Raw genomic sequence first — 72,089 nt, 5'->3', positions numbered from 1 at the left:
GGTGGAAGTGTCTGGTGGAGTTGGTGCCACAACATCCTCACTAAACTCGGGATTTGGATTTTCCAATTCAGTAGCCTTTCGTTTCTTTCCTTGTTCGAACTTGTCTTTCGTAATTTCCTGTATTTCTTCCTCCTCAGGATGACTTTCCGGTTCCTCTTCAATTGATTCATCCGGAAATTGTGAGTCTTCCCCAAAGGTGTCGTTTTCATCATCGGATAGGTTAACGACTGGAACACCATCTGAGGATTCTGGTTCAGAGTCGTTGAATGTGATAACAAGTTATAAGCCAGACATCTATCACACAACAACTAGCACGTTAGTACCACATAATATTTACATATTAATTTTTAACTAACAAGGATAAGCAATAGTTTTCAAAATCAAACATGGTCAAAGTCCAGACTCACTAATGCATCCTAACAAACTCGATAAGACACACTAATGCAAATTTTCTGGTTCTATAATACCAACGCTCTGATACCACCTGAGACGTCCCGTTCATATCGAATATAAACATCACGTATTCATTGGGGTCATTGCGAGGTATTGACCTCTATATGTGACATTTTTTTAAAAAAAATCTGCATACATTTTTATGATACAAACCATATACTTTATTATAACCAAAGACTTAAACTACATAATAATGATTATCGTTTAGTGATAATCTTAGTCTTACAAACTTTACATTTGATATAACAGTACGATTTCCAACATATTTCACATTACAAATCTTCCGATATGCAGTTTTATTTTTGACACAAATATGCATACTCCAAATCTTGCTTAAATTCGGCATAATGCAGCGAAAGCTTTTAATTATCATCGGAGAATAAACATGCTTAAAAACATAAAGTTGGTGAGATATAGGTTTAATGCTAGCAGCGTTATAAATATAGACCACAAGATTTCATATATACAAACGTTTTAATAAAAATATTCTAAGTGGTTGAGCACTTGATAATCATACTTAACATTAAATCAACGTCACATATTCCCTTTATTATGAAATCTCACTACACCGTACCAAGTATAGTTACCAAAATGAAGTACTGTGCAACCGTTGAATACTGGTTGTCCAGTCCGGTTGGGGTTGTCAGGCCCGATAGATCTATCAACAGGATTCGCGTTTACAATACCGCATGTAAATAGTAGTTACCAAGTTACATGGAAGTATGCCAGTGGTACAACTCAACGTAGAATATATATTTTTTTATCACTTGTGTCCATAACGTAAATCATAAAATGCATGTATTCTCATCCCAAAATATTTAGAGTTTAAAAGTGGGACTATATACTCACTTTTGCCTTGAAGATATTTAACACAACTTGGTCTCCGATAGATATCACGAACCTAACCATATATATAATATATCAACATATTTTCTTTTCAAATAATCGTTTCATATATACTTATAATACTTTTAATATCTACTAGTCCGTAGTTAGCAGTCCGATGTTAGTGGTCCACAATTAGTTGCTCAATAAAATAAATAAAGACTCCATCATATTCGTATTGATCGGAATTAATCTCGACCCATGGTACCATGTTGTCAAATGACGTGTTGCGTACATAAAGTACCGTGTTGTCAAATGACGTGTTGCGTACAATCATGAGGTCTTATAATTAATCTTCTCGTGTTGTTTACGGGTAGTCCTGAAATATATAAAATCAAATCATAAGTAAATATATATAAAATATCATATTAATTAGTAAAGACATGATTAGTTTAGTTTTACTCCAATTAATTTCGTAGCTAAACTAGCTTCGGATACCCAATTTTGTTTTAGCCGCAGTTTCTTCAATAAAACTCCGTTTTTGTTGGTTCAACTTGCCACTTCCTTGGATCAAGCCATTCTTTATGAATATGAACTGTAAATACCTTAGTTTGCATTTGAAATCACAGGTTATAGGTCAAACTTTGGTGAATCTTATGAATGTGATAATTTCCGTTGTAAAAACAACACCTAGATGATCATTTTTACAAAAATACTTACACTTTGAGTTACACCATGAGATTTTTATATATTAACATATTCATAAGAAATATAATTTTTCCAGAATTTAAACTTTCAATTCAAAGTTTAAGATGGTTTTTAATTATCCAACCCAAAACAGCCCCCGGTTGCACTCCAACGATGTAGATTCAGTTTTAAGGTGTTCTTTGTAAAATCAAGTTGTATCTTGTTAAGTTAGCATATCATTATGATATATTACAGGTCTTGAAGTGTTTTAAAAGTCAAGTTAGAAGGATCTATTTAGTTTGCAAACAAGTTTGAAATCATTCAAACTATGTTCTTGTTGTTATGATTTGTATATTCTTAATAAGATAGTTATAATTGAACAAGATGATGAACAAAGGTTATACCTCAAGTATGATGAAGAAAGTTACTGAATAAACAAGATATGAACTTGTTCTTGATGACTTGGAATTTTAAGAAGTGAAATCATGAAAAGAAACAAAAGTTGTAAGTAAGTTTATATCTTGATTTAAGATAAATAACTTACATGAATTGAATCAAAGTTTAAACATAGTTTTACCTTGATTATGAAGCTAAAAGATGGTGAAAATGCTTGGAGATGATCAAGTATGATGTTAGGAGTATTTTGAGAGAGAATTTGGAGTGTAAGTATGAGAAAATGGAATGAAAAAATGGGGTGAAATCATAAAAACGAATTTACTTGTTATATAGAAAAAAAAAATCCCTTAAGTTTGTTTTTTAGCTCATAAGTCTTCCTAATTGATCCCACATGTTGTTGACTAACAATGGCTGCTAAGAGTAGATAATTGAGGTCTAGTAATTGGTATTTATCAATAGTAAATACATCTAGAAGCTGCGTATAATACGGGTACATATACCCTAAGTATACGTGTAGAAATCTTGAGGAAATGGAACGAGAATTCAAATATAACTATCTTTTGTGAATATACTTATGTTATTTTATGTATTTAAGCCCTTTAAAAGTGATTAAATATGTATTTATACGATACTTGTATAAGCATTATAGATTATAGGTATATATGTCAAAGAACGTTACGTATAGTTACCGTTTTGAAAACTTAAGTTAGTAGTCTCAAAGTATACTTATAACTCATTGTTATTAGTACACAATGATATGTTAAACCATCCTTAGATCATGTTAAATAGGTATAAATACGTATATGTACACAATCGTATAATTATCGTATGTTATATAGTTCGTGATATCATCGGTCAAATTGAACGGTCAAACGTTGTGTAAAACTCTTTTCAAAAACACAAGACTCAATAATTTGGATTGCTTATCATGTTGGTAATGTTTAATTTATGTAAATATTAATCTTATATGTATAAAACGATCAAAAAAATCCGGGTCATTACAGTACCTACCCGTTAAATAAATTTTGTCCCGAAATTTTAAAGTTGTACCTATTTTGCGTTCTCAGGAAACAAATGTGGGTACTTTTGTTTCATCTGATCCTCTCGTTCCCAAGTAAACTTGGGACCCCTTCGAGCATTCCAACGAACCTTAACGATTGGTATGTTGATCTGCTTGAGCTGTTTAACTTCACGGTCCATGATTTCGACTGGTTCTTCTATGAATTGTAGTTTCTCGTCGACTTGGATTTCTTCAAGGGGAATGGTGAGGTCTTCCTTTGCAAGACACTTCTTAAGGTTGGAAACATGAAACGTATTATGTACTCCGGTGAGTTATTGTGGTAACTCGAGTCGATAAGCTGCCGGTCCAATGCGTTCGATGATCTTGAACGGGCCTACATACCTTGGGTTCAGTTTACCCCTTTTGCCGAAACGTATTACACCTTTCCAAGGTGACACCTTTAGCATAACCATGTCACCAATCTGAAACTCTAATGGTTTCCTTCGGACATCGGCGTAGCTCTTTTGGCGACTACGGGCTGTTTTCAATCTCTCCTTGATTTGTACTATCTTCTCAGTAGTTTCGTGTATGATCTCGGGACCAGTTAATCGTCGATCTCCTACTTCATTCTAACAGATAGGGGATCTACACTTCCTTCCATACAGTGCTTCAAATGGTGCAGCTTTAATGCTCGCATGATAACTATTATTATACGAGAATTCTGCTAATGGTAGATATTTATCCCATCCGTTTCCAAAATCGATCACACATGCCCTGAGCATGTCTTCAAGAGTCTGAATTGTTCTTTCACTCTGCCTGTCAGTTTGCGGATGATATGTGGTGCTCATATCCAAACGAGTTCCCAGGGCTTCTTGTAGTGATTGCCAGAACTTTGATGTAAATCTACTATTACGATCGGATATAATGAAAATAGGTATTCCATGCCTTGAAACAATTTCCTTTATGTATAATCGTAATAGTTTCTCCATTCTATCTGTTTCTTTTATAGGCAAGAAATGTGCAGATTTGGTGAGACGATCAACTATTACCCAAATGGTGTCATAACCCCATGCAGTCTTGGGTAACTTCGTGATAAAATCCATGGTAATACCATCCCACTTCCATTCTGGGATTTCTGATTGTTGAAGTAACCCTGACGGCTTCTGGTGTTCTGCTTTGACTTTGGAACAAGTTAAACATTCCCCGACATATGTTGCAATGTCTGTCTTTAAATTAGGCTACCAATAATGCGTCTTAAGATCTTGATACATCTTTCCAACTCCTGGATGTGTCGAGTATCTTGTCTTATGTGCCTCGTTCAATATCAACTTCCTTAATCCACCCAACTTTGGTACCCATATACGTTTTTGCAAAATAAATAATTCCATCTCCCCGTATAATGAGTTGCTTCTCATACTTCTTCATTGTTTCATTTCCTATGTTTTCTTTAGTAAGAGCTTCTCGTTGAGCCTCTTTGATTTGTGAGTTGAGATTCATGCGAATTTTTATGTTCATTGCTCGTACTCGAATTGGCTCTCATTCCTTTCTGCTTAGAGAGTCGGCCACTACATTCGCTTTCCCGGGATGATAGCGAATCTCACAATCATAGTCGTTTATCAGCTCGACCCACCTACGTTGCCTCATGTTCAGCTGTTTTTGATCGAAAATATGTTGAAAGCTTTTATGATCGGTAAACACAGTGCATTTAACCCCATATAAGTAGTATCTCCATATCTTCAATGCAAACACTACTGCTCCCAGTTCTAGATCATGCGTCGTATAATTTCGCTCGTGAATCTTCAATTGTCGGGATGCGTACGCAATAACTTTCTTTCGTTGCATAAGGACGCAACCAAAACCTTGTCGCGAAGAGTCACAATATATCTCAAAATCATCGTTCCCTTTAGGTAACGATAAAATAGGCGCCGTAGTCAACTTCTTCTTCAGTAATTGAAATGCACTCTCCTGCTCAGAAGTCCATTCGTACTTCTTCCCTTTTTGCGTTAACGCTGTTAATGGTTTAGCTATTCGGGAAAAATCTTGAATAAATCTTCTATAATAACCGGCAAAACCCAAAAATTGACGTATTTGTGTTGGTGTCTTAGGAGTCTCCCACTTTTCAATGGCCTCAATTTTAGCTGGATCAACCTGAATTCCTTTGCTACTAACAACGTGACCAAGAAATTGCACTTCTTTCAACCAAAATGCACACTTAGAAAATTTGGCGTATAACTGTTCTTTTCTTAACAATTCTAATACCAACCTTAAATGCTGCTCATGCTCTTGCTCATTTTTGAAATAGATGAGAATATTGTCAATGAAAACGATAACAATCTTATCTAAATACGGACTACAAACTCGATTCATGAGGTCCATGAATACAGCTGGCGCATTCGTCAATCCAAACGGCATGACCAAAAATTCGTAATGACCGTAGCGTGTCCGGAAAGCAGTTTTCGGAATATCTTCTTCTTTGACGCGTAGTTGATGATAGCCCGATCTTAGGTCGAATGAAACCACGGTCCAGTAATTCTTGTAACTGGCTTTGTAACTCTTTCATCTCAGATGGTGCAAGTCTGTATGGAGCACGAGCCACTGGTGCCGCCCCTGGTAATAGATCTATTTGAAATTCTACAGATCTAAATGGAGGTAATCCCGGCAACTCTTCCGGAAATACATCAGGAAAATCTTTTGCTACAGGCACGTCGTTGATGCTCTTCTCTTTTTCCTTCATTTTGGCTTTATTAACATGTGCTAAGATAGCATAGCACCCTTTCTTCAAGCACTTTTGGGCTTTCAAACAGCTAATGAGTTTTAGCTTTGAGTTACCCTTCTCTCCATAAATCATTACTGGCGTTTTATCCTTACAAGGAATGCGAATTGCCTTCTTAGCACACACAACTTCAGCTCCTATTTTGGACATCCAGTCCATGCCGACTATTACATCAAAACTTCATAATTCTACGGGTATCAAATCAATTTTAAACGTTTCTCCGGCTAAATTTATTTTACAATCACGGCAAATTTTATCGGCTTTAATTAGTTTACCATTAGCTAACTCAATCATGTACTTAGCATCTAGAGGTAATGATGAGCAATTCAATTTAGCGTAAAAGTCTCTACACACGTAACTTATATCTGCACCAGTATCAAATATAATAGATGCTGATAAGTTATTAATGGTAAACGTACCCGTAACAAGCTCCGGGTCTTCACACACCTCTCTAGTATTAATAATAAATGCTCTTCCACGTGCAGATCCGTTATTCTTCTCTGGATTTGGGCACTGGATCTTATAATGACCCTGTTTCCCACACCCATAACAAGTAACAGTGGCCAAGGCAGTTCTATTTGCATTGGTGGCAGGAGTCTTGGTGCCATTGGTATTTGTAACAGGAATCCTACAATCTTCAGCAAGATGACCCCTTCTATTACAATTATCGCACACCACATTACAATAACCAGAGTGATGTTTGTGGCATCTGTTACATAAAGGATTTCATCCTTTGTAACCTGCGCTTGAACCACTACCCACACCTTGCGTGGTTTCTTGTTTCTTGTTCGATTGTAGATTACCTTCCCACTTTCTTTTGTTTTCCGATGTGTTGACATCGGTGTTCTTATCCAGAATAATCTGGTCCATCAACTCGTTTTCCATAGTGATGGCTTCATGAATAGTCTTGGGTTTCGATGCTGTAACATTTGCCTTGATATTTTTAGGCAAACCATCTTTGTACAGTTCTATCTTCCGTTCTTCGGTTGGTACCAATTCGAGACATAGCAAAGCTAATTCCATGAATCGCTGATTGTAGTTGGTGAGTTTAGTACCAACAACTTTCAGGCTTCGTAATTCAGCTTCCAACTTCCTAACCTCGTTCCTTGGACAATACTCATTGATTAGCATTGTTTTGAATTCTTCCCATGGAGTATCATAAGCTACATCTCCTCCTACGGCCTTCACATAGTTTTTCCACCACGTGAGTGCACTATCTTGTAAGGTGCACGACGCATACTTGGTCATGTCCTTCTCAATACAACCACTGATTTTAAACACAGACTCAATCTTTTCGATCCACCGAGTTAAACCGATCGGTCCTTCTGTTCCACTGAATGATGAGGGCTTGCAACCTTGAAAAGTTTTGTAGGTGCATCCTACACGAGGATTTGGGTTAACTGCAGCACCTCTTGCAGCCTCGATCCATAACATTCTGTCGTTCACTCGCTGATTGATGAGTTCCTCGATTTCTTGTTCCGTCATTCGGTTCATTCACGCCATATTCTTCAATAAGAATGAAAAAAATAATTATTCACATGGAATATTATAGATGTAGTGTGTATTTACAGTACATCATAGCTTATTAATAATATGAACCAGTTATTATTATAAAAGCCTTTTCTTCTTATTAGCGTTTTATAATTATATCTAGGGTAGTACCTACCCGTTAAAGTTCATACTTAATAGCTTAGTACGGAAATCAATTACTACCATCCAAATAATACTCCACCGTGGAAAATTATTGCATTTCACACTTCACTATTTTACATATGCTTATCTTACATCAAACATTAAGCAAACCACACTAGTAATATTATACAAAACGTTATACGAACCCATGGTTTAAAACAACAGCGCTTCATTTAACCCAAAATGTTTGTGATCAAAGAAATCGCTTAAAGCTTATCCTGACTGTCTCCCTATGTTTTGGCTGAGGGGCCGAAGAACTGGATGCCGGGATAGAACTAATAGGAATAGCGGGAATAGGGTGGAAGTGTCTGGTGGAGTTGGTGCCACAACATCCTCACTAAACTCAGGATTTGGATTTTCCAATTCAGTAGCCTTTCGTTTCTTTCCTCGTTCGAACTTGACTTTTGTAATTTCCTATATTTCTTCCTCCTCAGGATCACTTTCCGGTTCCTCTTTAATTGATTCATCCGGAAATTGTGAGTCTTCCCCAAAGGTGTCGTTTTCATCATCAGATAGGTTTATGACTGGAACACCATCTGAGGATTCTGGTTCGGAGTCGCTGAATGTGATAACAAGTTCTAAGCCAGACATCTATCACACAATAACTAGCACGTTAGTACCACATAATATTTACATATTAATTTTTAACCAACAAGGATAAGCAATAGTTTTCGAATTCAAACACGGTCAAAGTCCAGACTCACTAATGCATCCTAACAAACTCGATAAGACACACTAATGCAAATTTTTTGGTTCTCTAAGACCAACGCTCTGATACCACCTGAGACGTCCCTTTCATATCGAATATAAACGTCACGTATTCATTGGTGTCATTGCGAGGTATTGACCTCTATATGTGACATTTTTAAAAAAAATCTGCATACGTTTTTATGATACAAACCATAAACTTTATTATAACCAAAGACTTAAACAACATAATAATGATTATCGTTTAGCGATAATCTTAGTCTTACAAACTTTACATTTGATAATAGTAGTACGATTTCCAACATATTTCACATTACAAATCTTCCGATATGCAGTTTTATTTTTGACACAAATATGCATACTCCAAATCTTGCTTAAATTCGGCATAATGCAGCGGAAGCTTTTAATTATCACCTGAGAATAAACATGCTTAAAATGTCAACATAAAGTTGGTGAGATATAGGTTTAATGCTAGCAGCGTTATAAATATAGACCACAAGATTTCATATACACAAATGTTTTAATAAAAATATTCTAAGTGGTTGAGCACTTGATAACCATACTTAACATTTAATCAACGTCGCATATTCCCTTTATTATGAAATCTCACTACACCGTACCAAGTATAGTTACCGAAACGAAGTACTGTGCAACCGTTGAATACTGGTTGTCCAGTCCGGTTGGGGTTGTCAGGCCCGATAGATCTATCAACAGGATTCGCGTTTACAATACCGCATGTAAATAGTAGTTACCAAGTTACATGGAAGTATGCCAGTGGTACAACTCAACGTAGAATATATAATTTTTATCACTTGTGTCCATAACGTAAATCATAAAATGCATGTATTCTCATCCCGAAATATTTAGAGTTTAAAAGTGGGACTATATACTCACTTTTGCCTTGAAGATATTTAACACGACTTGGTCTCCGATAGATATCACGAACCTAACCATATATATAATATATCAACATATTTTCTTTTCAAATAATCGTTTCATATATACTTATAATACTTTTAATATCTATTAGTCCGTAGTTAGCAGTCCGATGTTAGTGGTCCACAATTAGTTGCTCAATAAAATAAATAAAGACCCCATCGTATTCGTATTGATCGGAATTAATCTCGACCCATGGTACCATGTTGTCAAATGACATGTTGCGTACATAAAGTATCATGTTGTCAAATGACGTGTTGCATACAATCATGAGGTCTTATAATTAATCCTCTCGTGTTGTTTACGGGTGGTCCTGAAATATATAAAATCAAATCATAAGTAAATATATATAAAATATTATATTAATTAGCAAAGACATGATTAGTTTAGTTTTACTCCAATTAATTTCGTAGCTAAACTAGCTTCGGATACCCAATTTTGTTTTAGCCGCAGTTTCTTCAATACAACTCCGTTTTTGTTGGTTCAACTTGCCACTTCCTTGGATCGAGCCATTATTTATGAATATGAACTGTAAATACCTTAGTTTTCATTTGAAATCACAGGTTATAGGTCAAACTTTGGTGAATCTTATGAAAGTGATCATTTCCATTGTAAAAACAACACCTAGATGATCATTTTTACAAAAATACTTACACTTTGAGTTACACCATGAGATTTTTATATATTAACATATTCATAAGAAATATCATTTTTCCAGAATATAAACTTCCAATTCAAAGTTTAAGATGGTTTTTAATTATCCAACCCATAACAGCACCCGGTTGCACTCCAACGATGTAGATTCAGTTTTAAGGTGTTCTTTGTAAAATCAAGTTGTATCTTGTTAAGTTAGCATATCATTATGATATATTACAGGTCTTGAAGTGTTTTAAAAGTCAAGTTAGAAGGATCTATTTAGTTTGCGAACAAGTTTGAAATCATTCAAACTATGTTCTTGTTGTTATGATTTGTATATTCTTAATAAGATAGTTATAATTGAACAAGATGATGAACAAAGGTTATACCTCAAGTATGATGAAGAAAGTTACTGAATAAACAAGATATGAACTTGTTCTTGATGACTTGGAAGATTAAGAAGTGAAATCATGAAAAGAAACAAAGGTTGTAAGTAAGTTTATATCTTGATTTAAGATAAATAACTTACATGAATTGAATCAAAGTTTAAACATAGTTTTACCTTGATTATGAAGCTAAAAGATGGTGAAAATGCTTGGAGATGATCAAGTATGATGTTAGGAGTATTTTGAGAGAGAATTTGGAGTGTAAGTATGAGAAAATGGAATGGAAAAATGGGGTGAAATCATAAAAACGAATTTACTTGTTATATAGAAAAAAAAAATCCTTAAGTTTGTTTTTTAGCTCATAAGTCTTCCTAATTGATCCCACATGTTGTTGACTAACAATGGCTGCTAAGAGCAGATAATTGAGATCTAGTAATTGGTATTTATCAATAGTAAATACATCTAGAAGCTGCGTATAATACGGGTACATATACCCTAAGTATACGTGTAGAAATCTTGAGGAAATGGAACGAGAATTCAAATATAACTATCTTTTGTGAATATACTTATGTTGTTTTATGTATTTAAGCCCTTTAAAAGTTATTAAATATGTATTTATACGATACTTGTATAAGCATTATAGATTATAGGTATATATGTCAAAGAACGTTACGTATAGTTACCGTTTTGAAAACTTAAGTTAGTAGTCTCAAAGTATACTTATAACTCATTGTTATTAGTACACAATGATATGTTAAACCATCCTTAGATCATGTTAAATAGGTATAAATACGTATATGTACACAATCGTATAATTATCGTATGTTATATAGTTCGTGATATTATCGGTCAAATTGGACGGTCAAACGTTGTGTAAAACTCTTTTCAAAAACACAAGACTCAACAATTTGGATTGCTTATCATGTTGGTAATGTTTAATTTATGTAAATATTAATCTTATATGTATAAAACGATCGAAAAAATCTTGGTCGTTACACAAATTCTTTCAACTTCAAACATATGTTACACGTGTATACTATCTCGTCTTCGCGCAGTTTTATCGACGAACTACGATATGCTTGTTATGCTCACATCGAGGCAGAAATTTCTCTCGCATTACACTCGTATTTCCGTATAAGGAAATATTTTATCTAAATTCTCAATGGAGAGAGAGACTCTTCACACTATACTAGTATTCGCCTCGAGGGTGAATAGTCCTATCGAACGTTTTCGAAGACCGATAAATCTTCCGCAGGCGCGAAATTCTTGAGAAACAAAAACTTGTTCAAAATATATCTTGAGGAGATATACTTCGTTTCGAATCGAGATCCTCGTTTCACTTCTAGATTTTGGGGTGCCTTACAAAAAGCCTCGGGACCACGTTTAGACATGAGTACCGCACATCAACCACAACCCGACTGTAACGACCCGCACTTTTTTCGATCATTCTATACTTATAAGATTGATATTTACATAAATTAAACCTTACCAACATGATAAGTAATCCAAATTGTTGAGACTTATATTTCCGAAAAGAGTTTTACACAACGTTTGACCGTCTAGTTTGACCGATGATATCACGAACTATACAATATATGATAATTATACGTTTGTGTATATATATGTATATATACACATTTAACATGATTAATGAATGTTTTAATATCTCATTTTGTATTAATAACAACAAGTTATATGTGTATTTTGAAACTACTAACTTAAGTTTTCAAAACGATAACAATACGTAACGTTATTTGACATATATACTTAAGACTTATAATGTTATACATATATTGTATAAGTAATGTATTTAATTACTTTTAAAGAACTTAAATACATAAAACCATATAAGTGTATTCACAAAAGATAGCTATATTTGAATCCTCATTTCATTTTTCACAAAATTTCTATACGTATACCTAGAGTATTTGTACTCGTATCATACCTAGCTCCTATACGTATTTACTAATAGTAAATACACATCAAAATCACCACCTAACCAGCCATTATTCATGCCCTTAGAGCTAGGTAACTACTTTTGTATGATTGTTTGACAAATACACAAGATTACAAACTACAAATTTTGTCCATAATACCCCCATAATCACGTTTTTAAAGAGCAACATGTATCCTCATTTTGATTCACTTCTACTTCAAATTTCTTAAGCTAAACACACACTTGTTCTTACTCTTTAAACTCCATAACAATCCAGCAAGAAACCTTAAAGATCTAGCCATAAAAACCTTAGTTAAACACCATAAGAAAACCATACAAAAACACTTCAAGAAAACCCTCCAAGAACACCAACTTACTTCCAATCTTTCATCCACTTCTATCACCCTTTTGATTCTAGCTTCTTACTCCTCTTTTACAGCAATCTTGTCCAAGGAACTTGAGGTAGTAATTATGTTCATAACCTTATTCGATTCATATATATATAGCTATCATATTTTGTGGTATACAAGTTTAACAACAAGAACATAGTTTGAATGTTTTCAAACTTGTTTGCAAACTAAATAGATCCTTCTAACTTAACTTTTAAAATACTTCAAGACCTGTAATATAACTTATGTATATGCTAATTTAACAAGGTAAAACTTGGTTTTTCAAAGTATAAGTATTTTTAGAAAAATGGTCATTTAATGATTTTGTTGTAACGAAAATGATTAACTTCATAAGTTTCACTAAAGTTTGACCTATGCCGTGTGATTTTGAATACAAACTAAGGTATTTACAGTTCATAGTCTTAAAGAGGGACTCGATCCAAGGAGATGGCAAGTTGAATCAACGAAAACGGACTTGTAACGAAGAAACTATGACCGAAACAAAATTGGTTATCCAAGGCTTAAATGACTTCGGGATTCATTGGAAAAATTTACATAAAATCACATACTTCTAAGATAACATGATATTTTATATATATGTACTTATAATTCAATTTTATATGGTTCAGGATCACCCGTAAACAACACGAGAAGATTAATCATAAGATCCCATGATTGTACGCAACACGTCATTTGACAACACCGGTACCATGGGTCAAGATTAATCTCGACCAATACATTTATGATGGGGTTTTACGGGAGTTTTATTTATTTCGTTGGGGGTTGTATTTATTCATTGCGGGTATATTAAACATCTAAAAATGAACCATTAAAAATTGAATTGCTAACCTCGGACTGCTAACTTTCGGACTAAGGAAATATTCAAAGTATTAAAAGTATAACAAGTATATATATATAACGTTTGTTTAAAATGAAAACATATTGATATATTATATATGGATAGGTTCGTGATATCAACCGGAAGACCGAGTCAAATTATTTATATCATCAAGACAAAAGTGAGTATATAGTCCCACTTTTAAACTCTAAATATTTCGGGATGAGAATACATGTATTTTATGTTTTACGATATGGACACAAGTAACTGAAAAATATATTCTACGTTGAGTTGTACCACTGGCATACTTCCCTGTAGCTTGGTAACTAATATTTACAGCGGTATTGTAAACGCGAATCCTGTTGATAGATCTATCGGGCCTGACAACCCCAACCGGACTGGACGACCAGTATTCAACGGTTGCACAGTACTTCGTTTTTGTGACTACACTTGGTACGGTGTAGTAAGATTTCATATTAAAGGGAATATGCGACGTGAAAATGTTAAGTATGGTTACCGAGTGCTCAACCACTTAGAATACTTTTATTAAACTGATTATATACGAAATCTTGTGGTCTATATATATATTGCAGCCGGCATTAAACCTATATCTCACCAACTTTATGTTGACCTTTTTAAACATGTCTATTCTCAGGTGATTTCTAAAGCTTCCGCTGCATCATGTTGGATCTAACCAGGATCTTGCGTACGCATGTTTGTGTCAAAAATAAAACTGCATATCCAAGATGTTGTACTGTAAAATATGCTAGAAACCGTGTTGTTGTCATCATTTGTAAAGTTTGTAAGTCGAAGATTATCGCTAAACGTTAATCTTCTTTTTATTGTCTTAAACTTGTAACAAAAATAATGGTTATGGTTTGTAATGTATAATATATGCAGTTTTCTTTCAAAAATGTCTCATATAGAGGTCAATACCTCGCAATGAAATCATACGTTATCTAACGCGTTCTTATGGTTAAGGACGGGTTATGACATGTGGTATCAGAGCGGTGGTCTTAGCGAACCAGGTTTGCATTAGTGTGTCTAAACCGATAAGTCGTTAGGATACATTAGTAAGTCTGGACTTTGACCGGGTTTGATTTTAAAAAAAAAACCATTGCTTATCACTGTTGGTTAAAAATTCATATGTAAATATTATGTAAGTACTAATGGGTTAGTTGTTGTGTGATAGATGTCGGGCTCGAAACTTATTATCACATTCAGCGACTCCGAATCAGAATCTTCAGATTGTGTTTCAGTCATTAACATATCCGATGACGAAAATGGTATTTTTGGGGAAGACTCACAATTTCCAGATGAACCAACTATAGAAATATCGGAAAGTGAACCCGAGGAGGAAAGTGAACCCGAAGAGGAAAGTGAACCCGAAGAAGAAAGTGAACCCGAGGAAGAAATACTAGAAATTACGAAAGAAAAATTCGATCAAGGAAAGAAACGAAAAGCGAATGAATTAGAAAATTCAAATCCCGAACTTAGTGAGAATGACGTAGCACCAATTCCACTCAACACTACCACCCCTATTCCCGCTATTCCTATTAGTGCTATCCCCGCATCTAGTTCTTCGGCTCCTCAGCCAAAACGTAGGCAGACAGCTAGGATAAGCGTTAGGCCATTCATTGGAACTGAACGCCCTAGAAAATAGACCGAACGATGCACTGCCGTATTAAGCCATGGAATCATATAATGTTTTGTATAATATTATTAGTGTGGTTTGCTTAAAGTTTGATGTAAGATAAGCATATGTAAAATAGCGAAGTATGAAATGCAATAATTTTCCATGGTTAAGTATTATTTAGATTGTAGTAATTGATTCTGTACTAAGCTATTAAGTATGAACATTAACGGGTAGGTACTACCCAAGATATAATTATAAAACGCTAATAAGAAGAAAAGGCTTTTATAATAATACCTGGTTCATATTATTAACAAGCTATAAATGTACTATAAATACATACTACATCTATAATAATCCATGTGAATAATTATTTTCTTTCATTAGGTAATGGCGCGATTGAACCGAATGACGGAACAAGAAGTCGAGAACTTCATCAACCAGCGAGTCAACGATAGAATGCTATGGGTCGAAGCTGCAAGAGCTACTGCAGTTAATCCAAATCCTCGTGTAGGATGCTCCTACAAGACGTTTCAAGCTTGCAAACCTTCATCATTCAGTGGAACGGAAGGACCTATCGGTTTAACCCGATGGATAGAAAAGATGGAGACGGTGTTCAAAATCAGCGGTTGTGATGAAAAAGACATGACCAAGTATGCATCGTGCACTTTACAAGATAGTGCACTCACATGGTGGAAGAATTATGTGAAGGCGGTAGGAGGAGATGTAGCTTATGATACTCCATGGGAAGAATTCAAAGCAATGATAATCACCGAGTATTGTCCAAGGAATGAGGTTATTAAGTTAGAAGATGAGTTACGAAGTTTGAAGGTGGTTGGTACTGAAATCACCAACTACAACCAGCGATTCATGGAATTAGTTTTACTATGTCCTGAATTGGTTCCAACCGAAGCACGGAAGATTGAAATGTACAAAGGTGGTTTGCCCAAAAAGGTCAAGGCAAACGTTACGGCGTCGAAACCTAAGACAATTCATGAAGCTATAACCATGGCGAACGAGCTAATGGATCAGGTCATTTTGGACAAGAAAGCATTCAATACTGAGGTGAAGGTATTGGGGAACAAGAAAAAGTGGAATGGAGGTTATGATCGAGGTAACCAACAACAACCTTATAAGAAACAAGAAACCACGAAAGGTGCGGGTAGCGGTTCAGGCTTTGGTTACAAAGGACAAAGTCCTTTATGCAACCGTTGTCACAAACATCATTTTGGTTACTGCAGTGTGTTGTGCACCAAATGCAATAGACAGGGACATCTTGCTGAAGATTGTAAGGCTCTCGTTACAAATGCAAATGGTAACAAGACTCCTGCCACCAACGCAAATAGAACTGCTTTGGCTAACATTACTTGTTTTGGGTGTGGAAAACAAGGTCACTATAAGAGTCAGTGCCCGAATCCAGAAAAGAATGGCGGACCTGCACGTGGAAGAGCGTTTGTTATTAATGCTAGAGAGGCACGAGAAGACCCGGAGCTTGTTACGGGTATGTTTACCATTAATAACTTATCAGCATCTATTTTATTTGATACTGGCGCCGATAGAAGTTACGTGTGTATAAATTTTTACACTAAATTGAATTGTTCATCATTACCTCTAGATGCTAAGTACTTGATTGAGTTAGCTAATGGTAAGCTAATTAAAGCCGATAAAATTTGTCGTGATTGTGAAATAAATCTAGCCGGAGAAACGTTTAAAATCGACTTAATACCCGTAGAATTGGGAGGTTTTGATGTAATAGTCGGCATGGACTGGATGTCCAAAATAGGAGCGGAAGTTGTTTGTGCTAAGAAGGCAATTCGTATTCCTGGTAAGGATAAAATACCGGTGATGATTTATGGAGAGAAGGGTAATTCAAAGCTAAAACTCATTAGCTGTTTGAAAGCCAAGAAGTGTTTAGAAAAGGGATGTTACGCTATTTTAGCACATGTTAATAAAGTCGAAAAGGAAGAGAAGTGCATCAATGACGTGCCTGTGGCAAGAGATTTTCCCGAAGTTTTTCCGGAAGAATTGCCGGGATTACCTCCATTTAGATCGGTGGAATTTCAAATAGATTTAGTACCAGGAGCTGCACCAGTGGCCCGTGCTCCATATAGACTTGCACCGTCCGAGTTAAAAGAACTTCAAAGTCAGTTAAAAGAATTACTGGACCGTGGATTCATACGACCGAGTACTTCACCGTGGGGAGCTCCAATTTTGTTTGTTAAAAAGAAAGATGGATCTTTTAGGATGTGTATAGACTATCGTGAATTAAATAAGTTAACTATCAAGAATCGGTATCCACTACCGAGAATTGATGACTTATTTGATCAATTGCAAGGATCATGTGTTTATTCAAAAATCGACTTAAGATCGGGCTATCATCAACTACGCGTCAAAGAAGAGGACATTCCGAAAACTGCTTTTCGGACACGTTATGGTCATTACGAATTTTTGGTTATGCCGTTTGGACTGACGAATGCGCCAGCTGTATTCATGGACCTCATGAATCGAGTTTGTAGTCCGTATTTAGATAAGTTTGTTATCGTTTTCATTGATGATATTCTTATCTATTCCAAGAGTGAGCAAGAGCATGAAGAGCATTTAAGGTTGATACTGGAGTTGTTGAGAAAAGAACAACTTTATGCTAAATTTTCTAAGTGTGCTTTCTGGTTGAAAGAAGTGCAATTTCTTGGTCACGTTGTTAATAGCGAAGGAATTCAGGTTGATCCAGCAAAAACTGAAGCTATTGAAAAATGGGAGACTCCTAAGACACCAACGCAGATACGCCAATTTTTGGGTTTAGCCGGTTATTATAGAAGGTTTATTCAAGATTTTTCCCGAATAGCTAAACCGTTGACAGCGTTAACGCAAAAAGGGAAGAAATATGAATGGACCTCGGAGCAGGAGAACGCATTTCAATTACTGAAGAAGAAGTTAACTACGGCGCCTATTTTATCGTTACCAGAAGGGAACGATGATTTTGAAATATATTGTGACGCTTCGCGACAAGGTTTTGGTTGTGTTCTTATGCAACGGAAGAAAGTTATTGCATTCGCATCCCGACAATTGAAGATTCACGAGCGAAATTATACGACGCATGATCTAGAATTGGGAGCAGTCGTGTTTGCATTGAAGATGTGGAGACACTACTTGTATGGGGTTAAATTCACTGTGTTTACTGATCATAAAAGCCTTCAACATATTTTTGATCAGAAACAATTGAACATGAGGCAACGTAGGTGGGTCGAGTTAATAAACGACTATGATTGTGAAATTCGTTATCATCCCGGGAAGGCAAACGTGGTGGCTGATGCTTTAAGCAGAAAAGAACGAGAACCAATTCGAGTACGAGCGATGAACATAAAAATTCGCATGAATCTCAACTCACAAATCAAAGAAGTTCAACGAGAAGCACTTACTAAAGAAAATATAGGAAATGAAATAATGAAGAAGTATGAGAAGCAACTCGTTATGCGGGAAGATGGAATTCGATATTTTGCAAATCGTATTTGGGTACCGAAGTTGGGTGGATTAAGGAAGTTGATATTGAACGAGGCACATAAGACAAGATATTCGATACATCCTGGAGTTGGAAAGATGTACCAAGATCTTAAGACGCATTATTGGTGGCCTAACTTAAAGACCGACGTTGCAACATATGTTGGGGAGTGTTTGACTTGTTCCAAAGTTAAAGCAGAACACCAGAAGCCGTCAGGGTTACTTCAACAACCAGAAATCCCAGAATGGAAATGGGATGGTATTACCATGGATTTCATCACGAAGTTACCAAAGACTGCCTGGGGATACGACACCATTTGGGTAATTGTTGATCGTCTTACCAAATCTGCACATTTCTTGCCTATAAAGGAAACAGATAGAATGGAGAAACTATTACGATTGTATATAAAGGAAGTTGTTTCAAGGCATGGAATACCTATTTCCATTATATCCGATCGTGATAGTAGATTTACCTCAAAGTTTTGGCAATCACTACAGGAGGCACTAGGAACTCGGTTGGATATGAGTACCGCATATCATCCACAAACCGATGGACAGAGTGAAAGAACGATTCAGACTCTCGAAGACATGCTCAGGGCATGTGTGATCGATTTTGGAAACGGATGGGATAAATATCTACCGTTAGCAGAATTCTCGTATAATAATAGTTATCATGCGAGCATTGGAGCTGCGCCATTCGAAGCATTGTACGGAAGGAAGTGTAGATCTCCTATCTGTTGGAATGAAGTAGGAGATCGACAATTAACTGGTCCCGAGATCATACATGAAACGACTGAGAAGATAGTGCAAATCAAGGAGAGATTGAAAACAGCCCGTAGTCGCCAAAAGAGCTACGCCGATGTTCGAAGGAAACCATTAGAGTTTCAGGTCGGGGACATGGTTATGCTAAAGGTGTCACCTTGGAAAGGTGTAATACGTTTCGGCAAAAGGGGTAAACTGAACCCAAGATACGTAGGCCCGTTTAAGATCATCGAACGCATTGGACCGGTAGCTTATCGACTCGAGTTACCACAACAACTCGCCGGAGTACATAATACCTTTCACGTCTCAAACCTTAAGAAGTGTCTTGCAAAGGAAGACCTCACCATTCCTCTTGAAGAAATCCATGTCGACGAGAAACTACAATTCGTCGAAGAACCAATCGAAATCATGGACCGTGAAGTTAAACAGCTCAAACAGAGTAATATACCGATTGTTAAGGTTCGTTGGAATGCTAGAAGAGGTCCCGAGTTTACTTGGGAACGCGAGGATCAGATGAAACGAAAGTATCCGCACTTGTTTCTCGATAACGCAAAATAGGTACAATTTTAAAATTTCGGGACGAAATTTATTTAACGGGGAGGTAATGTAACGACCCGCACTTTTTTCGATCATTCTATACTTATAAGATTGATATTTACATAAATTAAACCTTACCAACATGATAAGTAATCCAAATTGTTGAGACTTATATTTCCGAAAAGAGTTTTACACAACGTTTGACCGTCTAGTTTGACCGATGATATCACGAACTATACAATATATGATAATTATACGTTTGTGTATATATATGTATATATACACATTTAACATGATTAATGAATGTTTTAATATCTCATTTTGTATTAATAACAACAAGTTATATGTGTATTTTGAAACTACTAACTTAAGTTTTCAAAACGATAACAATACGTAACGTTATTTGACATATATACTTAAGACTTATAATGTTATACATATATTGTATAAGTAATGTATTTAATTACTTTTAAAGAACTTAAATACATAAAACCATATAAGTGTATTCACAAAAGATAGCTATATTTGAATCCTCATTTCATTTTTCACAAAATTTCTATACGTATACCTAGAGTATTTGTACTCGTATCATACCTAGCTCCTATACGTATTTACTAATAGTAAATACACATCAAAATCACCACCTAACCAGCCATTATTCATGCCCTTAGAGCTAGGTAACTACTTTTGTATGATTGTTTGACAAATACACAAGATTACAAACTACAAATTTTGTCCATAATACCCCCATAATCACGTTTTTAAAGAGCAACATGTATCCTCATTTTGATTCACTTCTACTTCAAATTTCTTAAGCTAAACACACACTTGTTCTTACTCTTTAAACTCCATAACAATCCAGCAAGAAACCTTAAAGATCTAGCCATAAAAACCTTAGTTAAACACCATAAGAAAACCATACAAAAACACTTCAAGAAAACCCTCCAAGAACACCAACTTACTTCCAATCTTTCATCCACTTCTATCACCCTTTTGATTCTAGCTTCTTACTCCTCTTTTACAGCAATCTTGTCCAAGGAACTTGAGGTAGTAATTATGTTCATAACCTTATTCGATTCATATATATATAGCTATCATATTTTGTGGTATACAAGTTTAACAACAAGAACATAGTTTGAATGTTTTCAAACTTGTTTGCAAACTAAATAGATCCTTCTAACTTAACTTTTAAAATACTTCAAGACCTGTAATATAACTTATGTATATGCTAATTTAACAAGGTAAAACTTGGTTTTTCAAAGTATAAGTATTTTTAGAAAAATGGTCATTTAATGATTTTGTTGTAACGAAAATGATTAACTTCATAAGTTTCACTAAAGTTTGACCTATGCCGTGTGATTTTGAATACAAACTAAGGTATTTACAGTTCATAGTCTTAAAGAGGGACTCGATCCAAGGAGATGGCAAGTTGAATCAACGAAAACGGACTTGTAACGAAGAAACTATGACCGAAACAAAATTGGTTATCCAAGGCTTAAATGACTTCGGGATTCATTGGAAAAATTTACATAAAATCACATACTTCTAAGATAACATGATATTTTATATATATGTACTTATAATTCAATTTTATATGGTTCAGGATCACCCGTAAACAACACGAGAAGATTAATCATAAGATCCCATGATTGTACGCAACACGTCATTTGACAACACCGGTACCATGGGTCAAGATTAATCTCGACCAATACATTTATGATGGGGTTTTACGGGAGTTTTATTTATTTCGTTGGGGGTTGTATTTATTCATTGCGGGTATATTAAACATCTAAAAATGAACCATTAAAAATTGAATTGCTAACCTCGGACTGCTAACTTTCGGACTAAGGAAATATTCAAAGTATTAAAAGTATAACAAGTATATATATATAACGTTTGTTTAAAATGAAAACATATTGATATATTATATATGGATAGGTTCGTGATATCAACCGGAAGACCGAGTCAAATTATTTATATCATCAAGACAAAAGTGAGTATATAGTCCCACTTTTAAACTCTAAATATTTCGGGATGAGAATACATGTATTTTATGTTTTACGATATGGACACAAGTAACTGAAAAATATATTCTACGTTGAGTTGTACCACTGGCATACTTCCCTGTAGCTTGGTAACTAATATTTACAGCGGTATTGTAAACGCGAATCCTGTTGATAGATCTATCGGGCCTGACAACCCCAACCGGACTGGACGACCAGTATTCAACGGTTGCACAGTACTTCGTTTTTGTGACTACACTTGGTACGGTGTAGTAAGATTTCATATTAAAGGGAATATGCGACGTGAAAATGTTAAGTATGGTTACCGAGTGCTCAACCACTTAGAATACTTTTATTAAACTGATTATATACGAAATCTTGTGGTCTATATATATATTGCAGCCGGCATTAAACCTATATCTCACCAACTTTATGTTGACCTTTTTAAACATGTCTATTCTCAGGTGATTTCTAAAGCTTCCGCTGCATCATGTTGGATCTAACCAGGATCTTGCGTACGCATGTTTGTGTCAAAAATAAAACTGCATATCCAAGATGTTGTACTGTAAAATATGCTAGAAACCGTGTTGTTGTCATCATTTGTAAAGTTTGTAAGTCGAAGATTATCGCTAAACGTTAATCTTCTTTTTATTGTCTTAAACTTGTAACAAAAATAATGGTTATGGTTTGTAATGTATAATATATGCAGTTTTCTTTCAAAAATGTCTCATATAGAGGTCAATACCTCGCAATGAAATCATACGTTATCTAACGCGTTCTTATGGTTAAGGACGGGTTATGACACCGACGGACCGAGCAAACATACGATTCAAACCTTGGAAACCATAATACGAATTTGTGTTATCGACTTCAAATTTACTTGAGGAGAAGTACTTGTCTTTAGTCAAATTCTCTTACTACATAATTTTCATTCGAGTATTAACGCCACACTTTTCGAGGACCCGTATAACCGCAATTGTTGATTTCTTAAATTGTTGAACCGAAGTAGGTGACAAGCGAACCACCGGACCCGAACTCATTCATGAAACAACCGAAAAACTATTCAAATTCAAGAGAGGCCCAAGACGACCCGTAGTCGCCAAAAGAGCTACGCCGGTGTTAGACGTAAACCTTTCGAATTCCAAGTGGGTAACCGCGTAACGTTAAAAGTCGCACCTTGAGAAGGTGCAATCCGTTTTAGGAAACGTAGAAAGCTAAAGCTGCGATACACAAAACCTTTTAAAATCCGGGGGCGTTTTGAACCCGTTGCTTACCGTTTAGATTTTCAGACTCATTTGAGTCTCCGTTCATCCTACATTCTATGTATCAAACTTAAAGACGTGTCTTGCGAACAATAACTTGTTATCCTTTTCGATGAACTTACTATCGATGATAAACTTCACTTCCTAGGAAGATCGGTTGAAACTATGAATCGTGAAACCAAATTTTGAAACAAAGTAAAACCCCGATTTTCGAAGTTTGTTGAAATGCCCAAGGAAGTACCTCCACTTATCCGTAGAATTGACTACACAAGATCTCGAGGAAGAAACAACGACGACTACTTCCAACTAAATTTCTGGACGAAATTTCTTTTAAGGTGTAGGTAATGTAACATCCCGCATTTTTCCGTTAAATTTATTTTAACACCGTCTTTTTTTTTAGATAATATCTTCCGTTATCTAAATTCGTACCTTTCGTTGACTAACGTTCATAATATTTCCGTTATATAGTTATAACATCTCCCGGTTACTTTAGCGTTTTTAAAATATTCGTTTGGTTAATTCCCGCTCCCGCTTTTAAACTCGGGGGACTGTTGGCGTCAAGTGGGCAAAATAGTTGACTAGGTCAACTAGTCAACCCACCACTACCACCACTCATTCATCCTCCTATCTCTTTCTCTCTTTTCTCTCTTCCATCTTTGAACTCAAACACCCAATTCACTAAATCATCATCTAAATTCGATCTAGGAAGCTTACAACAAAACAAATTACATATTTGGAATCCTCTCTTCATCCTCTACAATTTGATACCAACTTCATCTCGTTTGGGTAACATTTCTAAAACTCTAGATTTCTCTAAACTCGTGTTTTTGACTTGAAATTGTGTTAGTTAGTGTCTATGGCTCGTGTCTAGCATGAATATATGATTTATTTGCTCGATTTGTTGATTTGAGTAACTAGTTTGAACATTTGAAATGGGTGTACTTAATCTTGTGTTTTGGGTGATTAAATATTGTTAAATTGTTAAAGTTCATGTTTTAATTGTGCTACTAGTATCACTAGCTTCGTTTTGATGCGTAGATTGATTAAGAAAACTTCAAGTACATGATTATTGATTTTTGTGGATTTTGGTTAGGGTTTGATATACTTAAAACGAACTTTTTGATGTTTTAATGCCATAAAATGTAAATTGTAAATGTATAGTTGTAATGTATGTTTCATTACCTTCAAAATGGCATATCATATGTGTGAATTGGATTCCCGAATCTTAAAATGCAATTTGTGAACTTGAAACTTTGAAAATAAACCTTTAATGATCACTTGACGAGATTTCGGTTATTTCAATTGATGTTTTTGCTTGATGAAAAGTGGTTAGTTGTGTTCCTCGTCAAAATACCTTTCCAACGATATAAGATACGTGTTCTAAGTGCTTACGGTTTGTGTTTTGTGCTAAATTGAAGTTTGGTTGAGACTTGAACTTTTGAAACAGGCCAGGTACCAGGCCACGCCTAATGTCGCGGCGCGGCCATCCTCTGTCGAGGCGCGGCAATGGCCGTGTTTGGATTCTGATCAAACTTACACTTTTACGAAAAATGTTTGCTATGCTACGCACCTCCGATTCACATGTAACTTGTTCTAACATGCTTATATATGATTAAAAACCTCAGAAAAATAGTTCGGGACCCGACCCGAACGTGTTGACTTTTTCGTTGACTTTGACTTGACCGAGTTTGACTTTTAGTCAAACTTAACCAAACACTTATGCAATCGTTCAAATCTTATTTTATACTTGATTCTTGCATGAAACTTAACAACGTGATTCACATGCTATATTTAATCGAGTCGTAACGAGCCATAGGACTAATTGAGCACATTTTGCCCGACCTTGTGACGTAACCGATTAATTGATACAACTTACTTGTTTAGGTCAAGGCTAAGCAACTTTCATGCACACGTTTACTTTGTGAAGTACATTTATACTCGTGCACTCGAGGTGAGATCATAGTCCCATCTTTCAACAACTTTTATACTTTTAAATCATGGGATGAGAAACATATACAGTTTTATACTACATACTTTTATACTTTGAACACAAGTACGATGAAACAAACATTCCACAGCGAGTTAGAACAAAAATCCTCAATTCGATTATCATTAGTTACACTTGCAGGGTGTAAGCGAGAACTTATATTGTGTGGCCATACGGGTTTGACAAACCCTCATTTCGGACTGTTCGCTACCGTCTACGGATGAAATATATTTTCGAGAAACAGTGTATGTTCTAACACTATTGTGATGGGGTTCTATGGAAGGAAACGTTAAGTCTTGATAATTGGGTGCTCGCGAACAAACTTTTGGAATGCAAACGATTTAGATAATCAACGTTATGGAAATACAAAATCTTGTGGTTCAAAAACAACATTTATTACTACACCTATGATTTCACCAACGTTTTTCGTTGACAGTTTTCTATATGTTTCTCAGGTTCATACATGGCTATTTGATACATGCTTCCGCGTACACTCATACTTGCTTGGGGTCAAGCATACATGCATACGCTAGGGATAGCGCTTTTGGATTCAACTTAAAGCATACATACTTTCGCTATTTATAGCAAACCGTGATTTTAAACTAATTATGTCGCAAGTTGTTTCATTTACACTTCATAACTTTTGTAAACTTAAACTTGTTGTCGATCCGTTTGGTAAACTAAACCTTGTAAGTTTTGTACATTTCAAATGAATGCGACATAATTTTGGTCAAACGCGTCTCATTTAGGGACTATGACCACATAACGGGATCTAAGTTAACGGCGCCGTCAATGACGATTTTGTCGGGTCGTTACAGTACCGTCCCTATAAGTCGAGCTTACTAAAAGTAATTAATATAATCAAGCTAAGGGATTTTTGATCTGAACTCATATGTATATCGTTTGAGTTACTTGTTTCTAATATATAAAACATTTGTAAAAAGCATGTTATCTCATCCCTGTAAAATGTAGTAGGGACTGTAGACTCACCTTAGCAAAAGCACTGAAATGTCTTAGTAAAACCGTACAGTAGTCGAACAATCACGACCGAACAACGCAACCTAGTCAAATAGGTCATCTTAAGTATACACATAGGTCACACTATGTCAACCCATAGTGTACGCATAGTCCTAGTGCTCAGACTGACTCAATAAACAAGTAAAAGTCAACTGGTCCAAGCAAGTCAACCAAAGTCAAACCAAAAGTCAACTCGGTCAAAGTGGTCAACTAAAGTCAAACATCTTAGTAGGTCATGCAATCATGGTCAACATGTCATTCCTAAGTTAAGTAACACGTTACAGCTCATAGTTCAACAATTTGCACATTCGCAATTTATCGCATGTCCTTAAAATACGCGCATCCTAGAAAGCAACGAGTATAACTCTTAGCACATAATTCATGAAAACATGGCAAACTCCAGATCACAACTAGACACAAAATTGATTCCAAAAAGTCTAACCCGAGCCTCATACGATGTCTACAAGTCGGATTTCAGAAAGGGTCTAGTTACAGTTTACCAAATCAGTTTCAGCATGCGCATCAGTTATAGAACATTTATCATTTAATATTGAAAATAGACTTTGACGAACGACCAATTGGAGATGACTTAAAACACTCCAAAGTTTCAGTGACAAAATAATCAAGAACATTCATTTAGCCAATTTGTACAGATTAGCCTATCTTTACAGACTGTTACATGATGTATAAGTCATGGCTTGCATACAATAGTACATATTTAAAAATTGAATGCATACAATAGAAGTTTTAAAAGTTTAATGCATACAATAGAAATTTGGTGAAAGTTCAATGCATTTTCAATTAGTTATCCCGTCTAAAACATGCACTTTGTTTTAATGAACTAGAATCTAAAGAATTTTGTATGTTAACTCATAATTAGTTTGGTTAGAAATAGTTAAATAGTAATTGTAAACAAAGCAAAAAGTAAAAAAAAAAAAAAAAAAAAAAAAAAAAAAAAAAAACATTAAAAAATAAAGTTCTCTCCCTTCTACTTCTCTCTTCATCTTTTTCTCGTTTGCAACCCTACCGAACTACAACGTGATTATCGGCCTCCATCACCTTATGGAATGTTCTGTTTTGGACTCTTTTTCCTTTTTTCCTCCGTATATTTTTCTTCTCGTGTGCTTTCTTTTTCCCTTTTCCGATGGTCTTTTTTCACTTTTCGGCTTGTCAAGGCTTTTTCATTTTTCTTATCCTGTGCTTTCTTTTTCCCTTTTTCGGTGATCTTTTTTCACTTTTTCAATGACTTAAAATTCTCTCCGCCACCATTCTCATGATGAGTTGGGTTTATGTCGGTTGATTTCTTTCCTTCTCATGGGTTTGTGTGCTCCGTCCGACTAAATGTCTCATTGGAGCCTGTTTGGTAGTGGTTTTCCGGCTTCCGCTCGCCGGGGTCATGGTGGGTACCACGCCCTGTTGGTGGTGGCCGCCCTCTGTTCCGTGTGAGAAAGGTGGTGTCGTTGGTTGTGTTTAGGGATGACAATGGATCAGATATGAATCGGGTGACCTCGTATCCATATCCATACCCATTTGAATGTATTTCATCCATCCATATTCATATCCATTAAATCAAGCGGGTTAATGGATATCCGTTGGATGTTAAGCTTTTTTTAAAAAAATTCTTATTTTGAAATGCATTTATCAAATTATTTTTAATTAAGATATGTAATATACATAAGATATATAAACTTAATACTATAAACATAGTTATATCTTTACAATCCATATTTTCGATAATATTTTAATACTTTATAATGTACATGTATAACGATATACGAATGTATATGCTTCTATTTGAGTACACATGTATATATTTATATGTATATCTGTATTTCGGGTGATAAATGAATACATTCGTGGATGATAAATTTTCATCCATATATGTTACACTAATTTTTCACATCATTCATATCCATATCTATATTCACTTATCATTCATTTAGATCATCCATATCTATTTAATTGAATCGGATGGATATCTGATGTATCAGACATCCATTGTCATCCTTAGTTGTGTTGGATTCACGGCGGTGGTGGTGTAACTTTTGCTATGGTTTTGGTTGTTGGTCTTTGGGCACCCAACCGTAATTTCATTGTCAGTCTCCTTCTTCTTCGGTTTCGTCTCTCGGGTTGAACTAGATGACGATCTCCTTGTTGGAGATCTGGTTTATAAACCAGGTTTTTGAATGGTTTGCGGTTGGGGATCTCGTGTAAAGCGGCTAGTGGAGTTTTGTGGCGCCCGACGTTTCTGATTCTCGGAAGATACTGAAGACGTTGACGTTCTCTTGACATTTTGCTGTCTACGTCGAAACAGTTTCATCTTGTCAGTACTTGCCTTTGAATGTAACCATGGATGTTTGTTTTAACTTACCTTTGTAATTATTTTAACTTACATGTTGGTATTTAAATTTACTTTTGTTTGCTTGTTTGTAGGTTTTTCCGCATATTGTGTGTGTGTGATGTTGTCTATTGTATCGGTTTTATTGTATCGGTTTCTTTGTATAGTATTGATTTAGGATCCGTTTATTTATATTATTGTTTTTTCCCCTTAAATATCAAAATCCTTTATTTATTTATAGTTTATAAATTTATATAATTCATGTAAGAACAAAATACAGAGATAAAAGCTGTTTGTTTACCATCACACACATCAGTGGCTGGCTTCCATAATTCCATTCTAAAAATCCCTCTTTTTCCTTTTAACAATGGCGATGGCGAATTTGGCCAGAAAGAAGATCACGAATCTATTAAACACAAGTGTAATCTCATCAGATGTATTGAGGTATTCCTTTTCTCTATCATCAACTCTTTCTAGAGGATTCGCATCAACAGGATCTGATGAAAACGACGTCGTCGTTATCGGCGGCGGTCCCGGTGGTTACGTGGCAGCGATTAAAGCTGCTCAATTAGGGCTCAAAACTACATGTATTGAAAAACGTGGTGCCCTAGGTGGCACTTGCCTTAACGTCGGCTGTATTCCTTCCAAGGTATATTACAATTATTACATTTTTTTATTGTATTAATTAATTAATTAATCAATGGCTGATACAGTAATATATTGACACTATTGCTTTAAGTTGATTGGTTTTTAGGTATATTTTTTCGTATAGATGGGCTGAACTAAGCATGTATATAATGAAGTATACAGATCAGTGTGCAATCAGATTTTAGTATTCGTATACAGAATGATAAAACTTCTAAGGTCCTGTTTGGTTCATGGAATCGAATAGGATTCCGGTGGAATTGAAATTGAATTTATCCACGACGCTTGTTTAAATTCAATTCCAATTCCGCCAGAATCCCATTGGATTCCGTGAGCCAAACGATTAGGTTTGTAGAATGATTGGTGAATCATTTATCATAGAATGTGACCAATTTTGGTTGATTGATGTTGTTTCGTTGATAAGGATTAAATCCTGTATAGGATGAAGCATAGCACTATAACTTTGTGTATTTCATAGTTAACTTATGGTTTCATGTAAAGTTATACTTTTTTTTTTTTTTTCTAATAAAAACATTGTTTAACTAGAAGAAAATGATTTTACACGCATTTCAGTGTATTTTTTTTCCTAATTAAATATGACATTAAAAGTATAGAATTGTGTATATCAAATTCAACTTCGTACCATTTTCTACACATGAATGAGTTGATTTGGGTCATGTTTTACTTCAACCGGGCCAAGTCAACAAATATATTTAAGGGGAACCTGTCATTTTGTCTAATGTAGGCCAAAGTCTTTTGTGATTCATACTCCGTACAACTTTTTTAAAATGTTTCATTTTAAAGATTTAAAGAATTATTGCATTAATATAGTTTCTGTAATCATAATAAACGCGTCAATTATCTATATCTATAACCATTATGAAGAACATACACAAAATGTTTGCAGGTTGAATGTAACTGACCTGGCCCATTTTGACCCTTCATCCTTAATATATGCTACTAGCTTGCGCTGATCGTGGCTCTATGCCTAGTTTTCTTAGAACGGCAAACACACGCACCCAATTACAAATGTCACCACGGGACTCGATGCCAATTGTTTTGAAATGTTCTCAAAGTCACTCTATTTACTGCCTTGTTTGCACTTTTGCTTAAAGTTACATTTTTGTCTTACTATTTCAGGCACTTCTTCATTCATCTCATATGTACCATGAGGCCAAAACTAGATTTGCTAAGCATGGTGTGAAGTTTGATAATGTCGATATTGATGTTGCTGCCATGATGGGCCAAAAAGATAAAGCCGTCTCAACTCTCACTAAAGGTATCGAAGGCCTTTTCAAGAAAAACAAAGTGACCTACGTTAAGGGTCACGGAAAGTTCATCTCCCCATCTGAAGTGTCCGTTGACACCATCGATGGCGGAAACACTGTAGTCAAAGGCAAAAACATCATAATTGCTACTGGTTCTGATGTCAAAGGACTACCCGGGATCACAATTGATGAAAAGAGAATTGTATCATCCACAGGAGCTTTGGCTCTGACAGAAGTCCCTAAAAAAATGATTGTCATCGGGGCTGGTTACATAGGTTTGGAGATGGGTTCAGTGTGGGCCCGTCTTGGCTCAGAGGTCACTGTGGTCGAGTTTGCACCGGGCATTGTCCCATCAATGGACGGTGAGGTCCGCAAGCAATTTCAACGGTCACTAGAGAAGCAAAAGATGAAGTTCATGCTCAAAACCAAAGTGGTTGCAGTTGACACCTCTACAGATATCGTAAAATTGACCGTTGAACCGTCAGCTGGTGGTGATCAAACTGTACTTGAAGCCGATGTTGTTCTTGTTTCAGCTGGTAGAAGCCCTTATACTTCAGGGCTCGGTTTAGACAGCATCGGTGTTGAAATGGACAAAATCGGACGAATTCCTGTAGACAAACGTTTCACCACAAATGTAAAAGGTGTTTTCGCGATTGGTGATGTCATCCCCGGGCCTATGTTGGCTCACAAAGCCGAAGAAGATGGTATCGCGTGTGTGGAGTTTATTGCAGGCAAAGAAGGACACGTGGACTATGATAAGGTGCCAGGTGTTTGTTACACGCATCCTGAGGTGGCTTCTGTTGGAAAGACAGAAGAACAGGTTAAGGAACTTGGGATTGCGTACCGTGTTGGTAAATTTCCGATGTTGGGAAACAGTAGGGCCAAGTCGATCGATGATGCTGAAGGATTGGTGAAGATAATAGCCGAAAAGGAGACCGATAAGGTAATAGGTGTTCATATTATGTGCTCAAATGCAGGTGAACTTATTCATGAGGCTGCGTTAGCGTTAACTTATGGTGCATCGAGTGAGGATATTGCACGTACGTGTCATGCTCATCCTACGTTGAGCGAGGCTGTGAAGGAGGCTGCTATGGCTACTTATGATAAGGCCATTCACATATAGATGTGTTGGGTTGTTAATTGATTTTTTTGTGTTCATTTGGTGTTGGATCCAAGTTCAACTTAACTCAAACTTGGTTTTATATGATTTTTTATATGCTTAATAAACAAAGTTAATTGGGTATTTGTCTCCCAGTCAAATCTGTTTTAAATCTAATATATTCATATTTTATTATTATTTATTATTATGTATTATGTATTATATTATATTATAAAAGAAGTTTCATTGTTTATCAGATATTTTTCAAAATCATAGCAATTCCTCTATAACTCCATCTCTGGATATAACTGAGTAATTGAGAGGTATTTTTATCTACGTGGCATTACTCACAAGCAAACATTATAAGAGTAGTCATAGCCTTTATTTGCTAAATAGATTTTATGCGACATCATCTTCATAATTTGATAACTATGTTTTACATGATAAATGGTGCCAAAGACTTCCACATTGATTAAGCCTTGAATATGGTGCAGGTTCTAATGCCATTCTCATTCTAATCAATCAAGTTGATTAACTTTATTCGTAGTATCCAACATATTGCTAAGCAACTTAAATATGAGAAAATATTAAATTACCAATCATACAAAAAGAAAGAATATTTGGTTAAATATCATATTGTATGACAGATGACAGATTAATGTCATGCCTAGATAATGCATACTTCATATTTCATCAAATTTAATACTTCATATAATCATATTGTATGCCAACTATGATCATCCCCTTGTCACTCTTACTTTAAGTTGGTTAACTACCATATAATTTAAGTTTAAGAGTAGTTATCAAATCAGAGCCTAAACTGAACTTCAGGCCAAATGACTCTACCATATAAGTTGGTTAACTGCCAAATGGCTTTATTAATCAAGTCAGCAGCAATTGACGATTTTTATGGCGACTTGAGTATCGCTTAGAGATTAAATTGAACTTCAGACATGTTTAAACTCCATGGAAATTTGGTTCTACCATTTTCATGGCGTCTCACACTTCGTTTTTTTTAACCTATTTATTGGCCAGAGGTCTATTCGGAAGCAATCTCTTTATCCATAATACATTGAGAGGGAGGACTTTCTCTACTCTTAAAGTGTTTCACTCTAGGTGGAGAAATGACTTGTCTTTATTCTAGGATATGGGAAGGATTGTCTACATATTTACCTCCCCATATCCCACTTTTATGAGATTGGGTTTTGTTGTTGGTGGTGATGGTGTTATCAAATCAGATTTTGCAAAGCAAATAGTAGATAGGAAACTCTGCTCTTAAAGATATAAAAGTGTACAGTTTAATTTACTTGTCACAACAAATGTACATTTATCATTATTGAATGATTTTATACAGTTGATCTCATTTTCCGGGAACAAATTTGGTGGCAAAAGCCCGTGCATTGTTGCTAACAGGATCAGCTAGGTGAGTCAGCCAAGTTTTCAATGGGCCCTTTCCAGTAACTATGTCTTGAACAAAGAACCCGAACATCGAAAACATAGCCAATCTTCCATTCTTGATCTCCTTCACCTTCAACTCTGCAAATGCCTCGGGATCATCCGCCAACCCCAACGGGTCAAAGCTTCCTCCAGGGTATAATGGGTCAACCACCTCTCCCAGTGGACCATCACCAATTCTGTAACCTTAAACAGCACCCATCAATATCACCTGGGTCGCCCATATTGCCAATATGCTTTCGGCATGTACCAAGTTTGGCTTCCCAAATAATCAGACCACCATCACTAATTATTTAGAATCCAACCTTAAACCACATGGCCTCAACAAACGTAACCCCGTTACGGGCCAAAATATCTATGTAGTTAGGAGATCAACCCCAATCTTCTTGATTGAATGTAAAGGTTCAAGACATTTAAACATTTGAAGATGAGAAAACAAATACACTGAAAGATGATATCAATAAGAATGAAATTCCTCAAGCAGAATAAAAAATACAAAGATTATTAACCCAACAAGTCACACAACAAACAATTTAACTAAACTAACAACAAAATGTACAAACTTAATCAGAATCATTAATCATATGAATCAAATAAAGAAAAAATTGAATCTTCCATTACTAAACTCATTTTACATTGCATTTCAAAAACAAAAAAAAACTCATTTTACATTACATTACATTGTATACTAAAATATATCAGAAGTATATGGATAACTTCTTGTCTATTCTATCCTGCATAATGTTACACTGCTCAAACAATTTGCTTAAGCTCCTTTCATTTTCGTTTTCCTTATCGTTCTCAATCTTATTCTTATTCTGGTTTTCCCGATAAGTTATTTCCTCATCCATCGAACCATCTCGACTAACTACTGTTTCGACTTCATGGGTATCACAAATCGCAGATTTTGAATCCCGATAATCCACTTCCAAACGCGGCCTTACGCAAACTTCTATCATTTCATCTAGAGATGGTGTTGTAAGGTTATACGACTCATCTTCAAAAGTTTTATTAAACACAAGACGGGAATTATCAAGTCGATGTTGCGATTGCTGCTGCTCCAAAATATACGCTGTTGCAAACGCACTGTTAGATAGACTCATTAATTGCCAGTTAAACACACGTCGAAAGATCAACGGCCAATTGGGAACAAGGTAATACGAACCTCGAAATTCGAGTCCCACACACTTTTGTATCAAAATCGACGCCTCATTTTGAGCCAACGCCAACCCCATTATAGTACTCAGATAACTCACCAAAAAGCGCTCGAGTTCTAATTTCTGGTTCTCGATATCCAATCCCGTAAAAGATCGATCGCAAAACCGATATACATTCGGGATACTTGGCAATTTACACCTTCTTAACGCTTGAATTAGCGGCTCGATTCTTGTAGCTGAGCTCCACCCGATACCAGGCATATAAGATTCGAAAATCCTATCATTGGGCCCACTTAACAACGAGATCTCGGGACAAGGCCAGCCAACAGGGTTCGACTTTGCAGCTTGACGAATTTTTCCGATCGATTCATCCACGGCATCATTGAAAACCGCTACGCATTGTTCGGGACTCGTGTCAGACGCATCGAACTGCACGCACTGCAAATGTGCGAGAATCAACTCGCGTGTTTTTACACACCGAACAACGGGTTGAACGGGGCTCTGACCCGCCAACCACTCGACTCCGTTTCTTAAATACCCGTCGCTAAAAAACCCGTCTAACGAAATAACTGAAAAGCTGCAGATCTTCGACTTATCGATTTCATTAAGCCCTAAACTTTCAACTAGGCTTGAAGAGCCCGACCCGCTTAAGACCAAAAGAGGCAAACACGACCCGTAAGGAATCAACGATACAAGACTAAAAAGCCGGATCTTTTGGGCTTCCCACGAGACACGTTCAGATGCTAAAAACATGACAGCATTGGCCCCCAAAACTGTTTCTTCGACTAGATTATCGAATTGTACGTTTTTAACTACTGATAAATAGCAAGTCCAATCGCTAGATAATTTTCCGTATTCCAGTTTTTTCCATATTGACAAGTTCGACGAAGACGCTAATAAATCGTCATCATTACCGATATTTTCAGGCATTAGCTTATGCCGTAGCCATGAGCTCAGATCCAGATCGGAAACATTGGCCCCGGGTCCCACGTCGAGAGAACAAAATAACAACTTCCAGCAAATGCATTTGGGATGTTGGTAACGTTGACGAAGCGTAGGTGCTACCACATCCGAAACATTAAGTGAGGACCACAATTGTTCTTGTTTCTCGTATCTCTCATACATTGCACGGTCAATGTTGAAGTCACCGGGAATATTTAATTGCTACATAAATGAAAAAAAAATAATATTGGAATTATTATTTATTATTATATTATACCCGGTGAAAGAAACAGCTGATACATGGAAGTCACTACTGTAAAACACAATCGTAAACTATTTACCTCCTTGTAGTGCCGCCGCATTGGTGGGCCCAATGAAAGTAGACTTAATGCAGCATTTGCTGCGAGTTGTTTTTTCTCCCGCAAATCCTTCTTCCTGAAAGCACGCCGTCTCCAAAGCCTAAATCAATGAAAATATTTTATCAGATGCCAACCACTAGGCCACTTTTTGACGGTTAAATCAATGGAAATAAGAGGAACAAAAAATATGCAGTAGAGCCAAATTTAGAGATTAAAAATTTATAGGTCAAGCAATTTACTTGGAACTAAGTCGATTCATGTTTTAACAAAAATTGTGTGGAAACGGGTCAAATGAATTGTGTGAGACGACCTACCCTTACATTCAATGCATAAAATCTCCTAAACCATTTTATTTAGAAAATCATATCATATTATATTTGAAACATACTTTGTGTATATCATATTTGACAAGCTTTTAAAAAAAAAGTAGTTAGAGTCAACCCAACTTCACTCGGCGCGTTTTGACTAGAACAAATGCTTACAGGTTTTGATCCGTTACCCAACCCACCCACCGACCCATATTACCACACCTACATCAACTAGGACCTTAATATCATCTTAAGTATTGCCACACCCCTAAAACAATATACCAAACTAGGACCGACCTTAATATCAGCTTAAGTTTTGCCTCAGCAACTTCTTCATCTACCGAGGTATCAACTTCAATATCATTTTGAACTTCTTGAATTGCACTTTCAGGTTCTCGGTCCTCATGAAAAAACGATTGGACCATCGAATCTTCAACAGGAGAATCCATTTGTATATCCGGAAATATTTCTTCAACGACTTCGGTTGGTGTAACTTGCAACGGTACGGCATTTGATTGGCCATCCTTCTCTAGATAGTTGCTAATCTTTGTATCAAAACTCGGTTTCTCGAAAGAGTTCTTAAACTTCTTATCGAAATGCGGTTTCACGACACTTATTGGGGCAGCTTTTGGAGATCCAAAAGAATTATTATTTTTGAAAATATCCTGAGGTGAAGAACTCGCAGTTTCCATATAATTCACAGTTTTGATTGAAAAAAGGTGTTCGATGTGAGGGCGATCTTCGTTCCGTTTGTCAAGTACCGGTGTAGCGAAGATTGGCTGCACTGGCATGTCTTTTTCAACATTTGCCATGTGGTTATCGATTGGTTCGGCATAAAGTTTTGGTTTTTCCTTATGAACGATAGGTGCCTCTTTTTTAGTAGAAGTCGTGCTAACGTGGGCCCGTTTTGGGACCTCGGGAGATAATGATGTTATCAGAGGAGAAGATAAAACGTCATCGACAACGGTTGCCGATCTCTTAAGATGAACAAGCTTTGAGCATTTTATAGGGTATTCATTGTCCCCGTTCAGAAATTGACGTTCTTTAAACATGTATGGTTCGTCAAATTCCTTGATCGAGAACCCGTGAAATTCCAAAAGGTCTTCCATGTTTTCTTCCTATAATCCACAAATCGAAATAGCATAAACAGAATATTAAAACATCCTCAATAATGATTGAATATTAGTAATGATATTTGAGAAAGTACATGTTTAACGATGCATAAAATATTATAAACACAAACTGCTTCATGTCAACCCGAACAGGCCAACTTCTGACCCGTATCCAAAAATTACCCATTGTGGCCCATTACCCAACCCACTTGATCCGACCCATTTGTTACCTCTACATAAAAGACAAAACAAACTCAACCTAGAAAAAATACCTCCATTCCGAGCCACTTAGAAACCAGGGATAGTGGTATGCCTTGGTTATTCTGTAATCCGCTATGTAGAGAAGCTAGCGCCTGAGTTCGTAACTGGTATGATCACGAACACAAACGAGTCAACTTGACAATTATTATTAATATGACTATGGAATATACTGCTCGAAAATCGCATAAGAAAAAAGACTGGACCTTGCCAAAATGAGCATGCATTAAGCATGCTTGAAGATAGCTAGCCTTCCTAACCAGACGAAAGAAAGCAACGAAATTACCACTTCTACAAGCTCTGCAATATCATAGCAACAAAAATGACATTAGAAATTTATATAGTAGTGACAATTACAACCAATTTACTTATGAATCAGTCAGTTTGGGGTATTATTAACCACATACGCATAAATACCTCAAATAAAAAAAAATAGCAGAAAGGGGAATGGATTAATAGGGTAAAATGGGTTAAATTTGAATGCATACAACAGCCTAAAATAGTTAGATCGTTAGTGCATAGATTATTGATTTTGTAATCATTTTTAACACATGATCTGTTTTACTAAAGATGATCAGGTTCAACGAATCCAGCCCGTTTCAGCCCATTCCATAACTGACGTAATTCAACCCAAACACGTTATCAGACCCATCCATCTTTCCACTTTTAAGACCTAGTAACTCTTTAAAAAAATTAAATGTTAATCTAAGAAATTAGACAACCTAGCTACATTACGAGCAAATAACACTTCTTCAGCTTGCCGTATCCCCGGTGTCATCTTCGCAAGATCGAGTGAGAGCTCTGATGGTTCAACCTACCATGATTTCCACTTGTCAAAAATAACAATAACAATAATAATAATAATAATTAATAATAAATAAATAATAATATAATAGTAGAGTCACAAAACTTACTTTATAGCCTGGATGTTTGTCCAATTTGAGAAGTGCATAGTAACCTCTAAATTCAGTTTCTGTAGGTACATTTATTCCTTTCTTCCTGTGATCATCGTACAGCTGGAATAATTCTACAGATGTTTTGTTCATCTGTTCGATGTTGAGATGTGCATCGAATCCCTCAGAAAAACCTTCTCCTTTCGTATATTGACATAACTCATGCATAGCTATAATATGAAGCCGTATCTGAAACCCAGAACAAGTTAATGACTAAAAGTTCACTTGACAAACAGCGTCAAACTATGAACCAAATTCACCAAAAGCATATTGTACAAACAACTGAAAGTAGATTAAAATCGGAGAACTCGAATAGGTCAAAGAGACTGAAAGTAGCTTAATATCTATTTGTAGTACACACAACTGTCTTAGTTATATTAAAAAACTTCAATTATTATTGTAGTAAACGAGTTTTTGCAGTCATACTAACGAAATAGTTATAGTTATTCTTAGCGAAGGATGCAAATATAGGCCGAAACGGGTATAAAATCACCTATCTCGAACCGGCCCATTTTGCCACCTTCTAATATATAGAGAGACGAGTTGTTTCAACTGGATTAACAAAGAGTTGGAGACAACTACTAACCATTTGCTCCAGCATAGTGATAGCTCCTAGATTAAATATATGTTGCATCCTGAGGTCCATCCTGATGGCCCGCATCCGGTCCCACAAAAAGTTGTATAACCCAAGAAATCTATCATTATACGGTTGTTCCAGCAAGTTCAAAAGATAGTCCATAGTCTTTTGCAGGATTTCCATCGGCCGTATGAGCGCAGCTTCCCTCTCGGCCGTCCTAGTGTACTGAAATTGCACGAAAAAGGTACAACGATTACAGATTGAACACCGATAAACAGCCAACATGGTACAATGAAACATGATTGATAAAAGCAAACGTAACACTAACCTTTTTAACTGCAAGAGATTCTGTTGTCTGGTTCCTATCCCCATCCAAACGTTCGTATTGATCAAGATCTCCTTTCCTCTCTCGCTCTGCTCTTTCTTGCTCTGCAACAAAATGATTTGAAAATATTATCTTCTATTATATATAATTGGTGTTCATAAATATGATTACCATTACCAATTACCAAATCATATTATATCAAAACCATAATATAACTTTTTGATGCGTTATGACTCAACCTGAGGGACACTCATTAGACTAATTCCTAACAACTACCCAATCAACTTAATGGTTTCTTTTGTTCATATCAATAACCCAGTTTATTACTTACAAGGAGAAATATATGTGGTTCCTATAACATGTAAATGTAGTTCATAAGTTCATATTATTTAGTTATATCAAATGTACCTGGACACATATCTGGACAGTATCCAATAATGACAGTCGATATATCTTGATCTTCATCAGTTTGAAAGTTGCTATTACGTAAATGACCTGTCATATCTGAAGCTTCTCCCACAGACTTTCTTTTGTCCACACCCAACTGATCAACGTGTTGCGGTTTTTGGTTTTTGTTGCCAGTCTCACTTGGCTCAGGTTGACTAAGTTCGTCTTTAAAGCGAGCCATTCGCTTTGCTTTGGCTTGCAATTCTCTGCAAATAATTATGGAACGAAAATATACAATATATGAGTCTACCCTCGCATTCATAAGGTCGTGTTTACCTCTACAGTTCAAATAGATTAAAAATGAACACATTATCTTGAGATGAAATGGGTTAAAGGTCGTCAAAAGAATACTTATTATATAAAACCTCGTGAATGGCTTCTTGTATAATTATGTTAATCATATTTGACAGTTGACAAGCCAACTAGATACATACAGTTCAAATACTGTTTTAGGTCCATCAACTAAAGCTCGAACCATACCTACAAGGCTACAAAGTACCAACTTCAAGCCAGTACGATTTGTGAGACCCACCAATTGCCACCTCTAGTCAGTGTTGCAAAAGTCGGCCGACTAGTCGGCTTGGTGATTAGTCAAACCCATTTCACTAAAAAGCTCTTAAAAAGTCGGTCAACGCTAAAAGAGTCGGGTTTGAGTCGGTCTGAGGCGCTCAAAGTCAATGTTGGTCAAAATTAGGTCAACATTTTAAATTGTTTCAGAATTAGACTTTGTCCCCTATATTTATGTTCGAATATTTATGTTTAACATACTTATTACTACTAAAGTCAATTTTGGTCAACTAGTCCTTAATACTCGACTCGACCGCCTAGTCGTTCCAAAGTACCGACCTTTTTCCAACCATGCCTATAATTGATAGAATCGTACCTTTCCGTGTCATCAAGTATAGCGCTGCCATTCATTTGCAACCCTGGATGATCAGTTGGTGTTGAAAAAGGTAACCTACTCCGCTTTGGAACAGGTACATAGCTTGAATTTACTAAAGGTTCTTCAGGTTGATAAGGACCAGCGGATGGCGGAGACCAAGCATTACTGCCTGAACCAGCAAGACTATTGGGCCTTGTACTTAATCTGGGAGGAGATGCAGAAGTCCTAAAAAAGAAAGGAAAAAAAAGTTCAAAATTTATAAAATGAACACGAGTCTATAAACCTAATTCAAGGGATCAAAGAATGTAAAAGATGTTTACAGCCATAAATCAATATTGATTAACTAAAAATTAATCAGTTGACGAGTTTTGGAAGTTGAAATTTACCTTGTAATATCACTTGAAGTAGTATTAAGTCCTTGTCCTGTATTATTTCTTTGAAATACATGAGGAGGAGATTTGGTTCTCTGGTGAACAAATTGGCTGCAAATATGTAAATTACACAACTTAGTACCCGTCGTAACGTACAGAATAATTAAATTAATTACCACAAATGAAACTGAAGCTACAAGTTTCATAATAAAAGCCGGTGGGATCGTATATCCACTGAATAGAGGATTATTCATACCTGCCGAAAGGGTAGATTTGGAGGTTAGTTCCCTCATTTATAATGTGGCTTTTTACCTCTAAAAGGTTAAATGATCAGTATCTAAAAATTAGGTTTAATCGGATCAGTCCGATACAGATTTCATAAGGCATAGAGACGTAATTCGTTATACTCAAAGAATGAAATTATTATTGGAATAAAATAACATGTGTGTGATAGTTTTAGTAGTAATTCTTGTTATAAAATTTATAGTTGGAACTTAGAAATCAAACATTATCATACTTCAGCAAAACGCCCATACCCACAAAAACACAGTTTACATTTTCAACCCGATTTGCCTGACCCACCCTATTTGCCACCTTGGTCGATCGCATCATACCTTTCCATGTCATCAAGAGAAGTGTTTTCATTCCCTCGCAACCTTGCATCAGTTGGTGTTGAAAATGGTAGCCTACTTCGTTTTGGAACAGGTACATAACTTAAATTATTTGCAGAGGCTTCAGGCCTATAAAGACCAGCAGATGGTGCAGGCCAACCATTACTTCCTGGACTAGCAACAGTATTGGGCCTTGTGTTTAATTTAGGAGGAGATACAAAAGGCCTACACAAAAACACAACAAAAAAAGTTCAAAAACCGAATAAAAAAAAACATACCGACTAAAATACAGCACAAAATAGTAACTTGCCTCCCGTCATCAGTTGATGAGTTTTGCACAATATCGTTATAACTAAAGAATGCAGGTGGTGGTGATCTTGCCCTTTTCGCATCTTGTACAGGGGTTTTAACAGGAGACACGGTTCCCGAATTATGTGGCGGAAAAACGGGATCTACAACACCAGTTTGATGAACTTCAGGTTTTACGGTTGAACCATTAAACCTAGAAAAAAAAAATTAAAACCATCAATTAACTTCTACAATACATTACTTACAGGTCTGCAACAAGCTACTAATATCACACATGGTTACTAAAAACAGTAAATACAAACTGATATCAAGTAAAGATGTTGAAAGGACTATACCAATTGGGTGGTGGTGATTGGGAAGGCGGACTGAAACCGAATGGCGTTTGCGGATTCCCGGTACCAGAACCCGTACCAGGACCCGAGTACTTATTGAATCCCCACATGTTTATTTATATTCAGATACAAACTGTGTGTCCAGATCCCCTCATTAATTGAGTATCAGATTAATGACAAAATTCACCTACACAAATATAACTAAAAAAAAAATCAAATACCTGATAATCAGAAATAAAGCTCTATATTATTACCTTAAACCCTGACTATTATATTACGAGTAGTTACTTTTCAGATTTCTTGAAAAGATTATAGATATAAATATATATATAGATATGATTATATAGGCATAAATCGAGTTCTCACTGCTTAGTGTACATAAAACCCATTATCGTATCATCAATTTTATAGTTTCTTGAAGATTATTTTTAAAAAATATAAATAAAGGATCAAGATTTATAATCAAAAGTATCTGTTGACAACATTTAAGATTAAGACATACCTGTGAGAGACAGTAAGATAGCGTAAATTGAATGTTGAATGATGAATTTTAGGGATAAAACACGAAATTGGTGATTAGGGTTCTTGTTGGTATATTTCGCAACTGTAGATGATCAACAATGGGGGGAGTGGGGGAATAAAAATCAAAACCCTAGTTTCAGATTAGGGTTACCAATGAAATTAAGAAGAGAGGAATCGGAGCTATAAGAATCTTGATTGAGTGATTAAATATCTGAATTTCATGAAAAGCTTGCAATTGCAACGTTGATTTGGGTTTGAAGTTTTATGAATTTGGGTGTAGTAGATTATACAAAGTACAGCCTCCCTTTATTTTTTGGGGGGTTTTAATTACTCTGACTCGAGTTCAAACCGTCTCCGTGTTTTAAACAAAAAATAATGAGCTCGAAACCACACTCGGTATGATAACGGATAACCGCGTGTTACCAGCCGCGAGTGATCTTACTTGTGGTTGCAAAAAACAAAAAGTATTTCAAAGTCTAGTTTCTATTCAACCAATAAAAATAAAGTTAATAAAATTTCTAAAACTGTGTTAAGGGCGACTTGACCGATTCCAATAAAGTTAATATAAAATTTCTATAAGCATCACTTAGACAAGTCACAAAAAAAAGACTACCCTTTGTGTCAATAGTAATTCAGAGACTAGAACAGTCCTACCATCACCCACTTCGACACTTAAGGGCTTAGTAATTACATTAACAGAGACACTCAACTTATATTACAAAAATAGTTGACACAAGCGACCGATTTGCTCCACAGTTAAAAAACAACATCACACTAATCTCTATACACAAATATAGTCCATGCATCACAATCTGGTCGGGGTACACATTCATCACACTTCCCTCACCACCACACTAATAATGGAAAGGTTGGTATCTTACATCGGTATTCACCATCGACTTCAACTCAACGACGGAATTCATCATCGTCGCGAGCATTGGGTGTATAAATAGTCACATACAGTCACTTACACTAGACACATACTACAAGGCACAGTCTAAGCACATATCACTAATCACTAGTGTTCACAATTTCCATAGTTACTTCATCAGTCAAGGTCCAAAATCAGCTCCTTATGTCATTCGATACGATCAAATTCACTTATTTAATATCAGGTTTAACTTTTTACATAGTTAAATTCCTTCAAAATTTAAATCAATGGCAACTGAATTCCCTTTATTTCACTAAATTCCATACTTATGTCCATAAAACGCATCTTTAATTCATTAAAATTGTCTAGTCTAGTCATTTAATGCGCGAACGATTCATTTTTCAACAGTCAGTTCACGGTCCATGTATGATTCAAGTCAACTAATTTTCCTTCAGCTTCCCGAAATTCCTGTATGATTTGCTATAATATACTTCCGTTGGCCAGACGCGAGTATATTTCACTATATCATACCCTTATTCTAAGTTACTTATTAAGAAAACTCCTATATGGTTTACACCTTATCGTGGTACACAATTTCCTATTAAGCATTGGTAAAAGGAAAATTATTATTTTAGTAGTTTATTTTCAATAATCACTAGTCTCAATAGTCTTATGCTATCAGCCACTATGAATTATTCACACATGGTTATCTAACTAATTCTTATTTAGTCGTCACTAACAACCTATCACAGTAGTTTAAATCCAATTACTTAAGTCACACCACTTGCAAATCACTAACAGTCCGGGCATTATTAGTCTCATTCCTGAAGATTATAACACTCAAACCAAAAGGTCACGCAATCATCTAGGCATAGGAATATATCTAGGTATACCATTTCATCCTAATGATATACTAATCACAATTTCAAACATCATTGTAACAACGTACATTTTTTTATATCACAGTGGAAACATAATATATTGATATTTACAAACCATACATAGTAATTAACTAAATCATAGTTATTACAGTCATCCAGGTGTTACGTTAACCAAAAGCTTTTACACACATATAGGTATCAAAATATAAACATCGGAGTGTAGCCTGTCAAACATATCCAAAAGCAACCACTCCCAGAACTATAGCATGCAAAACTTAACCTACAAGGGAGAAACTGGGGGGTTAGCATAAAGCTAAGTGAATAGAATTATCCTAACAGTCATAGGTATCTAGCATCAAGCTATGCACAATGACATAGCATCAATAAGGTAAACCAGAATGGTAACACTAGGCTCGACAGCTTGTAAGGGCCATTAACTACTAGTTGATCGAGCTAGAGTTTACCGAAAGTTCCTGTTACTGTCTCCCTCGCATAGTAATCCGGACGCAGGGGATGCGTCATTCAAACTATACTACACGAATAGTAACCCTTGAACCCAACCTGACAGCAAGGTTGACCTTATGCTCAGCTTTATACCCAAAGCTGATTACCGACTAGACATCATAGCCGATAATACCCAAGTGCACATAATCATCACATAAGCATAAACATCATATGCTAACTCATCAGGTATAACATGGAAGGACAACAGTAGCATAACCAGCTACTACATACATACAACAGTTAAGATAGTCCCACTCACCTGATAAACAGCAAGAACTCACAAGTCTTATATTACTGAGCCTTCTCCGTTTCCTTATTACCTGAGAATATCATATCTCAAGTTAGCACATATCTAATCAATAATATCATCAATTCATACTTTAAACAATATCATATAGCATAATATATCCATATATGACAAGTTTACATGGTTCCCCATCCAATTGCAACTATCCCACGCATGTAGAACGAGGCATACGCGCTATCCCATCATTTTGACCCAAATTAAAGTTTGATTCAGTGTTTCAAAACTTCACCATTAGAAAGTAAATCTCATTGCGTTTCCAACGGTAGTTTATTCATCAAAAACGGAGTTACGGTTTGAAAGTTACGGCCAAAACATGTTTTCCAAAAAGCTGTCAGACTGCAACCGCGCGGGAGCACCTACAACCGCTCGGTGGTGCAACCACCCGGTTGCATCAAAAATGGTCCGGATACACCCCGTAACCGTACGGATGCATCCTGCAACCGTACGGAGCTGTTCATCAGTACCGGGTCGCTGTTTTCGTCATTTTTAACCCCAAATCTATTTTTTGCACTATTTTGACACTACAAATCACTTATGAAACATATATAACTCATATATAAATGTTTTATAACATCAATTTAACATAAACAACACATTCAAATCACTTTTTGATTCAAAACCCACTTTGACATAAAAACTAAGAAAATCACTGATTTTAACTCGAATTAGAACATGAAATCGCTTGTTAAATACCTTATGATGTTACTGAAATCACAAGGAATGATTTCCAATTTAAAAACGAGATCAAGAACAAGATTAGGGATTAGGGTTTGTGAGATTTGGGAGCGTTTGTGTCATACCCCCAAATAGGGTCAGGGAAATATGACTTCACAATATCACAACACAAGTATGTATAAACGAGAACGACTCTAAATGAGACATTTCATAACAAAATTTGAATTTGCAGCGGAAATATAATAATGTTTTACATAATGAAATTCAAATGATAAGTCTAATATGTGGACTCCAATGCAAGAGCTAACTAAGCATCATAGGGCAGCACACAAGCTAATCTTCACCTGAGACAAACATGCTTAAAGTGTCAACACAAAGGTTGAGTGAACATCATAGGTTTAACAATTATAATAAGTTTTAGACCACAAGATTTAATTCAAAATATCAAATATTCAATATGCCATGAGTTATAATATCGAACTAAACATTAACCCCTGACACTGTACGGGTGTCGGCAATCATTATTATGTACTCCCTTGAGGATCACGCCAATGGGTAGAGACGTCACTCTCAATAGGCCTACTCACAATAATTAAGCTTGCAAAATTCCAATTCCAGCAATTAACGATATTATGGCGGGAATTTGCATGTAACAATAAATGCATGTTTAACAAAAGTCTCACGAAATTGCATATTAAATAGTTTAGGCACTTGTGTCTAAATTGTAAATCATTTCAAAAGCAAGCATGTGTCTCACCCCAAAGTTTAAAATAAGTAAATAGAGAAAGTTAAAAAGCGGGGTTATGAAGTTCACCTTAGTAGCAAGTAAGTAATTCCACGCAGGAAGTATGAACGAAGTATGTAATCGGAGATCTCAACCTAGAGATATAGATTAGTTAATGTCTAACAGACATAAAGTTTATTTATTAATATAGCTACTATGTTAACAGTGACAGTTTTCGAGAAAAGTTTCTATTTTTGGAAACCTACTATTTATGGAAAGCTTCCACTTATAGCAAGTTTCTAATTTTAGTATGTTCGGGTTATAATTCTTCACAAGATGTTGTACAATCTTGCCCAAACTTCGTTGCTATCATGCAAGTCACTCGAATGATCTATTGTTACCGGGCGCCCAGGACTCTTGACCAGAATCTAAGTCATGGCATTCGAAATCCACAAGCGATTCCCATAATGGCAACAAGGATCACCCTAGGACACAAGTAGCGGTGATGTTTGTAGTCTTTGTACATTATCTTTAATTATAACCTTCACGTTATAGGTGTTTACACACACGAATTTATTAATGTACTTAGTATTTACATACATAGGTGATAATATAACTTAGTGTACTTAAAGTGTTACCATATAGGTAGGTTTACAAGTTATATTAGTAGTATTATTACTCTAATTATCTTTTATTATTTATTTAAGTGTATATAAGTTTAGACTTATTATTATGTTTTAAGTAATCTTACTTTATTAAGTTTAAATAACCTAGATAAGTCTAAGTCTTTTAACTTATCTCATATGTTTAAACTCATCATTATCCTTTTCATAATTATCTTTAACTTTGTAGATCGTTATTATCTTTTAAACTTTTATTATTATCCTTTCAATTATTTAACTTAAAATCTTATCTTAACAACTTAATCATAATAAACCTTTTATACTTTTCATTACCATTATCTTTTATTATCTAACAAAACGTTATCATCTTTATGTTTATATTTATCTCAATATTTTCTTTATTATCATGTTTAATAATTTCATCATAATACTTAACCATGTTAATCATAATACTTACCTTATTCATAATTATAACATGACACATATATCATAATTCATATCTTATAAACACAATTATAATTTTTCCCATTCAAATGATACATTCATTATAACTTTCATTATATTAATCATACCATATACATATAATCATAACTAAAATTTTATACTTCATATTATATATACATATACACGAATGCATGCATTCATGCTTTTTTTTTTAATCTATATTTATAATTATGAGTTCATGATTTATTATCACTTCTTTTATCCATGTATTTATCAATTGCATTCATATTCATGATCATAATTACATAAAGTATTTAAACTTATAAAAAGTATTGTAAGTTCATGGGTTTATGGGATACCTTAATAGTTTTTGAGCAAGAAAAAGTGGTGTTTGATGGTGGTGACACAACCGAACAGTACAGCAGCAAAACAGTGACGAAACGCGTCCAAAAAGTGGCGGTTTGTGTGTGTTCTTATGGCGGACAGCAGCAACAATATGAACACAGCAGCAGGGGCTGACTTGGGCGGGTCTTGGGGCTGTTTTGGGTGCACAGAATCAGCAAACAGGAGCAGCAAAGGATGGTGTTGGTGACGGTGCACAGTAGCAGCAAAAGGCTGCGGTTTGGGGCCGAAACAGAAGCAGAAAAACTGCTGTAAATGGGGGTGGGTTGGCTGCAGAAAAACACAGCAAAACAGTGGCAATTTGAGCGGGTTTTGGGCTGCAAAAATCACAGCAGAAAGAGCGGAGAAAAACGCAGCAAAAATGGCGACTTGTGGGTGGTGTTTGTAGTGGCTGAACAGAGGACAGGAACAACAACAAATTGTCGCAGGTGAGGCTGTTTTGGTGGCGAAATACAGCAGCAGAGATGCTGTAAAAGTGGTGGTCTGGACTGCGAAAAGTAGCAGCACAGGTGGTGGTGGCGATGGGCTGCAGAATAGCGGCGGTGATGGCTGCAATTTGCAGCAGGAAAGTGGTGATGGAGGGCTGTTTTCTAGAGATGGTTGTAGTCGATTAGGTGGTGATGTTGGGGGATATAAAACTGCCATACAAAAGAGAAAGGAGGGAGGTTTTAGAGTGTGATTTTTGTGATACAATTGTGAAAAAAAATGACTAGAGGGTTTCTTTTATAGTTGAGTTCTTAGAATTAACCCAATTAGGATTAGTAGATGATAAGCTTGAGGTGGAAGTGTTAGGATTATATTAGGAATCTAAGCTTGTTTACTTAGTGCACAAGTTTTTTTTTTCTTTTTATAAAATCTCCTAGCCGTTTTTGTTTTTGTTTTTATTAGTGTGTATTTTTTTTTTCGGCAATTACTATATATCTATATATTTTATATATATGTATTTTTTATTAAAGTTATATTTATTTATAATACATTTTATTAAATTATTTAATTATTAGTCCAAGTCTTTTATAATTTTTTTTAACTAGGTTCTAATTAGTTTATATAAAAGTCACATTTATATTAATACATGTAGTTTATAATAAAAATAACACACAAATACATAAACTTATATTAACAAGAATTATCGATCAAAAATACTATTTAATCAAAGTGTCGAATAAATAAAGTTTATGATTATAAAAAGTCCTAATAGTGGAACAGTAATAACAGAAATGGAAAATTGAGGGTCGTCATAGTACCTCCCTGTTAATAAAAACTTCGTCCCGAAGTTTCAGGTAGGCTTCTCGGATGCATCAGCGGTTGAGAAGAGATGGGGATATTTCCGTTTCTTCTGGTCTTCACGTTCCCAGGTATACTCGGGGCCATTGTGTGAATTCCAACGGATCCGTTGTAAGACCCAAATAATTGTTGTGTACATAAAGTGTACATAAGATGCTTGAAGTGGGGGTTTCGTTGTACATTTTTAAAATGAAAAAGAATCTGATCTGGGGGAGTGGCGCGCCGCGCGGCCTTTTGGCGCGCCGCGCCGGTTGTCTATGACAGATTTCTTCTTTCTTTTAAGTTAGATATTTTGAGGGCAATTTGGTAAATTCACAAAAGGGCCAACTTTAAGGCCTTAGATCAGTTTATGGAGCCTCATTAACTCCATTTCCATCTACTTCAACCTCATCCATTCAATTCTAGAGAGAGAGTGATAACCTAGTGTGAGAAAACTCATTTTGGAGAAGAAGAAGGAGGATTCTTGCTAAAGCTCAAGTTCTAAAGTTGTTCATTTACTTCCTAGCTACGTTTTGGTGGTAGTGGTATGCTCTAATCTTGATTTCTTGATTCAATTTTGTGTAAGGGTTAGAGTTAGGGTTTATGGTGAACTTAAAACCCACTTTGTTAGTAAATTAGGTGTTTTGGGTGAATTTGGGTTATGTTGACTCAAAGAGGACTAACTAGGGTTTTTCAAGTATTAATTGTTGTTAATGAACCTTAAGTAGTTAGTAAATTGCTAGCACACCTATATATATGTAAGTGGGCGTTGTGTGGGTTAATGGGTGACCCGAAATGGGTGTGTTGACCTTAAATTGGTCAAACGGGTCAAAATGGACCTAGGTTGGTTAATGTTTGTGATTAATGCATAAACTTAGTGTTAAAAGGTGTTTTAAGACCTAACTTGGCTAATGTTAGGGTTTTGACGAAAGATGACCCAATTTTAGGGTTAAGTGTCCAAATGGGTCAAAATGACCTAGTAGTGGTGAGTGTTGTGGGTTTGACCAACTTGGATGGTTGATTGATTATTATGTACTTTGTAATAGGTGCGATACCTTGAAGTTTCAAGCTTGGTTTATCGATTCACCGAAGGCGTAAGGTGAGTGGAATAATTATATGCGTAGGTATATAATGTATTTATTTGTTGTAGCGTGAGATGTGAAGTGTCGATGTGCTAAGATACCACATTTCACGTGACGAGTGAAGTGTCGATGTGCTAAGACACCACTCAAAGTAATGTGACGGGTGAAGTGTCGATGTGTTAAGATGCCACCCGGGGTGAAGTGTCGATGTGTTAAGACACCACCCGGAGTGAAGTATCGATGTGCTAAGATGCCACTCTAAGAGAATAACGGGTGAAGTGCCGATGTGTTAAGGCGCCACTCGAGGTGAAGTATCGACGTGTTAAGATGCCACCTCAAGTAAAATAAAGAGTGAAGTGTCGAAGTGTTAAGACACCACTCGGGGTGAAGTGTCGACGTGTTAAGACGCCACCCGGGGTGAAGTATCGATGTGTTAAGATGCCACCCGTGGGGTTAGTGTATGAAGTGTTAAGTGCACTAATGGTAGTTATGAACTCCGACGGTCTTTAAACACCGTTCCTTTGTTCGATTGGTTAACCATGGTTATTGTGTTGTAGTGTATGCATATTATATTTGTTCAAGTAAATATGCTATTGTTATGCTAGTTTGGTTATTGGAGATTATAGCTTGTATTTATGACGATAAGCTAATTGTGTTTGCTAGCATGTATACGGTATGCGAGTAAGTGTTTGCAAATAGATATATTATATATGTATGTGTGTAATTATTGCATTCACTAAGCGTTAGCTTACCCTCTCATTGTTTATCTTTTTATAGGCTCCGGCGTGGACAAGGGTAAGGGCATTATTTTGAATTAGAGATCCCGCTTTGTTGATTGGGGGACGCTTTTGGATTGAGTTAGCTTTTGGAGTTTGACCGAGACTTGGGTAGTTTAACCCCAAACACCGTGCTCGTAGTGTCGTTTGGAAATTAAACTCACGTGGTCGAAACTCAAACTTTTGTATGAAACTCGTAAAACGGCCGATGTGGGTCCTACTTTGTAAAACTTATTTTATGATTGATTCGTGTTAGTTTTACATATTGGAACTTGTTGTTAAAAGCGTTTCGTCTAAATATGTCAGGAAGTGGCCAATCTTTTTCACGTTTAAAGACTTTTTGGACAGACTAGTTTGGCGCGCCGCGCGGCCATTTGGCGCGCCGCGCCATTTGCTGAATAGAGATATAAAAAAAATTTTGTGACATTTTAAGCAGGGTTTGTTCGTGGTTTGGTTTGGGTTGTTACAAGTGGTATCAGAGCATGGTCTAAGGGATTTAGGCGACTTGAGATAGGTGCCTAGACTTAGACTTTATTGTGTGTACACTTTATGCGGGACTTGTAGGACTTTGGGTCTAATCGGGAATTGTTAGTGCTTTGATTTATGTGAACTAACATTGTGCAAATTGATTTGTGTTGTGTTTAGCAATCATCAAGCGAGATGGACGTTGTACTTGCGAGTTAATTCAACGTGTTCGTGTAACAATGATTAGCTACCATTGTTACGAGTTCAAATCGTGTCAAACAAGCGATGTACGATGATTGTTGAGCAAGATGGGGTAGTGTGGTGTATATGTATATACATATGTGTTACGTCCCTTCGTTTCGTTGTTTAATCTTTTCCGTTTTATAGAATGAAGATGAGAAATGGACACGACACCAATGATGGAAGTACGAGTGAGGACGTTGAGTTCACGGCCAAAGTTGAGGCCATCTTTAAACGTCAAAAGGCGGAGTTCCTCGAGGATGTTAAGAAAATGTTTTTAGATACGATTGACGAGCAATTAGTCAATGTAGTTAAGGAGCAAGTGAAGGCCGTTCTTCACGAAGATAATGTGGGAAGACGGGACTTTCTCTATAAGAACTTCAAGGATTCTCAACCTCCCACCTTTGAAGGTGAACGAGACCCTCTAAAGAGTGCCCGTTGGATCTCCCATATGGAGGGGGCCTTCCGTACTTGTGAATGTCCTTCCGATAAAAATACAAGGTACGGATGTGGTATGTTGAGGGGTGATGCTAAGCTGTGGTGGGACGCAAAGCTCCAAGTTTATGGTGAAGAGCAATGCATGGAATTCACGTGGGATGAATTTAAGTTCGAATTTTTCAAGGAATACCGAACTTCGGCCGATCTTACTAGGCTTAAGGACGAGTTACGTTCCTTGAGGCAAGGGTCGATGGATTTGAACACTCTCAAATCCGTGTTTTTGTCCAAGATCCAATTTTGCCCGGAGTATGTCGGGAATGATAAGATGTTGAAGGAAGACTTTTACCGAACGTTGAATGATTGTTATCAAGATAAGATTAGTGTAACGGTGGTGAAAACTTTTGATGAGTTATTTGATATGGCCAAGGGTTTTGAGGCACTCGTATTGAGGAAGAGCGGCTTTACTTTTGGCAAGAGAAAAAGTGAAGGTTCGAACCATTCGAACTTTTCGAACAAAAAGAACAAAAAGGGTTTCGGTAATGCTAGTAGTGGGAAGAAAGGTGCTTCTGAGGATTTTTCTTATTCATGTTACAATTGTGGACAAAAGGGCCACATGGCTCGTAAATGTCCAAGTTTATCCTCCGCAACCAAAATCACTTGTTTCAATTGTGGTAAGGAAGGGCACAAAAGGCCCGAGTGTCCCGAGTTGCGCAATGATAATGTTAAGCAGTTAGAGAAGGCGGCGGGTACGGCTAGGGGTCGCAATTATTTGATGACCAATGATGAAGCCAAACAATCGAACGAAGTTGTCTCAGGTACTTTCATGGTTAATTCTAATCCGACAAGGATACTTTTCGATAGTGGTGCTAACTTGTCGTTCGTGTCACGAAAATTTGTGCCTAAACTTAATAAACCATTAGCTAAGTTAAGTCGTCCGGTAGAAGTCGAAATAGCGGACGGTAAGACGGTGCTAGTGGTTGACGTGTGTAAAAATTGTGATGTTGTGTTTGGTGCCGAAAACTTTAAAATTGATCTCATTCCTATGACTTTGGGCGATTTTGATATCGTTGTTGGTATGGATTGGCTCGGTCGTAATAGAGCCGATATTGCATGCCATGAAAAATTTATTCGTGTGAAGACCCCAAGTAGGGGAGAGATGATTATTCATGGCGATAAGCGAAGAAGACTCGTGCCAATATGTTCTTTTGCACGGGCACGTCATTTCCTTGTTAGTGGTGGCATGGCTTTTCTTGCCCATGTTGTTGATACTCGTGATGAGCCACCACCCATTTGTGAAATTCCGGTGGTTAGTGAATTCGAAGACGTTTTTTCGGATGAGTTACCGGGTGTTCCGGCGGAAAGACAAGTTGAATTTCGCATTGAGTTGGTTCCGGGAGCTATTCCCATTGCTAAAACTCCTTATCGTTTAGCGCCGACAGAAATGCAAGAGTTGTTAAATCAAACCCAAGAGTTACTTGAGAAGGGTTTTATTCGACCGAGTGCTTCGCCATGGGGCGCTCCGGTTTTATTCGTGAAAAAGAAGGATGGTAGTATGCGGATGTGCATCGATTACCGGGAGTTGAATAAAGTGACGATCAAGAATCGTTATCCATTGCCTAGGATTGACGATTTGTTTGACCAACTCCAAGGTGCAACGTATTTCTCTAAAATCGACCTACGGTCCGGCTATCACCAAATGCGGGTCCGTGAGGAAGATATCGAGAAAACAACTTTTCGAACGCGTTATGGGCATTTTGAGTTTGTGGTTATGCCTTTTGGTCTTACGAATGCACCGGCGGCATTCATGGACCTTATGAACCGAGTGTGCCAACCTATGTTGGACAAGTCGGTAATTGTGTTCATCGACGATATACTTGTTTACTCGAAAAGTATGAACGAACATGAACGCCATTTTCGCGAAGTATTGAAGACGCTACGAAAGGAGAAGTTGTATGCTAAGTTCTCCAAATGTGAATTTTGGCTAAGGGAAGTTCAATTCCTTAGCCACATTGTGAACAAAGACGGTATTCAAGTAGATCCGGGGAAGATAGAGACGGTGAAGAGTTGGAGACAACCGACTACGCCTACAGAGGTCCGAAGTTTTCTCGGATTGGCCGGTTATTATCGTCGGTTTATCCAAGACTTTTCTAAGATCGCTTCTTCATTGACAAAATTGACAAGGAAGAACGCGAGGTTTAATTGGGAGAACGAACAAGAAATTGCTTTTCAATTGTTAAAAGAGAAGTTGTGTCAAGCTCCGGTGTTAGTTTTGCCGGAAGGGGTGGAAGACATGACGGTTTATTGTGATGCTTCGTTAAATGGGCTCGGGTGTGTTCTAATGCAAAGAGGTAAAGTCATCGCTTATGCCTCTCGACAATTAAAGGAACACGAAATGAGATATCTGACTCATGATCTTGAGTTGGCGACGGTTGTGCATGCGTTGAAAATTTGGCGCCATTACTTGTATGGTGTTAAGAGTACGATTTATTCAGATCATAAGAGCTTGAAACATCTCTTTAATCAACGAGATTTGAATTATTGTCAACGTAGGTGGATGGATGTGGTAAAAGATTATGATTGTGAAATACTTTATCATTCGGGTAAGGCGAATGTGGTCGCGGATGCGTTAAGTCGAAAGAGTCATCACCCGGCTTTACGATTGGGATTGTTACGTATGATTATTACTAACGATTTTCTTGAAAAACTTGGTGTGACTCAAATAGAGGCTTACGTTCACAACAAGCATACGGAACAAATTGTGGGGCAATCGGAATTCATTACTATGGGTTCGCGTGGGTTGTTGTCTTTTCAAGGAAGGGTGTGGGTGCCTAAGATGGGGGATTACCGGCGGGTGCTACTTGATGAAGCACATAAGTCAAAGTATTCCATTCATCCGGGCGCGACGAAAATGTATCATGATTTGAGGAAGGATTATTGGTGGCCGGGCATGAAACGTGATGTTGTGAAGTATGTCGAGCAATGCGTCACGTGTTTGCAAGTAAAAGTCGAACACCAAAAGCCGTATGGTAAGTTGCAACCATTAGAAATCCCGAAGTGGAAATGTGAGCACATTACCATGGATTTCATTACAAAGTTACCTAAGACGGTGAGAACCCAATTTGATTCGATTTGGGTAATAGTTGATCGATTGACGAAAAGTGCCTTGTTTCTTCCCATTAAAAAAGCAATATCGTCGGAGGCCTTGGCTAAGTTATTTGTCAAGAAAGTAGTATCGAGACACGGGGTTCCTATATCTATTGTTTCGGATAGAGATACTCGTTTCACATCTCGGTTTTGGGAAAAGTTTCACGAAGATATGGGTACACAATTAAAATTAAGCACGGCGTATCATCCTCAAACGGACGGTCAAACCGAACGTAAAAATCAAATTTTGAAAGATATGTTACGGGCGTGCATTATTGATTTTGGTGGTAGTTGGGATGAGCATTTGTCTTTGGTGAAATTCTCGTACAATAATAGTTATCACACTAGTATCGAGATGCCACCTTATGAGATGCTATATGGGCAAAGATGTCGAACTCCAATTTGTTGGGGTGAAGTAGGTCAAAGAGAAATCGGGAGTACCGATTTGGTTTTGGAGATGAATAACAAGATTGATATTATTCAGGATCATTTGAAAAAGGCTCAAGATAGACAAAAGTCGTATGCCGACAAACGTAGACGAATGATCGAATTTCAAGAAGGTGACATGGTGATGCTTAAAGTTTCGCCATGGAAAGGCATTATTCGGTTTAGAAAATGGGGGAAGTTAGCTCCTCGGTTTATTGGGCCATTTAAGGTTTTAGCTCGTGTTGGTGAAGTCGCGTATCGTTTGGAATTACCCGAAGAGCTTGCGGGGATCCATAACACATTTCATGTTTCCCATCTCCGTAAGTGTCTTGCGGATGATTCTTCGTGGGTGCCATTAGACGAGATTGAACTAAATAATAAGTTAGAGTATATTGAGGAACCGATTGCTATCCTCGATGAGAAGGTCAAAAGGTTGAGACATAAAGAGGTTAGGACTTTTAAAGTTCAATGGCGTCATAGTAAGGGTTCCGAGTTTACTTGGGAGCCCGAAGAGTTTGTGTTGGTTTATCTTCCTTCTTGTCATGCGGCTTGGATGGCGAGGACGCGCTCCGGTTCAAGTGGGGGAGAGTTGTAAGACCCAAATAATTGTTGTGTACATAAAGTGTACATAAGATGCTTGAAGTGGGGGTTTCGTTGTACATTTTTAAAATGAAAAAGAATCTGATCTGGGGGAGTGGCACGCCGCGCGGCCTTTTGGCGCGCCGTGCCGGTTGTCTGTGACAGATTCCTTCTTTCTTTTACATTAGATATTTTGAGGGTAATTTGGTAAATTTACAAAAGGGCTGACTTTAAGGCCTTAGATCAGTTTATGGAGCCTCATTAACTCCATTTCCATCTACTTCAACCTCATCCATTCAATTCTAGAGAGAGAGTGATAACCTAGTGTGAGAAAATTTATTTTGGAGAAGAAGAATGAGGATTCTTGCTAAAGCTCAAGTTCTAAAGTTGTTCATTTACTTCCTAGCTACGTTTTGGTGGTAGTGGTATGCTCTAATCTTGATTTCTTGATTCAATTTTGTGTAAGGGTTAGAGTTAGGGTTTATGGTGAACTTAAAACCCACTTTGTTAGTAAATTGGGTGTTTTGGGTGAATTTGGGTTATGTTGACTCAAAGAGGACTAACTAGGGTTTTTCAAGTATTAATTGTTGTTAATGAACCTTAAGTAGTTAGTAAATTGCTAGCACACCTATATATATGTAAGTGGGCGTTGTGTGGGTTAATGGGTGACCCGAAATGGGTGTGTTGACCTTAAATTGGTCAAACGGGTCAAAATGGACCTAGGTTGGTTAATGTTTGTGATTAATGCATAAACTTAGTGTTAAAAGGTGTTTTAAGACCTAACTTGGCTAATGTTAGGGTTTTGGCGAAAGATGACTCAATTTTAGGGTTAAGTGTCCAAATGGGTCAAAATGACCTAGTAGTGGTGAGTGTTGTGGGTTTGACCAACTTGGATGGTTGATTGATTATTATGTACTTTGCAATAGGTGTGATACCTTGAAGTTTCAAGCTTGTTTTATCGACTCACCGAAGGCGTAAGGTGAGTGGAATAATTATATGCGTAGGTATATAATGTATTTATTTATTGTAGCGTGAGATGTGAAGTGTCGATGTGCTAAGATACCACATTTCACGTGACGAGTGAAGTGTCGATGTGCTAATACACCACTCAAAGTAATGTGACGGTTGAAGTGTCGATGTGTTAAGACGCCACTCGGGGTGAAGTGGCGATGTGTTAAGACACCACCCGGAGTGAAGTATCGATGTGCTAAGATGCCACTCTAAGAGAATAACGGGTGAAGTGCTGATATGTTAAGGCGCCACTCGAGGTGAAGTATCGACGTGTTAAGATGCCACCTCAAGTAAAATGAAGAGTGAAGTGTCGAAGTGTTAAGACACCACTCGGGTTGAAGTGTCGACGTGTTAAGACGCCACCCGGGGTGAAGTATCGATGTGTTAAGATGCCACCCGTGGGGTTAGTGTACGAAGTGTTAAGTGTACTAATGGTAGTTATGAACTCCGACAATCTTTAAACACCGTTCCTTTGTTCGATTGGTTAACCATGGTTATTGTGTTGTAGTGTATGCATATTATATTTGTTCAAGTAAATAAGCAATTGTTATGCTAGTTTGGTTATTGGAGGTTATAGCTTGTATTTATGACGATAAGCTAATTGTGTTTGCTAGCATGTATACGGTTTGCGAGTAAGTGTTTGCAAATAGATATATTATATATGTATGTGTGTAATTATTGCATTCACTAAGCGTTAGCTTACCCTCTCGTTGTTTATCTTTTTATAGGCTCCGGCGTGGGCAAGGGTAAGGGCATTATTTTGAATTAGAGATCCCGCTTTGTTGATTGGGGGACGCTTTTGGATTGAGTTAGCTTTTGGAGTTTGACCGAGACTTGGGTAGTTTAACCCCAAACACCATGCTCGTAGTGTCGTTTGGAAATTAAACTCACGTGGTCGAAACTCAAACTTTTGTATGAAACTCGTAAAACGGCCGATGTGGGCCCTACTTTGTAAAACTTATTTTTATGATTGATTCGTGTTAGTTTTACATATTGGAACTTGTTGTTAAAAGCGTTTCGTCTAAATATGTCGGGAAGTGGCAATCTTTTTCATGTTTAAAGACTTTTTGGACAGACCAGTTTGGCGCGCCGCGCGGCCATATTGCGCGCCGCGCCATTTGCTGAACAGAGATATAAATTTTTTTTTTGTGACATTTTAAGCAGGGTTTGTTCGTGGTTTGGTTTGGGTTTTACATCCGTTCTATAGAAATATTGCCCTGTTCCAAGCTTTTGTGTAACGACCCGTCAAAATCGCTATTGACGCGGCACATTAATCATTGATTCCACAGTGAGGTTTTGACCTCTATATGATACGTTTTGATAAAATATTGCATTCATTAAAATAAGTGACTTTCTAAACATAGAAAGTTATAAACATGTGGGCGAGTGCTTAGGTATAAGCAAAACCCCGAAATACATAAGTCTTTAATTTACAGGTTGACATCACAGTCCAATTATTTATTACACAACGCAGTTTTATTTTGAATGCAATAAACTTTGTACAAAGCATGAGAGACTCCATGCAGGCAACAAGCACATCACAGCGGAAGCATTCTAAGGACCTGAGAATAAAACATGCTAAAAAGTCAACACGAATGTTGGTGAGTTATAGGTTTAATTGCTCGAGTCATAAACATATATAAAGATAGACCACAAGATTTCATCAAAAGTTTATCAATAGATTCTACGTAACAGAGCACCCTGGTAACTAAACTTAACGCTATAGTGATAATTACCCCATTCGTTTTAATACACGTAAACCAACGTGTCTTAAACTCAAATAACATACGTCTGTTAAAAGGCTAGCGCTCTAGCTCGGACGGGGATGTCAAGCCCTATGGATCCATATACAATTATTCGCACCCACCAGTCCATATCCTATGTACTGGCAGCTACTAGTTACCAAAGCTAAGGGATTTTCGGTTTAACTCGGTGTAGAATTTAGTATGTACTTGTGTCTTATCGCGTTTAAAATAAATTGCATGTATTCTCAGCCCAAAAATATTTAAAGTATTTAAAAAGGGAGACTATAAACTCACAGTTCAATATTGAGACTCAATATTGTAGGCAAATTGCGTAGACGTAATGATGGTAGACGACTGTATGGTTGGCCTTGGATTCAAGAACAATACCCCGAACAATACCCAATATTTCCTTAGCTTAAAGCGGTTTGAAACCCGAATTAAAACACCCTCAAATATACCTTATTATTATTATTAAACTTAAATTAAAATTATAATTATAATATAAATATAAATAACTTACAGAATAAGGAAAAGAGTTTTTGAAGAAAATCGTTGAGCAAACTGGCGTATTTATAATACTTTTCGATTTACTGTAGCTCATGCGATAGCATGAGTTTTCAGTGTTTTTGCCATACGATCGCATGACCGCCTTTCCCGTTTTGTTTGCTAGTTCGTTGACATCAAATAGTGTTTACTGTAGCAAATAGTGTTTTACTGTAGCAAAGTCATTTTTACTTGTACATATATATATATACATATATATATATATATATATATATATATATATATATATATATATATATATATATATATATATATATATATATATATTTACATAATATTAAATCATATAGAGAATTGGTTTAAATTAGTCGAAATTTTCCGGGTCATCACATAACCTCCCCGTTAAAGAAAATTTCGTCCCGAAATTTTGAGTAGTACCTGTTTCATGAGCGATATCAGTGAACAAATGTGGATACTTTTGCTTCATTTGATCCTCACGTTCCCAAGTAAACTCGGGTCCTCGTCTAGCGTTCCAACGAACCCTAACTATCGGTATTTTGCTTTGTTTTAATTGTCTGACCTCACGGTCCATGATTTCAACAGCTTCTTCGATAAAATAGAGTTTATCATTGTTTCGTATTTCGTTAAGAGGAATTATGACATCCTCTTCAGCTAAACATTTCTTCAAATTTGACACGTGAAATGTGTTGTGAACACTACTAAGTTCTTGCGGTAGCTTTAATCGATAAGCAACTATTCCAATTCTTTAGGTGATTTCAAAGGGTCCTACGTACCTAGGACTTAGCTTTCCTCGTTTACCGAATCGTACAACGCCTTTCCAGGGTGACACTTTCAACATGACTTTGTCGCCCACTTGAAATTCTAGCGGTTTTCTTCTTACATCAGCATAACTCTTTTGGCGACTCATGGCCGTTTTCAATCGCTGTTGTATTTGAATGATCTTTTCGGTGGTTTCGTGAATAATTTCTGGTCCAGTAAGTTTTCTTTCTCCTACTTCACTCCAACATATAGGAGATCTGCACTTTCTACCGTAAACTGCTTCAAATGGCGCTGCGTTGATGCTCGTATGATAGCTGTTATTGTATGAAAATTCTGCCAACGGTAAGTGTCGATCCCAACTGGTTCCAAAGTCAATCACGCATGCCCATAACATGTCTTCCAATGTTTGTATTGTTCTTTCACTTTGACCATCTGTCTGTGGGTGATAAGAGGTGCTCATATCTAATCGAGTTCCCAATGTTTTTTGTAATGATTGCCAAAAACGTGATGTGAATCGGGTGTCGCGATCAGATATGATGGAGATGGGTACACCATGCCTGGAAACTACTTCCTTCAAATATAGGCGTGCTAATTTCTCCATACTGTCTGTCTCCTTTATTGGTAGGAAGTGAGCTGATTTAGTTAGACGATCAACTATCACCCAAATAGTATCATGACTACTTGCAGTCCTTTGCAATTTCGTAATGAAATCCATGGTTATTCTTTCCCATTTCCACTGTGGAATTTCTGGTAGTTGCAGTAATCCTGACGGCTTTTGGTGCTCAGCTTTGACCTTTGCACACGTCAAACATTTGCTCACATAAGTAGCAATTTCTGTCTTCATATTAGGCCACCAATAAAACTTCTTGAGATCGTGGTACATTTTCCCATTTCCTGGGTGAATTGAGTACCTCGTTTTGTGTGCTTCATCCAGTACTAGTTGCCTTAGATTACCATGTTTTGGTACCCATATCCTATCAGCAAAATACAGAGTTCCATCGGCTTTTACTTCAAGCTGTTTTTCTAACCCTCTGCTCATTTCGCCTTTTTCATTTTCTTATTTTAAAGCCTCTAACTGTGCTGCTTGAATTTGCTTTGTGAGATCAGTACGAATTGTAATATTCAAAGCTCGGACCCTAAGAGGTTTTACTCTTTCTTTTCGACTTAGGGCATCAGCTACAACATTAGCTTTTCCGGGGTGGTAACGGATTTCACAATCGTAATCGTTTAACAACTCTACCCAGCGACGTTGCCTCATATTGAGTTGTTTTTGATCAAAAATATGCTGAAGACTCTTATGGTCGGTGTACACTGTACACTTGGTGCCATATAGATAGTGTCTCCATATCTTGAGTGCAAAAACTACTGCTCCAAGTTCCAAATCATGCGTCGTATAGTTCTTTTCATGAATTTTTAGTTGTCGTGAGGCATATGCGATAACTTTTGTGCGTTGCATTAATACACATCCTAAACCTTGGCGCGAAGCATCACAATAGATCACGAAATCATCATTTCCTTCTGGTAATGACAAAATGGGTGCAGACGTTAACTTCTTCTTTAATAACTGGAATGAGGATTCCTGTTCCGTGGACCAATCATACTTCTTTCCCTTTTGAGTCAATGCAGTTAAGGGTTTGGCGATTCTAGAGAAATCTTGAATGAATCTTCGGTAGTAACCAGCAAGACCTAAGAATTGGCGGATTTGTGTTGGAGTCTTCGGTGTTTCCCATTTACTAATGGCTTCGATCTTGGCGGGGTCAACTTTAATTCCATGTTTACTGACAACATGGCCCAAAAATTGTACTTCTTGTAACCAGAAATCACACTTCAAAATTTTTGCGTACAATTCTTCTTTCTTGAGTATCTCTAGTACCAGTCTTAAGTGTTGCTCATGTTCTTCCTTGTTCTTCGAGTAAATCAATATGTCGTCGATAAAAACAATGACAAATTTGTCTAAATACGGTCTACAGATGCGATTCATTAGATCCATGAATACTGCTGGAGCATTAGTCAATCCAAAAGGCATGTAACAACCCAACCCGATATACAATCGACCACGTGAAATTTACCAAAATAAAAAAAAATTCTTTGTTTAGCAGGTGGCGCGGCGCGCCATAACCTTGCGCGGCGCGCCAAAGTGGCATGTCCAAAAAGTCTTGAAATGCTAAAATGTTTGACCACTTCCCGACGTATTTAGACAAAACGCTATTCACAACATATTCATATATGAAAAACTAACATGTTCCATTCATAAAATAAGTTTTACGAGACCGGGCCCACATCGGCCATTTTACGACTTTCGTACGAAAATACAAGTTTTCAACCACATGATTTGTAATACAAAATAAAGGCCGAGCATGGCGATTGGGGATGTGCTACCCAATCCTAATCGAATCCAAAAGCATGCCTTTAAAGCAACTACGCAAGTCCACTAGTCCCCGCGCTTACCCGAGCCACCGCATCCATGCAAATCTATAAAAGAAAAGTCAACAACGAGAGGGTAAGCTAAAGCTTAGTGAGTGATAACATACTACATACATATATATGCATAAAATGGACACGCCACAAAAATAAACAAATACCGCATACCGAAGCATCCAAGCATATAGGCAAGCTAAACCTAGCATACCGTACGTTCACTAAGCACAACTACCAACGTCAACAATATAGTAAGTTCACAAGCAACGATGTGAACAATGCCAAAAAGCTACGCCCATAAGGTTAGCTACTTCACGACAATACCACAAGTCGTACATCATCGCAAATCCGCATTAGCATATACTCAACACAATGTATATAATATGCTAAATAATCACAACACAAAATAGTATGGTTAACCATAACGCTATGGTGCTACCGGCACGTGGTTCACACCATACGCATTTGAGTCTCACTCTTTTTTAGTGCTACCGGCATATGGTTCACACTTTGATGCTACCGGCACGTGGTTCACATCCAATAATCATAGTGCTACCGGCACGTGGTTCACACTCGATGCTACCGGCACGTGGTTCACATCCAATAATCATAGTGCTAACGGCACGTGGTTCACACTCGATGCTACCGGCACGTGGTTCACATCATAATACACATCACACACATGTTATGGCACTACCGGCACATGGTTCATACCATAACATTTACCAATAAATACGCCATATACATGAACGTATAATTATTCCACTCACAATATTAACCCTTCGCCATTAGGGTTATAATCCACATCACACGCCCATGTGATAATGTACACACAAAGTGTGCATCTCGTCAAAGATGGTCAACCAAAACGCACAACCGTGACAATTGGACCTATACACAAGTCCATCAATCCACCTATGAAGTGAGCTCTATAACCGAGAACCACTTCGCCCGACCCGCACCCATCCTACACATACATATGCACATAGGATATTAACACTCACTTTGTCGCCTTGAAGAATGCTACCGAATAATCTGCAACTCGTCAATGGAAATTACCTATTCCATTATCACAAATTCAACAACACAGTTAGATTGGATTTACAAACCAATCCAATTTGACACTTAGTGCAAATTTGACCCAAATGCACTTCCAAGTACAAACCGCGCCCAAAATTAACCAATAATCACTAACACAAGTGAGAATGGTCTTAATACGCCAATTAAACCCCATCATAGGTGTTAAATACCTATCTTGCCCAAAATGACACTTAACCCTAATTTGACCCATAAGAAGTCAATATCACGCCATTAGCAAGTTTTGACACCAAAACATATTTAACTCGGTTCTATGCTTCAACTTAATCCATTTTAAGTTTATAAACCTTATTAATTCGACAATTGGGTCATAATCATCACCAAACCCTAATTTTGACCCAAAGTCAAAATTAGTCAACCAACACACCTAAAAGTGTTCCAACACTTCCATAATCACTAAACCTAGTGATTAAACCCAATTACAAGTCCTAATCAAGGCCAATTTGTTCACCAACCCAAAATCCACCAACACTAACAATAAACTCGATTACTAGCATCACTAAACCCACTTCATGAGTCTAAATGGGTTTATCAACAAATCAAGTTCAAACCCTAACTTTGAATAGCAAAATCAACAATGAAATTCGGAGTTAGAACTTACCAATACCGCCAAAATGATGCCATTGACGAGTAGAACAACTTTAATGCTTGAGGTTTGACCCGAAACAACCTCCTTCTTCTCCAAATGGAGTTCTCTCTCACTAGAACTCAATCTCTCTCTAGGGTTTGAGGATGGGAGTGTTTGATGAGTGAGATGTGATCCAAACTGATCAATGGATCAGTTTTGATGACCCCAAACCGACCCCAAGTGAAAAGACCAAAGTACCCCTCATTTAGACCTTTTAAAAAGGCTGAAAATTGCATCAGACGGGTTCGGCGCGCCGCGCCGAAAGGTGGAGCGCCGCTCCAACCTTCAGGTCAGTTTTCAGTTTCTTGTTTTGGCCATAACTTTTTGACCGTAGCTCCGTTTTCGATGAATCAAATATCGTTGGAAACGTGATAAGATTTCCTTTCCAATGGTAAGGCTTTGGAACATCAACACTAATTTTATTTGGGGTTGAAAGGATACGTACACACCTTGTCACTTCAGACAACGTCCAGTTTCCTTCGGCGTTCGAGCAAGCAACACGTAAACTTCATACACGCATCGTACACCATAAATACATTATGTACAATAAATATTTGGGTCTTACAACTCTCCCCCACTTAAACTCGATAACGTCCTCGTGATCTTCTCCACTTACCCCAATCCGGACCTACTCAACGATCCTCACTCAAGTCCCAATACGAACTTTCCTAGACAATTCTTCCTAATGTATCACTTTTAACAACTAAAATCGTCAACCGTGATTTATCAAAACCACAATCCGAGCACTAAAACCTGCTCAATTTCCCATATCGGGAAAAACTCAACCAACCTCGTACCGAGATATAAATTCCTTAGCGTACCTTTACCACGGACAACGCTAAAAGTGACCAAGTCTCAACCTGAAGTCAACAATCCGAACGTTGAAGATCGAACCGCATGAATCCTCACGGATTACTCTTACCACTAAACATCCTTTGTAGTGCGCAATACAACCAATACGCCACTATCCTAACATCATAAGCAATGACTAAAACCAAAAGCGCCCAAAACGACTATGGCAACGCTAATCCTAAGGTGTCCAAAATTGACTATTGTCACACCCGTAATAACACGTGAGCGAAACACGGCTATCGCAATTACTAATCACACAACATGGTCCTCACGATCCCACCATCGGTGTATAAAACAACCAATAGATCACTCAACACCGGATGAAGTCAGCGGACCCCGAAGGTCATGCTCCACCAATCAAAAATACTATGATGAAGTCAGCGGACCCCGAAGGTCATGCTTCACCAATCACATACGTACTTTTGGCCTCGAACAACGAGTAGTGCAACATCGCACTCTGTTACACTATAGTGAACCCTAACGGATACCACTAACCATCCACACAATCGAGCAAGAACCACCTATATCAAACATAGGTACAAAACAATAATTCTCTAAAAGAGAATCCGACACACACATCCCTTAACCGAGGGATTTCACCTTGCTCGCCAAACACGTCCATTATCTTTCAACGAGATTTACCACATTACCACCTCGGTGAAAATTTAATTCCAAACCATAAGTACAATTTAACCGAAATTGTACTCTACCACAAACTGACCAAAACTAGGTCCCGACACAAATTTCGGATCTACCAAAAGCATTGTCCGAAATCTCACACTAAAAACCTCCTTGTGCGGGAGTGTAACTCCCCCACTTGGAACTACGTTCCATATCCACAACTCGTACAATGCTACCAAAAGTAGACTTTACCAACAATTGGGTTTACACGACCTATCACCATAACTTGCTCTAACTTTGAGCATACCAAGGATCCTAACCTATCCTTAAACACTTCGAACGAAAAGTGTACCACAAATTACACGAACTATACACTCGCAATCATCCAATTGCTTTAGTTTGTCAAATTCCACCTAGTCACTCATGTACTTAAGGGTTTCACTTCGGTACCCTAAGTACAATGTAACCGCAACACAATCGGAGTCGAACACCACGCTAGTAGGTATAAAAGAGGCACCTAATGTCGCGTCACGTAGAATCCTTTACCAACATACATCGAGATCCAAAACACTCGATTTCACGGGTTTCATCCCACCCGTCGAACCTCATGGTTCATCAACTTCAACACGAGAGCGAACACGCTCTAACATCCGAACACCAAAACTCATTTCCATGGCTTGGTAGAGACATTTCCAAAATACTAAGGAATGCTTGGTTACGCCAAGTCTTACGCCCTTCGCCCGACAATCCAAAGTCACCATAGGGTACTTCCATTAGGAACGTCACCCATATCAATAACATTCACAACACAATTGAGACCTTAAGGGTCTCACTCGAACGAGCTAAACAACCCGATACCAACCAAAATGCCTAAGCACCCAAGGATTCACACCATAGAGTCAAGGCACAACACACCACTTATACGCTCTGCTGAGAGCAAACCGGAACCATAAACGTAAACCGCCCTCTTGCTACAAATTATCTCCAACGGAGAATAAAGTTTAGCTAAGACTTACGCACATACCGCATGTTATTACAAACGAATGACATATGATTTCGTACTAAAAGTACCTGATGTAGCGCTGTTGGGCTTCCGTGCTCCACTTCCCATCATATATTCGCGCTCTAACCTCCTAACCCGATCGTCATACGATTCGGAACACTCTGACTTCCGGTGTCCCTCCATTCGGTAAATGAAACACCTGATTGAGCCTAAAGGCACTACCGTACAATCTTGTGCCAAATGACCCCGTTCCCCACACTTAAAGCACGTAAGCTTGTAACCCTTCTTACTCTTCTTCTTCACATTCCCGACGCCTTCAGGCGTACTTCGTGCCCTCTTACCATGAGCACCGTGTAATCCTAACCTTGCAAGTACATCTTCATCATCGCTACCTCGAGGTTTGGGAAACCTCTTTTCAAACTCTTCCTTTACAACTTTAGTCACTTGGTCTCGGACCACTTTCGTCATTTGTCCTTCGACCAACTCCTTGGTTACTTCTCTAACTCTGCCGGTGAAAATCGAGACATATCGTTCAAACACAGCCTTAATCTTTAACGTTAACTCATCCTTCCCTTCGTGAATAGGCTCACTCGTTCCGCATCCATCTTCCGTTTTCATTCTAAGGAATGCAAACGATTAGATCACGAACGTATAAACCACACGCACAACACCGTCCCATCTTGCTAAACACTGGTCGTACATCACTTGCTAGACACGATTTGCACCCGTAATAAGGTTTGCAAGTCCTTATTATGCATACACGCCGTATCGGCTCGTTAGTATAACGACCACCTCGCTCGATGATATATGCAACCGCAACATAAACAAAGCACAAACAAAATCCTACGCGATATAAACACACGCGAGAATTATTATCACATCACAATAATATATTAATAATATCCGCATTACTAATATACACGTTAGTCAATCTATAAACAAGGCACTAACTAAACCCATTCCGACCCGTAATCCTACAAGTCCCGCAACAATTAAGCACACACAAAAATCTAAGTCTAGACACCTATCTCAAGTCACCTAAATCCCTTAGACCATGCTTTGATACCACTTGTAACAACCCAACCCGATATACAATCGACCACGTGAAATTTACCAAAATAAAAAAAAAATTCTTTGTTCAGCAGGTGGCGCGGCGCGCCATAACCTTGCGCGGCGCGCCAAAGTGGCCTGTCCAAAAAGTCTTGAAATGCTAAAATGTTTGACCACTTCCCGACGTATTTAGACAAAACGCTATTCACAACATATTCATATATGAAAAACTAACATGTTCCATTCATAAAATAAGTTTTACGAGACCGGGCCCACATCGGTCGTTTTACGACTTTCGTACGAAAATACAAGTTTTCAACCACATGATTTGTAATACAAAATAAAGGCCGAGCAGGTGATTGGGGATATGCTACCCAATCCTAATCGAATCCAAAAGCATGCCTTTAAAGCAACTACGCAAGTCCACTAGTCCCCGCGATTACCCGAGCCACCACATCCATGCAAATCTATAAAAGAAAAGTCAACAACGAGAGGGTAAGCTAAAGCTTAGTGAGTGATAACATACTACATACATATATATGCATAAAATGGACACGCCACAAAAATAAACAAATACCGCATACCGAAGCATCCAAGCATATAGGCAAGCTAAACCTAGCATACCGTACGTTCACTAAGCACAACTACCAACGTCAACAATATAGTAAGTTCACAAGCAACGATGTGAACAATGCCAAAAAGCTACGCCCATAAGGTTAGCTACTTCACGACAATACCACAAGTCGTACATCATCGCAAATCCGCATTAGCATATACTCAACACAATGTATATAATATGCTAAATAATCACAACACAAAATAGTATGGTTAACCATAACGCTATGGTGCTACCGGCACGTGGTTCACACCATACGCATTTGAGTCTCACTCTTTTTTAGTGCTACCGGCACATGGTTCACACTTTGATGCTACCTGCACGTGGTTCACATCCAATAATCATAGTGCTACCGGCACGTGGTTCACACTCGATGCTACCGGCACGTGGTTCACATCCAATAATCATAGTGCTACCGGCACGTGGTTCACACTCGATGCTACTGGCACGTGGTTCACATCATAATACACATCACACACATGTTATGGCACTACCGGTACATGGTTCATACCATAACATTTACCAATAAATACGCCATATACATGAACGTATAATTATTCCACTCACAATATTAACCCTTCGCCATTGGGGTTATAATCCACATCACACGCCCATGTGATAATGTACACACAAAGTGTGCTTCTCGTCAAAGATGGTCAACCAAAACGCACAATCGTGCCAATTGGACCTATACACAAGTCCATCAATCCACCTATGAAGTGAGCTCTATAACCGAGAACCACTTCGCCCGACCCGCACCCATCCTACACATACATATGCACATAGGATATTAACACTCACCTTGTCGCCTTGAAGAAAGCTACCGAATAATCTGCAACTCGTCAATGGAAAGTACCTATTCCATTATCACAAATTCAACAACACAGTTAGATTGGATTTACAAACCAACCCAATTTGACACTTAGTGCAAATTTGACCCAAATGCACTTCCAAGTACAAACCGCGCCCAAAATTAACCAATAATCACTAACACAAGTGAGAATGGTCTTAATACGCCAATTAAACCCCATCATAGGTGTTAAATACCTATCTTGCCCAAAATGACACTTAACCCTAATTTGACCCATAAGAAGTCAATATCACGCCATTAGCAAGTTTTGACACCAAAACATATTTAACTCGGTTCTATGCTTCAACTTAATCCATTTTAAGTTTATAAACCTTATTAATTCGACAATTGGGTCATAATCATCACCAAACCCTAATTTTGACTCAAAGTCAAAATTAGTCAACCAACACACCTAAAAGTGTTCCAACACTTCCATAATCACTAAACCTAGTGATTAAACCCAATTACAAGTCCTAATCAAGGCCAATTTGTTCACCAACCCAAAATCCACCAACACTAACAATAAACCCGATTACTAGCATCACTAAACCCACTTCATGAGTCTAAATGGGTTTATCAACAAATCAAGTTCAAACCCTAACTTTGAATAGCAAAATCAACAATGAAATTCGGAGTTAGAACTTACCAATACCGCCAAAATGATGCCGTTGACGAGTAGAACAACTTTAATGTTTGAGGTTTGACCCGAAACAACCTCTTTCATCTCCAAATGGAGTTCTCTCTCACTAGAACTCAATCTCTCTCTAGGGTTTGAGGATGGGAGTGTTTGATGAGTGAGATGTGATCCAAACTGATCAATGGATCAGTTTTGATGACCCCAAACCGACCCCAAGTGAAAAGACCAAAGTACCCCTCATTTAGACCTTTTAAAAAGGCTGAAAATTGCATCAGACAGGTTCGGCGCGCCGCGCCGAAAGGTGTAGCGCCGCTCCAACCTTCAGGTCAGTTTTCAGTTTCTTGTTTTGGCCATAACTTTTTGACCGTAGCTCCGTTTTCAATGAATCAAATATCGTTGGAAACATGATAAGATTTCCTTTCCAATGGTAAGGCTTTGGAACATCAACACAAACTTTATTTAGGGTTGAAAGGATACGTACACACCTTGTCACTTCAGACAACGTCCAGTTTCCTTCGGCGTTCGAGCAAGCAACACGTAAACTTCATACACGCATCGTACACCATAAATACATTATGTACAATAAATATTTGGGTCTTACAAGGCATGACTAAAAATTCATAGTGACCGTAACGGGTTCTGAACGCGGTTTTAGGAACATCTTCTTCCTTTACTCTCAGCTGATGATATCCGGAGCGTAGATCAATCTTAGAATAAACACTTGATCCTTGCAATTGATCAAACAAATCATCAATCCTCGGTAATGGGTACCGATTCTTGATCGTTAATTTGTTTAATTCTCGGTAATCTATGCACATTCTCATAGATCCATCCTTCTTCTTGACGAACAGAATAGGAGCACCCCAAGGTGAAAAACTGGGACGAATAAATCCACGGTCCGATAATTCTTGCAACTGGTCTTGTAATTCTTTCATTTCTGAAGGTGCAAGTCTATATGGGGATCAGGCTACAGGTGCAGCTCCTGGTATGAGATCAATCTGAATTCTACACATCTGTGTGGAGGTAGCCCCGATAATTCTTCTGGAAATACTCCGGGATATTCTCTTACAACCGGCATGTCATCAATGCTTCTTTCTTTAGTATCGATCTTCTTTACGTGTGCCAGAATAGCATAACAACCTTTTCTTATAAGTTTCTGGGCCTTCATACAGCTGATAAGGTTCAGCTTCGAGTTACTCTTCTCCCCATAAATTATTAATGACGTTTCATCCTTACGAGGGATGCTGATGTTTCGCGAGGTGTATATAAAATAGCTATTAATTTTAGCAGGAAATACTATTAAATACGATACAATTTTACACAAGAAATTTATTTATTTATAGAATGGATATACTTAAACCTTGCTACAACACTTATAGGCAGTGTACCTAATCGTACAGTAGTGTAGTTTTTAGTAAGTCCGGTTCGTTCCACAGGGAAATCTTTAAACAAAGCTTAACGCTATATTAGTTTACTTTTATAAAAATACAAATATATATATAAGTAATATTATTATTATAAAGGGGGGTTTTTACCGTTTAATGACCGATTTTTCGATTTTAAAACTTTAGTCGCAGTTAAAACCAAATGTAAAATAATAAATAAATACAAGACTTAATTTAAAGCGTAAAGTAAATAACGATAATGAAATTGCGAATAATAAAAGTGCGATAAAATAAAAATGCGATAATTAGAAGTGCAATTAAATATAAAATAAAGGAAATTAAATATGAAATAAAAGAATTATGCTTATTTAAACTTCCGTAATCATGATGTTTGACGTGTTGATTTTAGTTTTATGCCCATGGGT

At 37.1% G+C, this 72,089-nt stretch overlaps 2 protein-coding genes across 3 annotated transcripts; one reads left to right on the top strand and one right to left on the bottom strand.

Annotated features, from left to right (window-relative positions):
• Positions 1 to 28,950: 28,950 nt before the first annotated feature.
• LOC139851487 (dihydrolipoyl dehydrogenase, mitochondrial-like) lies at positions 28,951 to 31,894 on the top strand. Its single transcript, XM_071840553.1, has 2 exons — positions 28,951 to 29,338; positions 30,475 to 31,894. Exons 1-2 carry the CDS (start codon positions 29,057 to 29,059, stop codon positions 31,723 to 31,725), a joined length of 1,533 nt encoding a protein of 510 aa, XP_071696654.1. The 5' UTR covers positions 28,951 to 29,056; the 3' UTR covers positions 31,726 to 31,894.
• A 1,825-nt stretch (positions 31,895 to 33,719) lies between these two features.
• Positions 33,720 to 42,934, bottom strand: LOC139855978 (SAC3 family protein B). Of its 2 annotated transcripts, XM_071845215.1 has the most exons (17): positions 42,603 to 42,934; positions 42,104 to 42,287; positions 41,770 to 41,961; positions 41,463 to 41,684; positions 40,864 to 40,959; positions 40,478 to 40,702; positions 39,556 to 39,800; positions 39,151 to 39,251; positions 38,832 to 39,047; positions 38,207 to 38,434; positions 38,015 to 38,106; positions 37,499 to 37,592; positions 37,307 to 37,399; positions 36,220 to 37,040; positions 35,597 to 35,714; positions 34,322 to 35,477; positions 33,720 to 34,228 (listed from the first exon to the last, which is right to left on the bottom strand). In XM_071845215.1, exons 2-17 carry the CDS (start codon positions 42,208 to 42,210, stop codon positions 33,855 to 33,857), a joined length of 4,380 nt encoding a protein of 1,459 aa, XP_071701316.1. In that variant the 5' UTR covers positions 42,211 to 42,287; positions 42,603 to 42,934; the 3' UTR covers positions 33,720 to 33,854. The 2 variants fall into 2 exon arrangements, with proteins under 2 accessions (XP_071701316.1, XP_071701314.1); XM_071845213.1 differs by having other exon boundaries at positions 33,720 to 35,477.
• Between the last annotated feature and the right edge of the window lie 29,155 nt (positions 42,935 to 72,089).

This window comes from Rutidosis leptorrhynchoides, chromosome 6 (genome assembly GCF_046630445.1).
Source record: "Rutidosis leptorrhynchoides isolate AG116_Rl617_1_P2 chromosome 6, CSIRO_AGI_Rlap_v1, whole genome shotgun sequence".
NCBI classification, from domain to species: domain Eukaryota; kingdom Viridiplantae; phylum Streptophyta; class Magnoliopsida; order Asterales; family Asteraceae; genus Rutidosis; species Rutidosis leptorrhynchoides.
The sequence above is the reverse complement of the archived record's forward strand: the minus strand, read 5'-3'. Positions and strand labels throughout refer to the sequence as shown.

Coding starts and splice junctions, on each gene's coding strand:
- LOC139851487 (XM_071840553.1), top strand. CDS start 29,057: ATGGCGATGGCGAATTTGGCCAGAAAGAAGATCACGAATCTATTAAAC. Junction 29,339..30,474: donor TCGGCTGTATTCCTTCCAAG/GTATATTACAAT, acceptor TTACTATTTCAG/GCACTTCTTCATTCATCTCA.
- LOC139855978 (XM_071845213.1), bottom strand. CDS start 42,210: ATGTGGGGATTCAATAAGTACTCGGGTCCTGGTACGGGTTCTGGTACC. Junction 40,703..40,863: donor ACTTCAAGTGATATTACAAG/GTAAATTTCAAC, acceptor TTTCTTTTTTAG/GACTTCTGCATCTCCTCCCA. Junction 39,252..39,555: donor CTGTCCAGATATGTGTCCAG/GTACATTTGATA, acceptor ATTTTGTTGCAG/AGCAAGAAAGAGCAGAGCGA.